Source organism: Ipomoea triloba, chromosome 7 (assembly GCF_003576645.1).
Source record: "Ipomoea triloba cultivar NCNSP0323 chromosome 7, ASM357664v1".
NCBI classification, from domain to species: domain Eukaryota; kingdom Viridiplantae; phylum Streptophyta; class Magnoliopsida; order Solanales; family Convolvulaceae; genus Ipomoea; species Ipomoea triloba.
The window spans coordinates 11,123,695-11,195,783 of record NC_044922.1 but is presented as its reverse complement, the minus strand read 5'-3'; the positions used below and the strand labels follow the sequence as shown (position 1 = coordinate 11,195,783).

The 72,089-nt window shown below is 37.4% G+C and overlaps 7 protein-coding genes and 1 long non-coding RNA gene across 8 annotated transcripts; 6 read left to right on the top strand and 2 right to left on the bottom strand.

The window, feature by feature from the left end:
- The first annotated feature begins 2,614 nt into the window (after positions 1–2,614).
- On the top strand, positions 2,615–3,217 carry LOC116024116. Its single transcript, XM_031265019.1, has one exon. It carries the CDS (start codon positions 2,615–2,617, stop codon positions 3,215–3,217), a length of 603 nt encoding a protein of 200 aa, XP_031120879.1.
- Positions 3,218–18,676: 15,459 nt separating this feature from the next.
- Positions 18,677–21,578, bottom strand: LOC116024115. The gene is made up of 5 exons (XM_031265018.1): positions 21,455–21,578; positions 21,014–21,368; positions 20,472–20,656; positions 20,206–20,265; positions 18,677–20,103 (listed from the first exon to the last, which is right to left on the bottom strand). Exons 1-5 carry the CDS (start codon positions 21,576–21,578, stop codon positions 18,677–18,679), a joined length of 2,151 nt encoding a protein of 716 aa, XP_031120878.1.
- A 5,171-nt stretch (positions 21,579–26,749) lies between these two features.
- On the top strand, positions 26,750–28,650 carry LOC116024779. The gene is made up of 3 exons (XR_004099526.1): positions 26,750–26,852; positions 26,959–27,025; positions 28,603–28,650. It is a non-coding gene; the product is annotated as an uncharacterized LOC116024779 (long non-coding RNA).
- A 1,546-nt stretch (positions 28,651–30,196) lies between these two features.
- Positions 30,197–32,482, bottom strand: LOC116024114 (replication protein A 70 kDa DNA-binding subunit-like). The gene is made up of 9 exons (XM_031265017.1): positions 32,336–32,482; positions 31,970–32,240; positions 31,750–31,846; positions 31,532–31,659; positions 31,362–31,449; positions 31,130–31,268; positions 30,763–31,047; positions 30,448–30,672; positions 30,197–30,361 (listed from the first exon to the last, which is right to left on the bottom strand). Exons 1-9 carry the CDS (start codon positions 32,480–32,482, stop codon positions 30,197–30,199), a joined length of 1,545 nt encoding a protein of 514 aa, XP_031120877.1.
- Positions 32,483–33,612: 1,130 nt separating this feature from the next.
- Positions 33,613–39,490, top strand: LOC116024854 (abscisic acid 8'-hydroxylase 2-like). Its single transcript, XM_031265865.1, has 8 exons — positions 33,613–33,979; positions 34,643–34,964; positions 35,061–35,210; positions 36,183–36,452; positions 36,532–36,621; positions 38,155–38,340; positions 38,687–38,805; positions 39,299–39,490. Exons 1-8 carry the CDS (start codon positions 33,726–33,728, stop codon positions 39,387–39,389), a joined length of 1,482 nt encoding a protein of 493 aa, XP_031121725.1. The 5' UTR covers positions 33,613–33,725; the 3' UTR covers positions 39,390–39,490.
- Positions 39,491–40,837: 1,347 nt separating this feature from the next.
- Positions 40,838–43,870, top strand: LOC116024113. Its single transcript, XM_031265016.1, has one exon. It carries the CDS (start codon positions 40,838–40,840, stop codon positions 43,868–43,870), a length of 3,033 nt encoding a protein of 1,010 aa, XP_031120876.1.
- Positions 43,871–43,954: 84 nt separating this feature from the next.
- Positions 43,955–44,296, top strand: LOC116024112. The gene has a single exon (XM_031265015.1). The coding sequence runs from the start codon at positions 43,955–43,957 to the stop codon at positions 44,294–44,296; it is 342 nt and encodes a 113-aa protein (XP_031120875.1).
- Positions 44,297–48,728: 4,432 nt separating this feature from the next.
- Positions 48,729–51,489, top strand: LOC116024111. The gene is made up of 4 exons (XM_031265014.1): positions 48,729–49,219; positions 49,505–49,825; positions 50,382–50,879; positions 51,165–51,489. Exons 1-4 carry the CDS (start codon positions 48,729–48,731, stop codon positions 51,487–51,489), a joined length of 1,635 nt encoding a protein of 544 aa, XP_031120874.1.
- The last annotated feature ends 20,600 nt before the right edge of the window (positions 51,490–72,089 follow it).

Genomic DNA, 72,089 nt, shown 5'->3' with positions numbered 1-72,089 from the left:
CGACTCTCCGTGTCGATTCCATTTCTAAATTATTTAATTAAGTGTTGATTCTCAGCTTTCTGCAGTCCCATCTATTCTGAATTTTTAGTTTTTTTCTAATATAATTTAACACTAATTTTTTTATTTTCTAATATAATTATAACACTAATTATAACACTATAATAGATATATGTATACATATACATATATATGGATGGGCCCCTTCTATCATGGGCCCTGGGCGGTCGTCCATCCCGCCTGTGCTCAGGACCGGCCCTGTTGGTGGGTGTACTTTATATTGGATGTACTCTGTATTATTGCTACTTGCACTTAACATGCATTTGAGTTATTAACGAAAAATTTACCGTGCTTTTTTTTTTTCATTCTCTCATTGCTTTAAAGCTGTTAGACCTTTCCAGATTGACTGCTCTATTTGGTTTGTAGTTCTCTTATGCGGTCAAGTTCTTATCCATCATAGTTTAGGAGAAAGATATTTCTATCCTCGTCATTATTTTGAAACACTTCTCTCAAAAACTTTATTACATGTTTGGTTGAAAGATAGAAATAAGTTGGGCCAATGTAGCCCAATCCAAGGTTAAGGGAGAAGGAAGACCCAAAAGAAAACCCAGCTAGATCTAGGCCCCCAAGTCCCGTCAATGGCAAATTATGCTATGGACTCGGGTCCATTTTGTAAGGTGGACCCAGATCTATATTCACAAATTTAGAACTATATATTCACAAACTTAGAATTCTATGTTCATAATTTTATATCTCAATATACAAAATTACATTACTCAATATTCACAACTTTTGAACTCTATATTCACAATTTGTTGAACTCTATATTCAATTCCCAATTTTGTTATATAGATTCAAAAATTGTGTTATAAGGAAGCCACGAAACCAGATTAATCATTTCAAATTATATCTTAGTTGACAGCATCAGTCCTCCTCTTTAAAGCAGCGGATTTTGTATTCTTACTTCGCGTCGCTACTAATCAAACTGATTGAGCGCTAGCTGTATTAGCGTTAGCGGCTTCCAAAGTAAGACCTTCCACACCTGCTGCTCCTGCTATAGGCTGCTAATGCGGAACGGAAAACTCACAAATAGTGAAGACATTGCTTCTTTGTTGAAGTGGACGAAATGTTTATACTATTGAACATAGAGTTTTGGTATTGTGAACATAGAGTTATGAAAATGTGAACACAGAGTTATGAAATTGTGAACGTGAAATTATGAAATTGTGAATATGAAGCTATAAAACTGTGAACATGGAGTCTTATATGAAATTGTGAACATGGAGTTATAAAATTATGAACATAGACTTGGGAAGGTGGACCCGAGTCCATGACATAACAACTGAGTTGGTCACAATTTAAAGTATAATTACACATAAACAATGATAATGTACCAAGGTAATGATTAATTTCTAAATTAGCGTGCAGTGTCTAAATTTGTATTAATACTCCCTTCATTTAATGTTGAAGGGAGGGGGAGGAAAAGAGGATGGGAAACATGCACCAACTCTCAATGTAGATTAGTATGTAGTGACCGAATAATTTGTACATTTCTCTTCGAAAAGAAAATAATAATTGATGGATATATTAGAAACGGCCCAATATAATAGAGACCCGGGGTTCGGAAGTGCATAACTCGAGGCCCATAATGATGGGCCTTGACTTAGTCTCGTGGGCCCACTATATGGGCCTCGACTTAGTCTTGTGGCTTACCATGATTTTAGGGTTGTTTGTTAGCCCATGTCTGGTATAAATACCGTATTGTATTGCCATTACAAATCATGTTCAATTCCCGGACAAGACACCTCTTTTATGTTCAGTTACATCCCCTTGTAATCTTCTTGTAGCGCTATACTATATTAATACAAAATTGTCCCCGCGACATTTGTTAATTGTCTTTTCTGTCGAATCATCATTCGGTAGCCTTCTTTATTCATTGGATTTAATGATTCGGGATACCCCGGTTAATTAAATCCACCGTTGGTGCTTTCATTGAGAGCTCGACATACAAGCTCGAGCGTGCTCCTTATTCCACATTTTCTGTGAAACCAACACTTCAACGATGGCGAGATCCCTCTCCACCGATCATTTTCCAGTTACATTGCACAGTCGCATTAATCTAGCCTTGCAATGATTGGAGGCATTGGTGGTCTTACATTTGCATGTGGCTCACCAGAATTGTATGCAACACATCTTTCTCCGGCAACCCATTTTCTAGCAATTTGAGATCTACTAGCTTCATTAAATTCAACCTTTCATACCGCCTCCACGCCTGCAATTTGCATCCCCATCCAAGGACGCAGCACCATACTGGCCCAAACCCGGCGTCTCCAAAAGACAGCATGTCCTTGTAAAAGTACCAGAACCTATAACTCGCTTCCACGACGATCCCATCTCCCGTGATGGCTTTACGCAAGATCGGAGCTCTCCGGAACCTCTGCACCCTCCGATCGATAGTCCCAGGAAAACCCAACGGCCCCATGATCTCCCGTGCCAGGGGACGCACACGCAAATGAAAAATATCAAGAAGATTGCTATTTCTTAAAGAAGATTGGAGATAGGGGAAGGAGCGCCGGTGCCGCAGGAGGCGCTAACCTCACCCTTCACGGAGGACATCATGGCCCAGCCCCTGCCACGGGATTTGCGCTGGCCAACCATAAAACTTTATTCGGGGTCGTCCGACTCTCAGGCTCATATCAACAGGTACCGGGCGGCCATCATGATGACGGACTCCAGCGACGCCGTTATGTGCCGAGGCTTCTTCGCGACCCTGGACGGCCAGGCTCAGGATTGGTTCACGACCCTACCCGAGGGGTCCATTTCATCCTTTGCCGACCTTTCGGGGCAATTTCTGTCGCATTTTGCAAGCAGCATCCCAAAGAAGAAACAATTCGCAACCATGTGCAAGTTAGAACAAGGGAGCACAGAGAGCCTGACCGACTACCTAGCTAAGTTGAAGAAGGAGGCGAGGTTAGTTGACAACTTCGACGAGAAGGCGGCCGTGCCGATCTTCACCAGCAACGTCAGGTCAGGACCCTTTCATCGCGACCTCGTCCAGAATCCGCCGAAGACTTATGCGGCATTGTTGGACCGAGCAACGAGGTTCGCAGAGGCGGAGGAGGCTGAGCGGAAGAAGAAGGAAGAGGAGAGGGGGCGTCGAGACAAGGCACCTCAGGAGGACCGTCGTGCCCAGAGGACCAGCGCCAAGGCCCACGGTTAGCCCCATTGCGTTGTCTCACGCCCTTGACGCACCCGCCGGCATCCTCCAGGTGATAACTTTGTGGATTTGGTCGAAGAAGCCGTCGAATAAATTCCTTAAAGCTCCAACCATCGACCTCAACACCTGCCAGAAGAGTCTCGCCACACCAAGCAGCAACTCGACGGAACCAGCGGAAAGCCGTCGAAAGCTGACGAGCATCCTTTTTAAACCACCGCGATGTTCTTGCGTCGTCCGTCGTCATAACTCAAAGGCTCAAAGCATTTTTGAATTGGCTGGTATGGCGCTGTCGCTACCTCGCTGCAGCCTGCAGGCCCACCCACTTATCTTCATTTGTTTTAAGTTCGCTAAAAACCTTTAGTTGCTGTGAGTTAGTGCTATTTACGTTGGGATCTGATCTACTGATCTACGGCCCAACTTTGGGGAGACCCAAATTAAAAGTTTCCAGATTAATATAATACTGCTGCATTATTTATCAAACTCAAAAAGGGCTGGCATGCATTCAAGTTTGCTGTGAGATCCGCGCTGGGCCATATCCAAATTAAAGCTAGGATCAATAGTCGATCAAGACAAGCTAAGGACATATTATAAGATGATTTAATTTGTGGTGATGAACTTGTCTGCTCTCGCTCACTTGGAGAATATCATAAGAAGATATTGTTTTGTACCAAGAGGAGGATGAGGGGCTTCGATCTGCATGACATACTACTTCATTGACAATCCTAATGAAGAGCTTTCTCAAAGCAACAGAGAACAGGAGGAGGATGCACGCAAGTGCGGTGCTGGTCATGATAACATGGAAATCTGACAGTACGTTTAATTTATCTGATCTTTAATTTGTTCCTGGAGTCCACCCATAGAGGAGGATGCAAGAATTATTATACTTACACTGCATCAAAACTCTCAAGCCCTAAGCTATTTAAGGCACTGGATAGCAGAATGCATGGTATATCCATCTAATCTCGTCCGGCCATCCATGCCTTTGATACCAGCTAGTTGTTGCCCCTTCCAGTGGTGAATATAAAAAATGACTTGTGACTAAGGTGGCAGCATCGTATCCCAGAGGATGGTCTCGGTCTAGGTTTACATATGAGGGAAATAGAGTGCTCACAATTCCTCAGGTCACCCGGCTATGACAGATTGACAGTGCAATAGCCTGCAAGGCCATAGCAGAAAATCGCAATGCCACAGAAAATTGTTGTTGGTAATCCTCTTCTCTGCACATTCATTTACTCGTGCGAATAATGTGTGTCACATTCATAATGGTTGGTGTTAGTTACTTCTCTTTTGGGATATGAATTATGATCGAAAATTGCAAAGGCACATGAGATAATATTGCTAGAAGCATAGTCTCTGTTTGATACATTTTTCAAGTGGCGGTCAACCCTGAGAGAAGAAGAAAATTTTCTGGAAATAGAGAACATGATGACAGGCCATGATTGGGAAAATCCAGGCATGCATGCACTTCCACCAATACGTGCGTATATGGCATTATCTATATTTCTTAGATAATAAAGTTATGTTGATTAGAAGATGGATATGTGATGTGGATCAACAGAGATTATGGCCTTTCGTGCAATACTATGTGTTGTTTACACATCTCATTCATAGCAGGCAACTTTCTATATAATAATAATTATAATAATAATAATTATTATTATTATTATATCATAATAATAATAATAATAATAATTATTATTATTATTATTCTTGGCTCTCCCTAGTGGCGTTGTGAGGTCCGACCTAACCTAACTCTAGGCAGAGTAATCAATTCATGGTCACGGTCGTCCGCGCCGGCCCTGATCTTGGCATTCTCTAGTAATGGTATAGCGTCTGCCCCCACTCACTACCTGATATAAGAGCCAATTATTGGCTTATTGCATATAAGGTGGTCTGACCCCTTGAGTTTCACTTCATAATAAAGTAGCAAATTGGAAGGCCGATCTCTCGGTCAAAATTTTTTAGCCCATCTCATTTAAGTGGCTAGTACCCTAGGGGCGATACGAGGTCTGACCTCGCCTATCGCCGAACGGGCGAGTCTTTACGTCTTTTAAAAAAAAACCAAAGGATTTTCGATTTAAAACGACTAAACTCCCTAGGGGCGATACGGGGTCCGACCTCGACTATTGCCGAACGGAAGAGTCCCTAGACGCAAGGTCAAATGGCCTCGACTTAGGACGACTAAGAGCCCTAGGGGCGGTACGAGGTCCGACCTCGCCTATCGCCGAACGGAAGAGTCTCTAGGTGTAAGACCAAATGGTCTCGACTTAGAACGACTGACACCCTAAGGAGGGTACAAGGTTGGACCTTGCCTACCATCGAACGGGTGCGCTAAGGGCTGAGGGTTGAGGTACCTTGGTCTAACGCCAATGCGAAAAAGCAAACAATAAGAAAAAAGCAAAAGAAAGAAAATACAAACACAAAACAAAAAACAAAAATATATATACAACATTATGCGAGCAAAAATCTAAGCAACCCCGCGTTGCTCGGACGGAGAGGACTTAGATCGCAAGGCTGGTGGTGCAGGCTTAAAAGGTCTCTAAGCAAACAAAGTACTTTCGTTCAAGTTGACCGGAAGCATTTATCCAAGCATAGCGCCCCGAGTGGCTTCGATTGGGCCGGACGTTTACTCTCTTTCACTGACGACTTCTCGCAGCTCAGAGAGTGGGGGACTGATGATGGATATATTAGAAACGGCCCAATATAATAGAGACCCGGGGTTCGGAAGTGCATAACTCGAGGCCCATAATGATGGGCCTTGACTTAGTCTCGTGGGCCCACTATATGGGCCTCGACTTAGTCTTGTGGCTTACCATGATTTTAGGGTTGTTTGTTAGCCCATGTCTGGTATAAATACCGTATTGTATTGCCATTACAAATCATGTTCAATTCGCTGACAAGACACCTCTTTTATGTTTAGTTACATCCCCTTGTAATCTTCTTGTAGCGCTATACTATATTAATACAAAATTGTCCCCGCGACATTTGTTAATTGTCTTTTCTGTCGAATCATCATTCTGTAGCCTTCTTTATTCATTGGATTTAATGATTCGGGATACCCCGGTTAATTAAATCCATCAATAATAATTTGTACATTTCTCTTCGAAAAGAAAATAATAATAATTTGTACATTTCTGGCAACTTTCCAACTAGAACTCACACCAAGCCTCTAGTACGTACTCCAGTTTGAGCAATCAACACATTTTCCTTCGCCTCTCTTGGCTCTCTATCTACGTTGCATATATATGTTCATCACCCTGGTTCAAACACATTTATGGCAATTTATTTGAGTGTTGCGCTGATGATTAACTTACTATCTAAGTTTTAATAATTCATAAATTCAAATTATTTATCTTATATGACGAAAGTAAATATTGATAATTTACGAGCTACCTTTATGAATGATTATTTCTTTATTTAAAAAATCGTCTTGGGATAATCACAACGACATTTGTCAACTTTACATCTGTCAAATTAGATATTTTTACGTTCCAAAGATCAAAGGAGTCGATCTATTTTGGTGTCGGTTTAATGTAGTGAATGATTGAAGAATGAAATGATGGTGGATGTTGGGTCATGCGAGAATGGCGGTGGTGTCGAGTGACGCATGCCATGGGCCAATCAGGAGGGGACGCGTAAGTGTTAGGTAGGATCGAGATTGACTTACAGCGCATGCATGCAGCTAGCTGGCTATTACTGCCATCATATTGGGAGTTGGGTACAACTTTAATTTAATTTTGAAACGTGTGGGAATGGAACTCTCGGCCGTACGACGACGTCGTCGTCGTCGATAATCGCCGTCACCACGTGGTGGTTGGGTTGGGCGGTGGATGGAGTGGGGGGAACTTGGTGGTGTGGCTGCTGCTTGTGATCTGAGGCGGAGGTATGCTAGGCGGTTAAGTGGATCTACTAATGTCAACACCAATTTGCATGAATGTGCCAACTTACATGTGTCTAGAATCAAAATTTTCAATTAGGAGTCATCATATTTCTTATGCTCGGAAAAAATGTTTTATTTAGAGCATTAAAGTAGAAAGTGACTTCGTGTTAACTGTTCAAAAGGTTGCACTATATGTTGACAATATTAGGAATCTTTGTTTTTATTTACTTGAACGTACTAAGGTGTAGTTTTGGACATGGTGTATATACAACATGGAGCATACACGGTACGAGTAGACTAATCTGACTTACCTCTCAAATTGGAAAGTCATTCTCACAAGTCATATTTTGATCACAACAACCATCGTTATCTCGAAGGCTGGTCACATTACTGTTTGACACGTGTCCCGGCCAATTTGTTCCGCCTATAAATGTTTGCTATGTCAGCCTTGATAATGAATTTCTGACATGTGCTCCGTACCTAACTTTATAAACACGACAATTCACTAGCTTGAAAGGGATTTGCTTTAGATTTAAGTACACTTCATGACGATCTAAACAAAGCTTTACGAACTTACTTGTTACAATTGTACTGGAATTCATTATATAATCAATAGTACCAACTCTTTAAGTCTTTATTTCACTATCTCTCTACTACATGCATACTATTAATGGCTTATAGTAGGTATAGAGTAAATTATCAAAATGGTCCCTCGACTATATTGATTTCACCAATTTGGTCCTACTCATATTGATTTGGCTAATTTCCTCCTTCGACTATATTTTTTTTAACCATTTTGGTCCTCCTGCGACTTAGACGGTATACGTCCGGGTATGAGTAGGACCAAATTGGTGAAATCAATATAGTCAAGAGACTAAGTAAATTACCAAATGGTCTCTTGACTATATTGATTTCACCAATTTAGTCCCTCTCATACCCGGACGTATATCGTCTAAGTCGTCGGAGGACCAAAGTGGTTAAAAAAAAAGATAGTTGAAGGAGGAAATTAGCCAAATGAATATGAGTATGACCAAACTGGTGAAATCAACATAGTCGAGGAAACATTTTAGTAATTTACTCGTAGGTATATAAACTCTAGATTGACTATTTATACTATAAAGAAAAATTCACAAGGAATTTTATGTATACACAAAATTAAATAATGACTCATAACAACCACACACCTATAGATTCTTTGAGAGGGTTAGAATCTCTTATACAATTTAGGGAAAATTTGCACTTTTGGTCCTTCAATTATTGTCCGATCTGCAATGTGGTCTCTCACTGTCAATTTTATGTAATTGGGTCCCTAATAACCTTAAACCTTAGCCAATGTTACCCTCTAGTCAGATTTGGCTCTAACTAGTGTTACGACTATGGACAATTTGATAATTTCACAAACTAAATTTTACCCTCAATTTCCTCTTTCCTCCTGCATTGGCTTTTCAGCTACACTGTCTCCCTCATCTTCTCCTCCGGCTTCCACCAAAGCTTCGTGTTATTCTTCCGCTTGTCCCATAGCTTCACCGACGCCGCAATGCCAAACACTATATGATCCAACCCTGTTTTCTCACTTCTCTAGATCCTCGTTTCTCCGTCCGTTCCTAACGCTGCATACGGTTTCTCAGGAGTTGCACGGCAGCATTAATGTTGGGATGGTGAGCTGCAGAAACAGGATCAATTAAGATCAAGGAAGTAGGGAGTAGTTATTTTCCAGTGTGAATATGTATTTTCATGCTTGTATGTATTCTGAATTCATTCAACATGCCTCTACAATCAGGGAAATCAACAACGTTGTGAGTTTCCTCCTAATATAGCGCAATTAGAGGTTTTGTTGTTGAGTCGCGAACTGCAAGCTTTGTGCGGCACCTCCATCCCCACTGCAAGTGCAATGCAATTCAAATTTTCAGCCCAAATGCCATTTATAATGCACTAAAGAATGACAAATGAAACGAAACGAGTTTAGTACCAATCTACAACTATCAAAGGTTAAATCAGTGACGGCAAGCTTATTGATGAAGTTCATCGCTTCATCAAGCATTACTAGATGGTGGAGATTGTACTCATGAGAACAATTCGAGCACCTGCAAAATAATACATTCGTTTCCCAAATATTACGGAGTATTTCTAAAGTAATAAGGAATGGAGAAAGTGAGAAATGAAACTCGAAAGGCGCACATCTGTAAGTGAGCATAGTGGAGAACACATGATACGGATGGTAGAGGGGTAGGATTAGGGTTTTGGACATGAGACAGTTCTAGAATAAGCGACGTCGGTGGTGGTTGTGGAGCGATGTGCACAGTGGAGGGAGAGGCAACGGCGGTGGTAGCCTGGCAATTTAGTGGGTTGTGAAATTACCAAATTGTCCATGGTCTTAACACTAGTTAGAGCTAAATATGATCGGAGGGCAACGTTGACTAAGGTTTAAGGTTATTAGAGACCCAATTACAAAAAATTGACAGTGAGAGACCACATTGCAGATTGGCAACAATTGAGGGACCAAAAGTGTAATTTTTCCCATTTAAAAATGTTACTTTTTGTTTAGATGACAGGGCGAGTAGTAGTGCTACACTTAATCACATTTATATAACTTCACTCTTCTTGATCACATTTATATAACTTCTTTCTTTGATATATGTTTTTTGTTTTATTCTTCCGTAGTTTAATTATGAAAAAGAAAATTAAAAAAAAAAAAAAAAAGAATTGGACAATCTTGAAAGTTACAAAGTGATGATAGAAGAGCAGTCGAGTAGGGCTGATTTTTGGCTTGTGCATAATGCCCAAAAGCATAGAGCCTCAATTTTAGAAGACTTAATATCTATTTTTGACATAGCTATTTAAGAAATAAAATTAAACAAAAAATTGCAATTAAGCCAACATTCCTTAAGAGCAATTATTATTGGTCCACACAGTTGTGTGGACCATACTATTAAATAATGTTGTACATTCAGTATAAAAATAATGTACATTGTATTCCGGGGATATACATTATTTGTATACTAAATGTACATTCTATACACAAATAATGTACATTTAGTATATTAAAAATGTACTTTTTGTTATGGTCCACATAGTGTTGTGTGGACGATGGTCCACACAATAATTTGCCCCTTAAGAGGGCAAGATTCTTCCTTCCTCTAATAATTTTACAACTTTCTCCTAAATTTCTTTGATTACCAAAGTTGTAATTCAATTTTCATTTCTCTCTCCTAATTAATTGAGCATGATTATGAAAAAATTGTTCAAAATATTTGACATAATCTTTATATTGAAAAATAATATATAAATAAAATCATATTTTATGGTATTGATTTTAAAGGTTGTGCTTATACTTTTGGTAGTATCTCATTTATTTATAAAAGCGGAGCCACAAAAATTCAAAAGAAGTAGAAGAGGATTGAGGTGGCACTATAAATAGGCATTGATGATCGAAGTATCTGCATATCGCCATATTGGAGCTCAGTATTTGCATTATATATATTGTGGTTACGTAGGTAGGTTGGGGAAGGAACTAGGAACGGCAGGAAGCATGTTGCATATGTGATAAGGAATAGGGATACGTACACATGCTGTCGGGCTCTACGTATAATAGAACCTTGTTTTGACGTCACTGTTTTATTTTATTTTTAAAAAGTACATATAACTAAATAATTACGGGCCCAGCCTCAACCGCCATGGAATATCGGCCCAAGTAATGTTTGACTCGAGCCTAGAATCCCAATCGCCGGACGCGTGTACGGCTAATGATGAGGAAACTAAAAATAAAGTGGAATTATCCTTGCCAATTTTGCTTCCAACTTGTTTGGTATAATGGAATTGTAATTTTATTCCTATTAAACTCTATAGAATTTATATTTCATGAATTGGTTGATAAAAATTGCAACAATTACAATTCACTCCAAGTATGAAATTGCAATTTCTAGAGTCTCCTCTAGGAATTGCAATTCGACAGTTTGTGAAATTGTAATTCAACAATGAATTACGGAGTACTATTTTATCTTTTTTATTTTTGTTTTTAATAAAGTAAGATCGAATTAAATCATCAAATTTAAATAACAACTAATAATCAAATGTTTCTATTTTTAATCAAAATCATTAGAGGTGTTCAATAAGCGAGCTAACGCGAAGCTTGATCATGTCAATGACAGAGAAGAACCAAAATCTGCTCATTAGGCCCGTCGATCTTGTTCAACCGTAGATAATGATGGATAATACACTATGACTAGGCTACATGGTCCGGCCTAAGAGAGCAATTGGATCAAGAAAGCCTATAAAAGACCCTCAACACAAAGCTACAGAAGAGTTCAATAAGGATTGGACTTAGCACTTGTAATATTAGCAAGATTAGGGCTTATTAGTTATAATGTAACAGGGACTCCCAATATGAGGCGGTCAAGGATTCTTATTCCTTGTAGGGCTCTAGGCTCAAAATATGTATAAATAGACCCTCCACACACGGAGAAAGGGACAACCAATTCTGAGCAATACAATACATATATTCTCTCGCTATATTTTCCTACATATTTCTTATATTTTCGCTATTCCAACAGATAGTGTTGGCCTGCCTTTGACTACCCAGAAGTCATAAAACCAACATTGGCGTCGTCCGTGGGGATCGATACGGAAAAGCTTCGTACTTTCCTCTGAACTTAAAATACACACTGAAAACCTATCATGGTGATCACAATTCGGACCTCCATTGAGTCTCCATTCAGACCTGCACTGATCCCTGATTCGGAACTGCATTGAGTCTCCATTCAGACCTGCAGTGGTCCCTGATTCGGACCTACATTGAGTCCACAATTTTGACTTGCATTGAGTACCTTAAGATTGATCAACGGAGCAAAAGCCACACACTGCCGCAAATCAAAGATTAAACTACAAAGGCAGAAATATTCGGCGATGATCCAAATTGTGAATACCGACCGCCGGTGGATAGTAAGAGGAGAAAATGCACTTTTCAAGAGCCATGCCACCTACTGCGGGTGGAAGGCTATTTCAAATTAATACGCGGATGCAATTTGTATTTGCAAATCACAATTTTAATGGTTGGGAAGGTTGGACATTTTGAGGAATACGGGATGGTGAACTACAGAAATCCTTCGGCTATGCTAGATGTACGCATCAATGTCCTTGCAATTATTGGAGAAAGTGATTAGTGTTGTAGAATTCAAAGGGAAAGAAAGAAAAGAAGATCTGTGTGTGAGAAATAAAACAAAGAAGAAGACGGAAAAAAAAAAAGAGGAAAAATTATTATTATCACTCAAATACCCATTAGCCAGTGGCATACCCATATACCCACCACCGTATGGAAGAAACGCATACTCACTAGGCAATGGAAGAAACATCTCCACCACCGTGTGAAAAACCTATATCCATTAGCCAGTGGCAGACTCGTATTCCCACCATCGTGTGGAAGAAACGCATACTCACTAGGCAATGGAAGACTTATACCTACCACCGAGGGGAAGACATACACCCATTAGCCAGTGGCAGACTCGTATTCCCACCACCGTGTGGAAGAAACGCATACTCACTAGGCAATGGAAGACTTATACCTACCACCGTGTGGAAGACATATACCAATTAGCCAGTGGCAGACTCGTATTCCCACCCCCGTGTGGAAGAAACGCATACTCACTAGGCAATGGAAGACTTATCCCCTCCACAGTGTAGAAGACACATACCCATTAGCCAGTGGCAGACTCGTATTCCCACCCCCGTGTGGAAGAAACGCATACTCACTAGGCAATGGAAGACTTATCCCCTCCACAGTGTAGAAGACACATACCCATTAGCCAGTGGCAGACTCGTATTCCCACCCCCGTGTGGAAGAAACGCATACTCACTAGGCAATGGAAGACTTATCCCCTCCACAGTGTAGAAGACACATACCCATTAGCCAGTGGCAGACTCGTATTCCCACCCCCGTGTGGAAGAAACGCATACTCACTAGGCAATGGAAGACTTATCCCCTCCACAGTGTAGAAGACACATACCCATTAGCCAGTGGCAGACTCGTATTCCCACCCCCGTGTGGAAGAAACGCATACTCACTAGGCAATGGAAGACTTATCCCCTCCACAGTGTAGAAGACACATACCCATTAGCCAGTGGCAGACTCGTATTCCCACCCCCGTGTGGAAGAAACGCATACTCACTAGGCAATGGAAGACTTATCCCCTCCACAGTGTAGAAGACACATACCCATTAGCCAGTGGCAGACTCGTATTCCCACCCCCGTGTGGAAGAAACGCATACTCACTAGGCAATGGAAGACTTATCCCCTCCACAGTGTAGAAGACACATACCCATTAGCCAGTGGCAGACTCGTATTCCCACCCCCGTGTGGAAGAAACGCATACTCACTAGGCAATGGAAGACTTATCCCCTCCACAGTGTAGAAGACACATACCCATTAGCCAGTGGCAGACTCGTATTCCCACCCCCGTGTGGAAGAAACGCATACTCACTAGGCAATGGAAGACTTATCCCCTCCACAGTGTAGAAGACACATACCCATTAGCCAGTGGCAGACTCGTATTCCCACCCCCGTGTGGAAGAAACGCATACTCACTAGGCAATGGAAGACTTATCCCCTCCACAGTGTAGAAGACACATACCCATTAGCCAGTGGCAGACTCGTATTCCCACCACCGTGTGGAAGAAACGCATACTCACTAGGCAATGGAAGACTTATACCTACCACCGAGTGGAAGACATACACCCATTAGCCAGTGGCAGACTCGTATTCCCACCACCGTGTGGAAGAAACGCATACTCACTAGGCAATGGAAGACTTATACCTACCACCGAGTGGAAGACATATACCCATTAGGCAGTGGCAGACTCGTATTCTCACCACCGTGTGGAAAAAACGCATACTCACTAGGCAGTGGAAGACTTATACCTACCACTGAGTGGATGACATATACCCATTAGGCAGTGGCAGACTCGTATTCTCACCACCGTGTGGAAGAAACACATACTCACTAGGCAATGGAAGACTTATACCCACCACCGAGTGGAGGACATATACCCATTAGCCAGTGATAGACTCGTATTCCACCACCGTGTGGAAGAAACGCATACTCACTAGGCAATGGAAGACTTATACCCACCACTGTGTAGAAGACACATACCCATGAGCCAGTGGCAGACTCGTATACCCACCACCCTGTGGAAGAAACGCATACTCCCCAGGCAATGGAAGACATATATTCGCTACCGCGTGAAAAACTAGGCAGGGGAAGACTCATACACTCAGCGCCATAGGAGACAGCTACGGGAGACAATTAGGGGAGACAGCCAGGGGGGCCTAGCTAGTGAGTATATTTAAAAAAGAAGAAGAAGAAGAAGAGTAAGATGAAGAAATGAGAAAGGAAAAAGAGAAGCACATGAAGACTCACCCGCAGCAGCAAAAAGTCGGCAAGGGGCAAAGGAAGAGGGAAAGAGAGAGGTTAGAGAGAGAGGAAAGGTGGGAAATGAAAGTTTGAAGAGGTATTTATAAGTTAAAAAAAAATTATTTGCAGATTAACCGAAGCAGAAAAATACAATTATACTTTCCCGAGACTTTGTATTCACAAAATCCCAAGAAAGTGGAGGACTGGATGATGGATAATACACTAGGCTTGGGCTACATAGACCGACCCAAGAGAGCAATTGGATCAAGAAAGCCCAAAAAGACCCTCAACACAAAGCTACAAAAGAGATCGATAAGGATTGGACTTAAGCACTTGTAATATTAGCAAGATTAGGGCTTATTAGTTATAATGTAACATGGACTCTAATATGAGGCGGTCCAGGATTCCTATTCCTTGTAGGGCTCTAGGCCCAAAATATGTATAAATAGACCATTCACACACGTAGAAAGGGACAAGCAATTCTGAGCAATCACTTATATTCTCTCGCTATATTTTCCTACATATTTCCTATATTTTCGTTATTCCAGTGTTGGCCTGTCTTTGACTACCCAAAAGTCATAAAACATAATTAGATCAAATGGGTTTGAGATATTTATTTGGAGTTGGTATTGAGTATAACTGATAAACAGATATTATGCTAGCTTGTTGCGACTCAAAAATTAAGTTATATTAAACAAGAAATCATTGGAGACGACTCAAATTTGTCGTTTTAAGGTTAGGCCACGCTGTTTGCCATCATAAGCCATTAGCTATAATAGGATATGGAGAAGTACGTAACAATAATAATAATAATAATATATATAAAAGTAGAAGCTAGCCAGATTTTTGGGAAGCGGCGGCCGGCATACACGTAAGGAGATGGAGCAGCGGTCTGCACCGTACATACCGGCGACTGCTCCGACATGCGACATCTGCAGCATATATATATATATATATATATATATATATGCATGTTACATAGATCAGATCAGATCAGACATACATTATTTGTGCAGATTAATCATAAAGCTAATAAGGCCATCCAGCATTGTCGTATATATACACCACGTACTACCTACGGTCACGAGGTAATGATGGATGCAAACTCATTGGTGGCGCAGGTGGCCTTGTTCCCCGCCCCTCTCCTCACTTAACAACCAACATATATATATATATATATATATATATATATATATATATATATATATATATATATATATATATATATATAAAGATTAAGATCAAATGAGGATTTATAGTTAGGTGAGGACCTTGTGGACTTATTTGATCGATTTAAATAATTTAATGGTTGTGATTAATTATATATAATATATTTAACTTTTTGCGCTCATTTTGTTGTGCATTTCTACTCATTTTGTTTTACATTCTTCTTAGTTTGTTGTGTATTCTTTCTCAGTTTGTTGTGCACCCCTTTATTGTGCAGCTAGAGTCAGATTTTGGTGCCAACAGTGCTTCTTGTGTGGTCACTTACTATTAAATATGCATAAAATATATCAAGTGTTCAAAAATGTACCACTAGGCATAGTGTAGTGTGGTGTATCTTGTGTTGCATTAATACATTTCATTGTGATGCATTTTTACATACCTAATGATGAATTCGTATTTATCACGCAATCTACACTTTCGTATTGACCGGACCAAAAACACTATCCTCATTTGAATCTATATATATATATATATATATATATATATATATATATATATATATATATATATATATATATATATATATATATATCTCTTCAGCTCTCAACTCATAGCTCCTATATTCAGCATTTCAAACTTTGAAACTTCCAGTTCAACTTTTCCATACTATCTCATCATGTTGAGATTCGCGATCAATTGTCAACCGGCCACGTACATACATAATGATATATATAGGGGAAAAAATTAAAAATCCATGATATCCGTTGATCTAAAAGAACAACTGCAAAATCATAAAAAATTAGTGCTGTTTTAATAATTATCTCAAATTTTGAATACATTCTCTAACAATATCAAGAGCATTATTTGATATCCACAAGTGTAATATTTTATATATAATATATATTTTATGCATCATCGAATTTTTTTGTAGATTTATGACTCAAAAGTGCATTTGTACAACTCAACTGGTTAATCAATCTAAAATAAATTTATAAACATTATTTTGCTAACCGTCACAATGTGCATGAGTGGGTGTGTTGGACAATTATCAAATTATTGGCAACAGGTAGTACAATATTCGTGATTTGTAAAAAGAGTGTTCATTAAAGTAAGTTTTAATGATTAGCGGATAACATGTAAAATAATTTATTACACAAATATATGTTGTTTTATTTATTGAAATATATATCTTGAAATTATTTTGAGTTTTAGATATAAATTTTAAAATATGTTTATACTCATTTTTAAATAAAATGCAGCCCACTAAAAAAAAAAAACTTGGCAAACACTCATTTTAACCATTTAACTTAGTCAAATAGTTAGAGTTAGTCAAATCAATCAAAAAAAAAAAAGATTGACTAATACACTATTTACCAAAAACCTTCATAGTCATAGCCTATTTCGTTTGCTTATAACTCTTTGAATCGGGAGTTGAGTACTTGTTCAAGTGACCTACTCTTGATTCATTATTCTCTACTAGTAGGTTGTAATCTTGGATTGCTGTTGGACTAGTATGTTTTTATTATTATAAAATGTATCTAATAAATCAAAGTTGACGGATACATAAAATTATACCATGGATTAGGCTCTACCTCACATTATAGACCTTGATTCAAAATAACCTTGAGATTATGTGTCTGCAGTTGAAATATTTTGTACCTATAATTAACCGTTTATGTGTCTATAAATAAATTATTGAAAACATATAAAATGTTAACTACATACACATAATATGATAACTACAACACATAATATTTTAACAACATATTATTTGTCTGCAGTTAACATACTATGTGTCTGTAGTTAATAGGTTATGTGCCTTTAATTTTTTTTTACAGATACATAAACAGTTAACGGCAGATACAGAATATGTCAATTGTAGATATCTAATTTTTGGACAAAGGCCCACAATGTAAAATATAATGGACTTTAGTCTATGATATAACAATTTGCCAGATACAATAAATTTTAAGGTTAAGTCACGAAGGCATGAAGCTAAGCTAGTTATATTGGTGAGTATGAGATATGCTGCAACTACTATACAATGTCAAATTGTCAATGCAGTGTTTCTCTTGAATACACATTTTTATATTTATCATTACCTATAAGAAAACTAATATTAATACAATTAACGTATGGGCATGTACAATGTCAAATTGTCAATGCAGTGATTCTGCAACTAATTTATATTAATTGTATATTTGTATTCACACACTTTCTTTATAGAATATATACATTATTGATCAATAGAGAAGTGAAATATGTTAATCGCACACTCGATCTATATATACTTTATCCTATTTATACTTCATGAAATTAATTAAAGGTCTTAGTCTACGAGATTTAGTCCAAGCGGTGACATTAATCCTACTCACAGAAAACAACCCAGGAAAAGGAGTTGTTTGGTTGGATGGAAAATATTTTCTAAGGAAAATGTTTTTCTTGAATTTGAGGAAAACTAGATTTTTTTTTTGTTTGGTTGGATGGAAAACATTTTTTATTGGAAAACATTTTCCTTAAGAATGAGAAAGATATTTTTCTTGTGCGGCACCTTTGGAATTTTGTTTTCCATGGAAACAGGGAGGACATTTATGCTCTAACCAACTTTTTAAATTACTATTATTATTGTTGTTGTTATTACTAGTATTGTACCCGTGCGATGCACGGATGATATTAATACAACTATTTAATAAAAGGTTGATTAGATTAATATAATTTGAGGATGCATCAAAGTTGATAGAATAATAATTCACCAGCATCTTGATTAACAGAAAAAATATGTTACAAATTATTGAATACTTCATGATACACCACATTGGTAGTGTAATTACAATTCTCTCCGTCTTCGTTGCCTATCAAAATTTTTAAACCTTTTGGGTTACTAACTCTTGACGCAGCAACATAAAGCTGGCTGTGGACGAACACTGGCTTCTTTAAAAGCAACCCCACATGTGACAATGTTTGACCCTGACTTTTGTTTATAGTCATTGCATATGACAACATCAAAGGGAATTATCTTCTTTGAAATTTAAACGGCAATCGTATATCAGTAGGTGTCATGGACATTCTTGGAATGAGTACTATTTCACCAGCATTGTTCCCAGAAACGATCTTTGCTTCAACTACATGATCTGATAACCTTGTAATGACCAGCCTTGTTCCATTACATAGTCCAAGTGAATGATCTATGTTCCTCAAAAGCATTACAAGAGATCCCACCTTTAAAGTCAACGTATGGTTAGATATTCCTGAAGCTTTAAGACCATTGAGAAATTCCGGAGTGTGCATGTCAGCTAACATCCCATTACTTGAATCAGAGCTACAGACTGTGTCGCAACTTAGGTAAGTCTTGCTCTCAGCAATATGCATGTCACTCATATATTCATTAATTGAATGGACTACATCAAGCGTGGGCGCCAGAATTGCTCGACTTTTCATGTATTCATTGTGACACGATAATTCCTTAAACATGGGAAAGATACTGTCAACAATTGTTGCTATATTGTCACCACGGGATGACAATAACATCTCCAAAGGGATTTCGACGTCTGAATATCCATCATTGGGTCCTCCCAATTGACCATCACCAATTTCCGCTAACCAAGTTGCGAACTCTTGAACTTGTTGCATATTCACTCCAGGTTCCCGTGTATTAAGACGGAGATTCTTTGTTAACCTCAATACTTTGCATGATTCCCACAAGTAAGAAGAGTTTATTGTTGCTTGAACAATATCTTGCCTTGACCCTTTTGGGATCACTGGAAGAATCTGTCTGAAATCACCCCCAAATACAACTGTCTTACCTCCAAATGTTTTACTCTGACTGAGCGCATCTTTAAACCTCATGATATCGCGCATTGTTCTATCAAGAGCTTCGAAGCAGTGTTTGTGCATCATGGGTGCTTCATCCCATATAATTAGCTTTGCCATGGTAATAAGTTCAGCAAGATGGCTTCCTTGAGTAATGTTGCACGTAGAATCTTCATTCAAAACAATGGGAATTGCAAACCGCGAGTGGGCTGTTCTTCCACCTGGTAATAGCAATGAGGCGATACCACTTGATGCAACATTTAATACAATGTCTCCCTTTGATCTGATCTTTGCCGAAATTGCCTTCCACACAAATGTTTTCCCTGTACCACCATATCCATACACAAAATACATACCACCATGTTGTTGCAAGACATCGTTTATGATTGTATCATAAACAACTTTTTGTTCATCAATTAATTGCCTTTCCATTTGTTGGCTTTCATGGTGTACATTGCAATCATACGACAGTTCATCGAATAGCAGGCGATTGTCAACCAGAAATGCGTCTTGAAAGTTTGGAAGTGGCATATGAGGAAAGTCTTTTAAAGACTTATTGTAGGTTTGTAACAATCGCTCTATTTCAATCAATGCGAAATTCTTCTTTTCTTCATCAGATAAGCACAAACCTGTGTGTGAACATTTTTAAAATCAGAGGTTAGTTGCAAATGTTGTCATACATAGGAAGAAATTGTAAGTTCCAAATCAGAAGAAAGTATTTTTATCCATACCTTCATCCTGCATTGTTAACCGCCTGTTATATTGTGCATCCTCAGCTAAGTAGTGCCATACTTCATTCCACACATTTTCCGGGTTATTGACCATTTTGGATGTAAGTAAAATGACAAATAGTTTACGCATTGATTTGGCAGTGGACCCCTTGCATAACATGCATCTCGAAAACTTGTGTATGTGACACCCTGAAAGGACTTGATGTCTTCAAAATTGGTTGGACCTCGAACAACATTGAGCAGACATCTCAAGTAATATATCTCACCGCTTCCTGGAGGCACGTAAAATATCCGACCAATTGAGAATCCCCTTTTCCTTGGATGCCACTGTCTGAGGTCTTTCTTCCACACAAACTTCGTTGGCATGTCAATGTAAGCTAACTGTTTAGCAGCCTCATATGTCTTGTTAGCGTCAAACCAAGCAGTGAACATGCTATGACTTATTGTTGGCCTATTAAGCACGTTTTGTATCTTGTCATCATCCTCGAATATAACAGACTAGCATTCCGGCAGGTGAAAGCTTAGTCTTTCAACAGAAGGGTGTCTGAAATGCACATCAAAGCTAAGTAGTCGCCATGCAGCTTCGCATGCTGATATGTAGTGACAATCATAATACATACTGATCTCGTCCACAGCATCGGTTGACCCATTAACAGTTGTACTACTATAAAACTCTGCTGTTACCCTGTCATTCCCTTTGTTGACATATTTGAAGAGGTATTTGATCGACCGTGATTAGTTACACCATTCAACATTAATGTGCGCCTTGTACTTGAGAAGTAGGTGTCTATTGTGTGGTACGACATACCTACTATCTAATTGGACACCATTCTTCAGGACAGTCCTACCATTGTCACGACGACGGTAGATTGGGTAGCCATCATCGTCCCAAGAAGATACACCCACAAATCTCTTCGGGAAGTGTTTTGAACATTTCTTGTTCACCATACATGGCGAGTTAGGTTTGTAAAGTCCACATGGTCCATGAATCATAAACTCTTCCATAGCATTGTAATACTCTTTGTCAACTTCTTTGTCTGGAATTTCAGTAGAAATGAAACTGTCCATGCATGATGCTGTAGACAATGTAGTGGTTCTTTCTAGGAAGATAAGAATGTGTGCATGTGGTAAACCACGCTTCTGGAATTCAATAGTATAAACAACTGCAAAGAAAGAAATTAAAGTACAAAATGTTTTAAGGAACTGAATATACCATAATGAACAATGGTTACTAAGTAATATGGCATACCTGCAATTACGACACCAAAGAGATTTCCCGTGCGTATCTCCTTAACCAATGAATCCAACTTCATTTGAAAGACCCGACAAACAATGTCAGGCCTATCCTCTGCATTTAAGTTGCACTTCTTCATGTATCTCTGTATTTTAGGTCACTTCGGGTTACATGTGAATGTGATGAAAAGATTTGGATAACCCTTGTGTCTACAAATGGCCATGGCATCTTGGTAATTTTGGATCATGTATCTAGCTCCGCAAGTGAAACTTGAAGGTAGTATGATTCGCTTCCCTTGATTGGATGTATCAACTTTTCCTCTAGTCAATGCATCAGACAGGCCTTTGTAAGCTTCTCATCTTAAAGCCTTCTGATTGTTACGAATGTATAATAGTCTGCTCGATTCCACCATGGTGTAAGCATCAACCAAGAATTGTTGAAAAAGCCTCTTGGCATATAGCATTGTTGATACTTCGTTAAACCTATCATGTATCTTGTATGCGAAGAACTCACGTTGTGATACACGAACTCTGCCACCACTGCCTTCATTCTTCGTTAGACTAAATTGAATATCCTCCCTATAGCCATCTTCTCCGTAGGGGAACAAAATAGGATATTGCAGTGGCAAATATGCTGGGTTAAGCTCGTTTATTCTCTTAAGAGCACCTGCTTTAGTTTCGACCAAAATATCCCGGTGTCCTAAACTGGGATCTAGATCACCTACGACTAAAGCTGCAACCTATGATGCTGTGGGCAGGTTGTATGTTCGTGCATCCCCGTCCCTCTTACCAATCAATCTCATCTTATACTCAGTGTTAGGATTGGTTTGCATTTGTGCTTTGGCCAAACGAAAAGACTTAACCAAGACATTGTGATCATCTAGGTCTTGCTTAATAGCTTCAACTATGTCGACATGTAATTTTGCATTAAATTTGTTGCTCCTGTTATACAAAAGATGTTAACTTATATATAAACTGTGGTATACATTAAACAAATAGGCACGAATAAATAGAGTAGTACGAAATAACAAATAGTAGTAATAGTATTACCCGAATGAGTTAATGCGATTCTCCACCTCATTTTCAGTGTCATGTATGTATAGTTGGGCAAATTTAGGTGGATTACCCTCCTCCGGGATTAGGCCTCCCATTAAATGAAAATTCTGGCCATTTATCCTAAACATTGGCGGGCAAGTACCGTTGTTTATGGATTTGTCGACCTTTGTTCCTAATGAGGTGAAGGAAAAGATGTTATTGTACTTCCGAATGTTCTTCAAGAATTCAGTCCTTTTATCCCCACCAAAAAAGAATAAATCCAATATTCTTTTTGGAGGAAGAAGAGCTTTTGGTAGCTTAATCTTCCCGTGGCCACAGCAAGTTGAATATTTGATTTTTCCGTTTCGAAGCTTCTTGTTGATTCGTTCTTTGTACCAAAACATTGCATTGCAATGTTCACAAATGTTCACAGGGTCACCAATATCATTGTATTTGACTGTAGAACAAATAACATTCAGGTGTAATATGACTTTGAACAATACTCTACATTTCAATTTAGTACACACAATGTGGCAAATCAAAACATGATATTAAAATGAATTATCTTACCTTGTAATTGTTGTGGAACTTGATCATGTTGTTGAAAAACATCTACGAACTCATGTAATAGATTACGATTGATTTGGTTGTTATGACCTTGCGTGTTTTCCATACTATGAAGTGGACTCGCTCTTACAAAACTACAATTACTCAATATTTGACCTGTACCACGATTCCACATATTTTTGCAAGTTGTCATGTTCAATACTTGTCTATAGTCTCTTTTAGCTTTTTGAACTGCCATAATAAAGGAAAAATGTTTATAAAATTTATTGATATCAAGGAATCTAACATATAAGATTCATTCCGAATATATTACTAACCGTTAGTAACATCACTCAAAGGTAAACTCACAAATTCCCTGTCTTGTGTATCTATATCTGCAATCAAAATTATATTCAATGTGGGTCTAACAACACAACAAATCATTAAAACCACGTGAGATTGAGGAGTCAAACTTCAAATGGGTTTAGAAAAAAATAATAATAAAGAATGGTATATCAAATGTCATACTTAATTTAAATATTGAAGCGTAGATGCACCTAGTATACATGTGAGTTACTGTATTTCTATACATGTGATACATAAAGCATTTTTAATTAGTCACAATTGTCACCCTCTAAAATTGAATCACACGGGTATAAAAATAAGTTCACTAACCTTTAGTGAAAGCACTGCTCCTTTTTGCAGTTGGTGTTATAAATGTCTGTCCCTGAAATGTTGAGGTGACTCCAGAAAAGGATGAATCATACAATCTTTGACTATAGTTCCCTTTGGATTGTTGAACTGCCATAAGTTGCAAATAATTTATGCAAAATTAGTTGGTAGCAGTAAGTCGAGCCCGCCAAATTAATTTGGAATATATTACTAACCGTTAGTAACATCACTCAACGGGAAAGTATCAAATTCCACTGGTTGTGAACATTTATCTGCAATCACAATTATATTCCATGTGGGTTATAATAAATTACAAAATCATTATGACCACTTAGAGATTGATGTGAATCAAATATTCAAGTGTCTTAAAAAAAATCTCAATGCCATACTTAATTTAAATATTTGAAGCCTACTTGCACCTAGAAGACCAGGCCATGAACTAATTATTAAAAGTACATAAAATTATTTAAAACATCTGCAAGACTAAATCCGTACCTTTGTTGACACTTAAAATGTGCTTTGAGCTGTTGGCATCCCTGATACTCGATTTGATTAGGTTGCCACCTATAAAAACAAACAGTCTTGAGAACATTAAGTATACACCATTTATTAAACTTATTGAGTAGACTATACGTTCATTAGTAAAAATATGACACGAATATGAAGCAACTTAAATAGTAGTGGTCATACTTACTTTTAGATATAATTGTTAATGGTGAATTCAAAGAATTCCCAAAAACACCAAACACCAAAGGATTTGAAGTTTGTGAACCCTTTGTATTTTGAGGAGTATTGACATTACTTGTATTGATAGCTGGTTGGACTGCGTTTTCTAATAAGATACATAACAATTTTGACATAAAACGCAAATTAAATCTTGAACTCAATTTATAACATGTAATTGACCTAATGTTAATAATATGAAAACTGTACCTGATTAGTTCTACAAAAAAGAGACCATGAAATTATTATTATTATAGTATAATAATTTACAAAAACAATAAGCACATCTACAAAATAAATCCAAAATATACTAAACCTAACTGTGGTTGCTATATTTATATATGTTCATATACATACATACATACATACATACATACATACATATATATATATATATATATGTATATATATATATTGTAGTTAACGTATGGTTAGGATAGATTGTCAGGTGTCTTCCTCCTTAGCTCATTCTAGATGTCTCTGTTACTCTCTTACCGTCTAATATTTCACCTTATGCTGCTGGTTCTGAGACTCCATCTCCACCATCTTAGATATGGAGTGTGGGATATTACTCCTGATTTCACCTTACTTCCAGTCTAACATTTACACTATCTTTCTTCCTATTTTTCATTTTCATTTCAGCTCTCCGTCAATCCACCATGGAATTTTTAGGGTGGATTGACGACTGTCCTCGTCGATCCACCGGCCAATTTTCTACACTACGGCGTCCTGACCGTCGAAGGCTCTCGACCGCAAAAGCAGGACATATAGATGGCTACCGATGTTAGACACAAATTGATAGTTAGGTTTGCGGCGTTGTGATTTCGCGGTGCCGAGCGACAGTGATTCCGACGAAAAACAGCCAGTCTGGATATCATTCAGACCCGGATTCTATGTTCTAAGAAGAGATACACTACTGTATTTGACAGATCTGGACGGTATAACATCAATTCATGGTAAATCACTATAATCTTTCTAACCCTAGATACGTTTTTGTTTTGATTGCTCGCAGAATTGCTAAGATCTGTAGATTCGTCGACTAAACATGCTTGAGCTCATGGATCTTAACTGCTATTCTCAATTAGGTACAAATTGTAACTATATATGTACTTGCATGTATAATTACTCCAAAGCATTAATACATTCTTTCTGAACTTGTAAAGTAATTGTACAGCTCATAGATTGATGGTTGACAAATTTAAAATACATACCTTTATTATGAGAAGGGTGCTTCCTTTTGCGACCTATAAGAGTAGACCCTGTAAGCTGCTTCATTGTTTATCCTACTGTGCTTTGATATCAGAATTGGGGGTCAATGTTGCACTCATCTAAAAAAGAATATTAGTAGAAATACTCTTGGTGTGTCTAAAACATAAGACCAACACTGTCCTAAAGCTTTAGTAGAAATAAAGAGCACACTACACCTTGGAATCCCAACAGTTGGATTGCAATTAATGCTCCCAAAAAAGTTGGGATTAAGAGGAGAGTACATGCTGCATTGAAATTGTTGTTTACACCTTTAAAATTTTGTTATTTAATCTAAATATAAGTGGACTAACTTTTGTTTTCCAGTTAGTTGCAAATGATGATAATTCCATCTGATGCTACATAGTATTTTGCAGAATATATGTGATGTAATGTGAATTCATTTAGCACGATTATCAGCTTTTTTGGGAGCATTATAATATAAGTGGACTAACTTTTTTTTCCCAGTTAGTTGCAAATGATGATAATTCCATATGATGCTACAGAGTATTTGTAATACCCCGTATTTTATTAACATTATCCTAAGGCGTTGACATTCCTAAGTTATGATCTTTAGATATTTCAAAAGAATTTTTATAAGTGAGACTAGTTATTAATAAAGCTGCGAGCTACGTACCGGTCACGAACCGTAAAATTTTTAAGGACGTATATACAGTTCGAATTTTCCTAGAAAATGGATTATTAAGCATGATACGATTACACGTGAGCTTCCGACTCAGTTCAGTGGAAAAATTAGACGAACTGTAAGAGTGAAATTTGCTACGGACTTCGTGACTATATTTCGCGAGATACCGAAAAATTCCCAAGTTTAGTGATTAATGACGGGATTATTTTTAGAATAATTTTGGTATCGAAATTTTCCCGAATTGAGTCATATTCTTCCGAACTTTTATCTGATTTAACCCCAAACTGGCAAATAGATATTTTTCTTCAAGAGCCACCATAGGATTGTGACAAGTGGCATCCCTTTTCACCACATGGTAATAATTAATTAATTAAAGGGGAGGAGTGTAGGATAAGCTAGCCATGAGGATTGAGCTCCAAGTCTTGCATTCACCCCCTTTGGCCGAAAATATTAAGGGAAAGGAGAGAGAAAATAGATCTCATCTTCATCTTCATTCTTTGTTCAAGAACTCCATAGCCAAGTTCTTCACCAAGTTCTTCCATCCTAGGTAAGACTTTGGATTTTATTCGGTTTAAAGGATTAGAATTCTTTCCAGAACTTATTGTAAGCTAAGAATTCTTGGAAATATTGTTGTTATGGTGAGAATTATTTAGGATCTTTGGTGGAAATTTGGAGGGGAGGATCACAACACTTTCTACGGTTTTAAAAGCTACTTGGGAGGTAAGGAATTCCCTTAAGTTGGAATTAGTCACTTGAATTTGGATAATTGATTATTTGGTTGAAACATGGTGTTTTGGAGCTTTGGGAATATTTTTGTATACATGTTCATAGCTTGGATATGCTTGTATATGTTGTATTTATGTCCATATAGGCTTATACTTGTGAATATAGTGAAAAGAAATCAGGATAGATTCTGGCAGTAACTTCCGAGATTTATTGGGAAAAATTGGTAAGGTATTTTGATCCTATTTTTTTTAGACATGTAGTTCTATAAGTGTAGAACCCGCATATAAAATTTCATAATGATCGGAGTAGTATAAGTATGATTTTCGGAATTTTTCCCAAAACTGGTCCAGAGAGAGAAAAATTCCGGACAGCACACTGCCAAGGGCAAAGATGGAATTTTCTGTGTTTATTCGCGGACCAAAATGACCAAAACTTTTTATGGACATCAAGTACTATAAGTTGGGATTCTACCATAAAAATTTCAAGTGAAAAAGAGTTCGGGAACTATTTTTACCGGCTCAATCTTTCGGACTGCGCCAAGCTGAATTTTCTGAATTATGCTTAGTATGATTATGGATGTGTTAATGATAATTGTGAGGTAGTTAGTGAGTTAATGGTGATAAAGTTAGGTAAAGATATTATTATGATGTGTATTGAGGAAATTGTCATATGGAAATGTTGAGATAAAGGTTGTATATGGTGAATCTTGAGAAAGTAGTTGTTGGATGTTTTTGGGTTATGGTTAGGCAATGACCTTACCTATTAGAATTTATATATATTTGGATGTACGATATCCTCAAGTTATGATCTAATGGTGTTGATCATAGTGGAAGTTGTTGAGGACGATAGTTAAGGATGTTGGTTGATTTTAAGTGTGAGATGAACATATGAAGTGTATCCAAAAATGTTTATGAAAACTTACGTTGAAAAACGTATGCTATTTTGATATAAAGGTTGTCAAAACCTTATTGTTTGAGAAAATGATGTTTGAAAATCCTTCAGGGGCTAAAGAGGTAGCCGATTTCAAATATTGGACTCATTGGTGAAATATGTCCAAAAGAAATGATTTGAGTAAGAAAAATTGAAGGAAGAATCATGTTTTCAAAACCGTAGTTTCTAAAGTAAGTGAGGAGGACCTTGATTGACCCACGGGTGGCTTTAAGTGCCCTTGCCCAGTGGTCGTTATATTATATTGTTAGAGCGAAGTCTATTCGCCGTTATGTCGTCATGTTGGGATAAGGAGAGGTGCCCACGGGAAGGCTTGAGTGCCACAGCCCGGGGTTGGGATAAGGGAGGAACCTACGGGAGGGATGGAGTGCCATGGCCCGAGGTTGTAGGCCTCACTCTTACTATATGAAACTAAGGAAGTTTTAAAAATGAGTAAAGAGTTACTCTGTAACGTCTTTGAGAAAGAAATGATTTTGTCTTACGAGACGAGTGGATTTTGATTCACTGAACGATATACTATTTTCCAAATGATTATGTTTTCAAACCTTTGTCTACTTTTGAGTGACATCGGATTTCCTTACTTAGCCGTCGCGCTAACTACACTTCAATGTGTTTCTTATCAGTTGCAGATTAGTGTGGGCCCCTGTAGCCGCTGAGCTCGGAATAGAAGGGAAGTACAGGTTGAGGTCTACTCTTTGATGTAGACAAGGATTGTTGTTAATGTTGTAAGTTTAGCCTGTGCACTTAGAGTGGAGTTTGTCAAAGAGGTGACAGAATTCACTCTAGGTGTGGCGGTAGCACCCAGTTTTCTGCTGGTTAGACGCTTCCGCAATGTATTGTATTATTAGGATTTTGTAATAAATCCAAGATGTGAAAACTGGGGTGTTACAGTATTTTGCAGAATATATGTGATGTAATGTGAATTCATTTAAGTAAGACTGGGTTCTTGATTTTTACATGAATGACATGTGAATTCATTTAAGTAATTTCCTATCTTTTTTTCTTATTATTTGAGAGTAACTCCTATCTTTTTAAGTAATATGCTATCTTTAAGTAATATCCTATCTTTTTTTTTCTTATTATTAGAAAGTAACTCCTATCTTTTTAAGTAATATGCTATCTTTATGTAATACCTTATCTTAATATTCCTATTATTTGATAGTAAATTACGTGTTCTGGGTACTAACTCCAAGCATTTACATTCTGATTATTTTAGGTCACATGAGAAATATAATATATTTATTAAGAAATATATGTCATGTGAATTCTTTTAAGAAATATAATATATTTTTTTTTATTACTTTGAGAGTAGTCTGGTATACATTCAGTTTTGAATGTTTCATTCTCATCTGAATTGACAATTCTGAGAACTTATATGCCAAGCCAAAGTTTATGTTTATATGTTTTTACCTCAGTGAATGCAGTATGTTCACTGTATTTGAGAGGATGAAAATATTTATAAAGAGATTTGACAGTTAGTCATTTCCAGTGGCTTTTTAAAACAGTAAGAGTGTATTTGAATCATGTCCAGATATAAGTTATCAAGGATATACTTTATAATTCCTAAACTAAGTAGTCATAATGGGGCTGTGATGTATTTATTGGGACTGTGATGTATTTAAATAATCATTTATACACTTAAACAACTTTGGAAATACATGAAAGAAAATAACAAATTTGTAGACCTTTCTTTAAGTTAGTTAAAGCACTAATAGGTAATAGGTTTTGTTACAGTAGTGTAAGAACTAAGAATTAACACTTTATATAAGTTATAGTACTAAAGTAATGCAACATTCATTTCATCAATTACATTTCCTGAGCCTGCAAAGCTAAAGTATTTACATGTAATCCTTTTGTGCTTCATTACTGGCTGTGATTCCTTGTGTGCCCTGTTATAGTAGGCCTTCTCCTTTTGTGCTCCGCTATTGAAAGTGCTGCCGGTCATTGGACCATCCTTAGCTTCTAATATAACGAAACCTGAAAGAAAGGAACAAAACAAAAGGCCTACATTGCACAGATTTAAAATTTTTTGCACATATGACAATTTGAAACAATCCGAAAACAGTAGCACAGTGCAAACTGCACTGTGTACTGTAAAATGACCATATCATCCATCATTCAAAAGTCCATCAAAAAAACCAAGAGTCCAAAACAAAACAGTCTACCATCCATAGGCAGTACATTTTTTGTTTCATAATGATTAAGTCAAACAACAAATCAGTCTATCTTCTCTACTTTGACCCTATGCTGCTTAACCTTCTTGCACCCTTGAGTTGAGGAGAACTCATCGATCAAAGACCTCTTCACAGACCCATCAGCTGCTTCACCACTGAAAGGTGGAAGAGTTGCAATGGGGCTATCTGCCTCATCACTCAGAAATCCCTATGATGCATGGTGTTATAAATATTAGCTAGCTATTTTAGAGGCAAACTTTAGTTTAGAATTTATATAGAGTAATGTAACTTTACCTCACGGATTTCATCATCTTCTAGACTTAGCATTTTTGTGTTCACCTCTTCTTCTGGAATGCCAAGAATTTCAGGACAGTGTTGTTTTAGCAGTTGTTGGTCAGTGTTAATTTTGAAAACAGGAAATGCACTATCAAGTTTTGAAATATGCTCCGTCTTTGCTGAAATTCTGAAAAGCATACACCTATTCACTAAGTCTTGTATCTGCTTCGGAGGCTTAGTTGTCTGCAAAGGAAGAGTATACTAAGAGGTAAGTATATTACTTTTTTTTCAAGATATAAGAAGGAAAATGTGTACATCGATAATAATACTTACATCCTTATGCAACTCATGTAGGTCACTTGCTGCAATACCTATAAGCTCAAAGCATTCCCGATCCCAAAGCATGAAAGAAGCATTACCCTTCATGTCAACAACTCTTAACTTAACTTTAAACCTTAGAACCCCATCCTCCCATGTAGTATTACATTTGAAACATTTTAACACACCTTCAGACACCTTTAATTTTTTATTACAACCCTTACGCGGACATGAGAGATAGAACCAATCATTGGGAGTCTCGATCCCATTAATCTTAGCAGCCACCCAAAATTCACCAATCTGCATTTACAAAATATATTATTTCACAATCAGTATATATAGAAAGGAAAACATACAGTTGTACTTATTGTTATTTACTTACCTTATCCATGCCATATAGTTCAGTTATTGTGACCAGATCCATGCCATGACTTGTGGACTCATCAAAAGTGTTGTTGTAACTGAGACTTGACAATGAAGCTATGCTTCGCATGGGTGTTTGATACTCAGGGTCTCTAAGACTGCATCTCAAGTTGGTAGCAGTGTCATATTACATATTCAAACTGTATTGTAATATTAGTAATAGTAACTGTAATTTATAAAATAAGATATACCTTTCTCTAAATGTTTTAAATTCCTGACTATCCAGGTCAAACAGAGCTTGTGTAACATCATATGCGGAGCAAATTTTGACATCACCGTCTGCAGACCAAAACACAGTCATTATAGTATGCATTTCTTTTGCTGTTTGTAATATACTTTCTAAGTTTAAAATGCAACTAACCTCTAACACCATACTTTATCCTACAGAACTGGATCAGCACTACAACAGGATCAGTCAATTCAGATTGATAGTATGCCTCAATTTTAGGCACATAATCATCCCAAAAGGTACAACTTATCCTATTTCCCCTACAACAGATTTAAATATGCAATATAAAAATGGATATAAAATTGTGAGTGCATAATTACAGTCTAGGCTTAGGATAGTTTTATACTTACAGTGAATCCTCCAAAACAAAGTCAATCAGTTTGGCATTATGACCACCAAAGGTCTTTTGTTGCGGTGCATGAATTTCAACCACTCGACCAATAATGTCTATTTTAGATTATAGTTAAATCACAAAAAAATTGTTAATACAGTTCAAATGCGTACAGTAGTTGACCTATTTTTAAATACTAATAGAATAACCAAGTAATTTAAACAGTTTAAAAAGCTTACCAATAAGCTCCTTCTCATTTAAAGATGGGTTACCTCTCAGAGAAGGAGAGGACTTCAGTCTGTACATGTGCCAAGGGATATTGTCTGACCTGATTTCTTTCCAAATTGTGTCATGGTTGAACTGCATCATATATTCATGCAAACTGGTCTTGTAGAACAAATAATTAGAGACCACAAAGAAATTTTTCACAGCATACACTTTGCATTCCTCAAAACTGTTAATGAATTTGTCTAAAAGAGATTTTGGTATAGTAGCATGTATGACAGTGCCCTGTTGATATAAAAACAAAATTAGATTGTAGTGCACTGTGTACCCTAAACTTCAAATATTATAGTACTGAAAGGTTAGGAATTAAACAAACTTACCTCTGAGTCATGAAATACGATCTCCTTGCTTTTTATTTCACTGGATCCTTTCCGTAATGGAACCAAATACGTACGTATCACCCTTGCCTTGATTGCACTTGTCTTTTTGAAGGTAGACAACTCGGTGGCCACAGAGTACATACCCATAGTAGAATGCAAGCTTTGAGACTGTTTCAATCTCAATGCGTTCAATATGTCAAATGTAATCCAGATCAAAAAGCTTGTGTTGTATATATACCTGTAATTTTTTTTCATTCCCGGAAGTTGTGTATCGATTCACGAATCGTTTGAGCCGATTCGATTCCCTAAACATATTTCGGTTGTTTAATTCACGCATGACTCCTCTTAACAATAAATATTTATAGTAATTATTGTGCGCCGTTTTCTATTTAACCTACATAAGAAGCGGACTGAGGCGCCTAAAATACTAATCCTAACATAACCCTAAACGGCGACGTTCTGCACTGAGCGGGAAATCAGCCTTACTACATTTACTGCATTTGCTACGGCTTTTTTATATTAGAAGATTGTGTAGGGGTATAATTGTCTTTATACTTATTATTCTTTACAATTCTAAATCCAACCAAACAATGGAATCTATATTCCAGTTATTTCTGTTTCACCAACCAAACATAGAATCCATTTTCCTGAAATTTATTTTCTATCGAATTTCAATCTCATTTCTCTTTAAATATTTTTCAGCGAACCAAATGGAATCTATTGAAGAACATTATCAAAATCTCAATATCATCCTACTAACATCTCTAGCAATCACATGGAGGTAGTGAAAGACATATTCCAATTTCCAACCACTTGGTAAACTCTTTACCAAGGATCATGCAAAGACCAATAACCCATGTTATAAATAGAAGAGAAACGTATAAAACCACACACATTCATTATTCTAGGGTAGTAAAATGCATGCATATTTCAACCACTTGCTAAACATCTTTGCCAAGAATCATATATACAATGATTAATAATACATACTATAAATAGAAGAATGACGTATAAAACTATGTACACATATTCAACATTCTATTATAGTATGCAAAAATCTTTCCAAAAAAAGGAAAAACAAATCTCTTATTATTCATAATCTCTTTAGGTGAATTTGATATCATCATCAACACTTAAAGGCGGGTCAAGTTTTACCAGCTACCACAGCAAGCAAAAGTTGGGTGGAGGTGGAGCAATATGGTTGGGACATGTGTCCCTGGTGGGCCCACCCCACCGTGTATAAATAATGTACCACACGACATTAACGTTGTATTCCATATATTGTCATCCATCGTCAAGCACGCACCATCTGGCATCATATTTATGATCTTTTAATTTCTTTCTTCTCTACACCTTTCTTTTTTCTTCGCCGCTACTTCCACAACGAACCATGCAGAACCTCCTCCTCTCGCAGCCGACATACGCCCTTCTTCCGCCGCCGCTCTCCGCCGTGCTGCTTCTGCTCGCCGGCCTTCTCTTCGGCCTCTCCTTGCAATGGAGCGGCCGCCGTGCTCCATTATCCGGTAAACGCGAACAAGGACGGCGGCGTTTGCCACCCGGCTCCATGGGTTGGCCTTACCTCGGAGAAACACTCAAGTTCTACACTGAAAATCCCAATTCCTTCTTCTCCAATAGACTCAAACGGTACACATATGTATATGTTTTCTGTTTCGATCACTATATACGTTCATGTATGCATTATATTATATAATTATACTTTTTCAAGGGTTCAGGAATAGAGACTCAGCTAAATTAGTCATTTTGAGTGTAAATGTCGATGTGCTAGACACAAAAAAAAAAAAAAAAGATTGATTATTTAATGTTTTTAATAATTTTTTGGTTTATTAAGAATTTATGATTGTTTTGTTAATTTATAGTGTTATATATTTTGTAATTCTGCACGTTGTGTTAAAAGAAAAGTATAACTTTTTAAGTATAAGGTACAACTTTTCAAAATATACAACATTAGAGTATTTATAATTGTGGATTTTAAGATGATTTTTTCAAAAGAAAAAAAACATAAATAAAGGTGAATTTCTCGACAAATGGGATGGAGTTTTGTATCAATTTTTTTCACGTAAATATAATTATTGACCTATTTAAGATTCCAAGAGAGTCTGGGTCTGGTTTTTTGACCCGATCCATCTTGTAAGTGCCCATTATGATTTTTTTTTCCTCTCTCTATCTGATCCTACATAGTATGCTAAAAAACATTAAAAAAAATTTAATTGGTGAGGATGCTCTTGCATCCTAAAATTGTTGTTATTATTGTGGTTGCTGTTGTGACTTGTTGAATTGGTTGCCTAGGTATGGGAACATTTTCAAGACTCACATACTAGGTTGTCCATGCGTGATGATCTCGAGTCCTAAAGCAGCAAAGACAATATTGGTGAGCCAGGCTGAGCTTTTCAAGCCAACATATCCACCAAGCAAAGAGAAGATGATTGGACCACAGGCTCTCTTCTTCCACCAGGGCTCTTACCATTCCAACCTCAAGAAATTGATTCTCACATCTTTCTCGCCCGCGGCCATCCGCCCATTGGTCCCCCAAATCGAGCAAATTCTTCTCAATTTCCTGCCCTCTTGGTGCAATAATAACTCCATCAACACTTTGCAACAAATGAAAATGGTATTATGCGGACTCTATATTTAATAATCACATTTACTTTAGACTAGGATTAAAATTACTGTTAATCGTTGTGTTAATTTTTTTTGAATGATTTAGTATGCTTTTGAGGTGGCGATGATTTCTGTATTTGGAAGTGAAAAGGAGTTGGAGGTGGAAAGTATCAAACAATTGTACCAAACGTTGGACAAAGGTTACAACTCAATGCCTTTGAACATCATAGGAACACCCTTTTACAAAGCAATGAAGGTATCAACTCAATCCCTAACACATCATTTCTTTTTCTTTTGAGTTTTACTATGCCAACTCTCAAGTTCTATTCCCTGATGTGGGTATGTGGCAAGTATGGAGTAGTGTTACAAAAGTCCTGCCTAGGCGCTGGCCGGCCGACTAGCTTATCACCATAATCAGTGGTCTAGTTAGGCTGCTGAATAGGCTGCCTAAGCGCTGCTTAGGCGCTGTTTAGGTCTCTTAGGCACTAACTAGACCTCCTAAGCACCGACTAGGCTAACTGGTTGGTCGATTCGCTATTATGTTTTTTAAAGAGTTATTTCGCTCGAAATGACATCGTTTTGAGCGAAACAAGACTAAATTGTTCAAGCTTTTTATATATTTTTATGTTAATATTTAATATTGTAGTATTAACTATTAAATTATTAAATAATTTATAATTATTAGTCTTAACTTTTTTTAAATAAATTCAAAAAATAAAAAAATACACGTGCCCCGATTAATCGCCGCCTAGGCACTCATCGGGCTCCTAGCGATATTTTCAATCATGGATGGAAATGACATTTCCATAGTGTTTGTCTAAGAAAAGTTGTCTATATTAAAAACTTGAGAGTAGGAAATAAAAGTTGAGAGGAAATTTTGGAGAATATATATGTAGTATTTTTCTTCTCTTCTTGATTTCAGTCATTAATAGCAGGACTTGGAAAATGAACATCCTAGTTTCCTTTTGTAATGTTTGTGCCATCAAAAGATGACACCTTTGCAATTTGCATGCATCGGTTGTTACTATTTTGTCTTTAGTAGTCGCAAAATCAAACTCTATATATAACTACTTTACAAGTCATTACAATTTGTTCTTTTATCTACATACTTAATTATAATAATAAGATCGAATTATATTAACTACTAATCAGTTAACAAAATTGTCTTTGTACGTATGTATACTCTTTTTTAACAAAGTTTGTTAATTTAAATGAATTAAATCTGAAGGCGAGGAAACAGTTAACCGAAACAATAAAGAGGCTAATAGAAAAAAGAAGAGAGAAGGAGGACAATGGTGGAGGCTTATTGGGGGCTCTGTTGAGAGCCAACAACGATGAGAGTGGTAATATCAACAGCAAAAACCAAAGACTCAGCGATTCACAAATAGCAGATAACATTATAGGAGTAATATTCGCAGCTCACGACACGACAGCCAGTGTTCTTACGTGGCTCCTCAAGTACTTGCATGACAACCTTAATGTCTTAGAAGATGTCACGGTAATTAATGTATAAATTCACTACTAAATTACCTTTTAATAATTTAGATTTAATAAATAATTAATTACTAATAATTCAGAGGGAACAAGAAGGAATTCGTAGCAAAATCGTCGAAGGAACTGAGGGGCTCACGTGGGATGATACTCGACGCATGCCGTTGACCATGAGGGTAAATTTATATTTATTATTATTATTATTATTATTATTATTAATTAATTAATTAGTCATTTCTGGCATAAACCCTCTGAACAAGCTATTTAATTCCATACATGGTTTTATGAAATGTCAGTAGGATTATCTCAAAAAAAATGAAATGTCAGTAGGATAATTATACTTGTTTAATAATATTTAAGAGAAAAGTGTCAAATTGGCCCCCTAACTCCCTAAGTCGGATGGATAGTGCAATTAGGTCCCCTAACTGAAAAAGGCTCCATTCAAGCCCCCTAAACCGGCAAAAAAGTGCAATTGAGTCCTAAATGACTTGTTTATCATGTCAAATTCAGTTAGGGGGCCAAATTGCACTATCCACCTAGTTTAGGGGGCTAATTTGACACTTTTCATTTTTTATTTTATTTTTCAAAACAAATATTTTTATTTATTTCAAACCCTAAACCCTAAACCCTAAATAAAAAATTAAAAAACAGTCACCGGCCGTTTAATAATTTGGTCCTACTGTCAAATTAATTTGTAGAATTCGTTCCCAAGTGTTGGCAATACGCATTTTTTGTTCCTAAGTTATAATTGATGTTGCACTTTTTGTGCCTTTATTAATAAAACATTAGGGACGAAATTTACAATTTTAGTATAACTCACGGACGAATATGTTGGCATTGCATTTTTCGTTCTTTTGTGTTCATTTTTCTAAGACGAAAAATGTAATTTTCTATTTTTTGTTTTTTTTTTAAAAAAAAATTATTTAAAATAATTATTTTTAAATTATTTAAAATAATTTTACAAAACTTTTTTAATAATATAAAAAAAAATTATTTAAATAATGTTTTTGAAAAAGAAAAAAAAAGAAAAAAAAAAGTCAGGCAGTCCCCAGCTAGGATTGCCGACATTTGTTTTTTGTTTTTTTTTTTTGGGTTTTTTTTGTTTAAAAAAATTAAAAATTATTAAAATTATTTATAGAATACAAATTAATTTCACATTATGACCAAATGTGATACAAATTACAAAGTTTTGCACTTAATTTCAGTCCAAGGAGTAGTAACCTGATAAACAAGTCATTTAGGACTCAATTGCACTTTTTTGCCGGTTTAGGGGGTTTGAATGGAGCTTTGTTCAGTAGGGGGCCTAATTGCACTATCCACCCTACTTAGGGGGCCAATTTGACACTTTTCCCAATATTTAATTAACTCTTAATGGAATACTTAATATTATTCTTGATTTCTCAATTATTATTGATTTCAATTTTAATTATCTAGTTTGAAATTAATCATATTGAATCTTTGGCATATGACAAATACATTTATTTTAATTTTTCAATTTTCCTTTCTCCAATTTTTAATTTTTCAAAAAGTGAATATTTCTTCTATTTGTGAACACATTCACTTGTTATAAGGAAAAATATCATGTTTTGGCGAAAATAACATTTTTATTAGTAATTATGGTGAAATATTAATTTTTCTTTTGAAGGATGGTGAAATATTAATTAGTTATTAGTGAATGAAATAAAAATGTAGTGAAAATGCATATTCAGGTGATTCAAGAAACGCTAAGAAGGGCAAGTATTCTGTCATTCACATTCAGAGAAGCAGTGGAAGATGTGGAATTCGATGGCTACTTCATACCCAAAGGTTGGAAAGTCCTTCCACTCTTCAGAACCATTCATCACTCACCGGATTTCTTCCCTAACCCCGAAATCTTCGACCCATCACGATTCGAGGTTTGTCATGCATCCTTACAATTTTTTAATTAGATGGATTATAAGGTGTATGAGACTCTTTAAAACTCCTATCATACTAGCAGGTGGATCTAGTTAAAGAAAAAAGTGTTGGTCATATTAATTTTTTCATATTATAGGAGTTTTTGAATTCTCGATCTTTCAAAGGGATAATAGTGCACGATCACTCATATCCACTACATCAAGGAATAAAATGATGATGAAGTAGAATTTGGCACTATACATGCATTAAATTAGTAGTCCACATTTTTCTCCAATTTTTCATGTGAATATTAGTGATATTCATTCTAAGCATGTATCAATCACATCATGTATGTATGTGTTGCAGACGTCACCTAGTCCCAATACATTCATGCCATTTGGGAATGGAATGCACTCTTGTCCAGGAAATGAGCTTGCCAAGCTTGAGATGCTGCTTCTCCTTCACCACCTCACCACTAGTTACAGGTAAAAATTATATTTGTATTTGTATGAAAATTATACAAAATGTATATATATACACATACTGGACCACATATTAGTTGGGTGTTTGAGTGGTCCTTTGAGAATCCATAAGCAACGAACACTCCTACAAATATGATTGTCGATTATATATGATGTTAGATATATAGTTGATCTCCCCAGAAGAATTTCTGATGAAGTATCTGGAAAGGGTATCTAAGGAATAAAAATTTCTTTTTTAGAGTAGCAAAGAAAAAAGCCCAAATAAGAAAGTTTTCTTGAAAGCTAGACATCACATGTGAACGTTTCACTGTCATTATATATATTGTTGCATCTCCTTTGTTGGTATGCTCCAAGTCTTGAAATAGATGTGCAATATAAGACTGGGCTCTCTTCATTATCATCTTCAATTCAGCTGCAAATATTCACCAAATATTATATATATTTATCCAAATTTTATTTACAAAACTCACAACGAATGAAACGTTTCTTGGTGCAGATGGAGAGTAATTGGAGACAACGATAGCATACAGTACGGACCGTTTCCTGTACCACAAGGAGGCTTACCAATCAAAGTTTGTCGAAGATAGAAACATAAATATATAATGAGTTAATTCCATTTTTGGTTATAAATTTATGGGTGACAGTGATTTTTATTTATTTTTTATCAAAACATTCACATTTGGTCCTAGTATTATTGTGACATGACTATTTTTGGTCCTCCTACAATAAAATTGTTAAAATTGTTTTTCTAATAGAGGACCAAAAATGTCATGCCACAATAATATTATGATTAAATGTGAATGTTATAATAAAAAAGATTAAAAGTGAACTGCCAATTATATATCTAGAACCAAAAATGAAATTAACTCATAATTTTAACATCAAAAATCTCCTCCAACTGTATATCAAAACATGATGAGGCAATGAGAAAATTAGATCAGGGCAAAGATGCTCTTGCATCTGATCTGTTAGTTTTCTATGTGACTCAGGTTTTCTCAACTTTTTTTAGGTGGGGAAGGAGACAAATATATGGCTTCTTTCCCCCCCTTCTTGTAGATTGATTGTATGGTATAACTGAGGTGTATATTCCCTCTCTCTCATCTGTGCATCGCACCAATAAACAACAAATTCTCAAAGCAAAAGAACAAAACTTCAAAACCCATCACATCGACACCTCATGCATGCTACAAGGTCTTAGGATCAAGCGTGCGCTTTCTTAAGAAATATTACTACTAAAATAATATTTTTGGGATAATAACAATGATAAGAACGAAAGGATAAATTGGAAAGAGTTAACACGAGGTGCTAGGAGCATAAAACGTGTTACGATTCACAGTTTAGAACTAGAGCACTCATTTTGGGATTTGATTTGCACCCTCTGCGCGCGAGAGATAGCCTCTATGCTATACAATTCACTAAGCGATAGAAAGGCTCTTGTATAAATAGTGGTGCAAACCCACCTCCCAAACCAATGTGGGACAAAATCTTACTACAAAGCTTTTCCACCATTTTTCCAACTCAAATGGGTCAACTTTGAGAACCAATTTCTCATTCACCCATTATCCGTTTTGTGTGTACTATATATCAATCTCTTCGTCTAACTACGAAGAACCCGAATCCACTTTGACCCGACCCAAATCGGAAGTTGATGGAGAACATGGATAAGGAATTCAAATATTGTAAGCATGCATGCATGAAAGCTCAATGGTTGGCGGCTAGAAGCAGACTTGGGAACTTGGGATATCTTTAATTACTCTTGGTTCATGTATTTTGCATTAATTTTCTGTCTATTCATTTTCAAGCTTTTAATTCCAGTTGCTTTTCATATTTCCCTTTGTATCCTATTTAAGCATGTTTTATCTGATGTGATGGGGATTGAATATCATTTGAAACTTATGAGTTTGAGTTACAGAGTGTTCTATTTCCTTTCCAACTATCTTTTGTTTGTTGTTCTGTATCAGTTGGTATTCAGAGCCTTAAGTTCCTAGGCAACAACGAGGTAGCGACTTGATCCCCTCTATTGTTACGACCCAAGATGGCACAAGGCAATAATAACAACGCAGGAAACAACTCACCCACTGGCGGTGACCGTGGTGTTGACGCCCTTTGGGCAGCTTTGCAAACACAAGGCAACCGTATCCAAGAAATCCATAATATCCTTGCTAATATTAGCTTGAGACTTGATGGACAGAGAGTTCCTCCAGCAGTAAACCATGCTAGGAATCAACCAGTTGGTGAACATGTGCAAGGTTACCAACCGCAAGTTAACCCTCGTGCTTACAGAAGCAGTAGCGACTCTGATGAAGATGACCAAGTACCAGCCCGCAGGCAAAACTATCATCGACCAAAAATTGATCTACCCACCTTCGATGGAAATCTTAACATTGAAGCTTTTTTAGATTGGTGTTATGAAGTTGAACAATGCTTTGACATGTTAGATATACCAGAAGAACGACAAGCAAAGTACGTGGCCCATAAGTTAAGAGGAGGAGCTGCAGCATGGTGGGAAGTCACCCAAAATAATAGGAGGAGACAAGAAAAACAAGTAATTACCACTTGGAGGAAGATGAAGAAATTAATGACAACAAGGTTCTTACCTCCAGACTATCAACAACAACTATTTCAGAGGTACCAAAATTATTCTCAAGGATCTCGGAATGTCAATGAATATACTGAAGAATTCTACCGATTAGGAGCACGTTGTAATCTCTCCGAGACCCCGGAGCAACAGACAGCTCGTTACATCAACGGGCTGAGATTTAACATCCGAGAGAGAATGACGTTAGCACCTATCTGGTCTGTGGATGAAGCTTACAACATGGCTATAAAAGCAGAAAACATCTTGACTCAATCCAGCCAAAGGAAATCGTATGCTACAGCAACATCACGCCCTATAAGTAACTCTCCTGCTCAAAACTTCACTACCAGGCAGTCTGGTACCCATTCTACTCAACCTGTAGCACCTTCCGAGTCGGGATTCCCAAAGGCCCAGCGACAAAGACAGAATAATGAGGTACTTACTCGAAATACTAATCCTTATGCAAAGCCTATGACCGGAAAATGCTTTAAGTGTGGAGAACCAGGTCACCGTTCAAATGAGTGCCGATCCCGTCGTTCTGTTAATTTAATAGAGGAAAACGAAGAAGATGAGGATGGAGAAGAAGAGAGTTACATTGAAGAGATTGTTGAGGAAGATGGGGAACATGTGAGTTGTGTTGTGCAACACCTCTTGTACACTACAGAAGATAAAAGTCCTAATCAACGCAACAATATCTTTAGAGCATATTGCAGTGTCCTGGGAAAAGTGTGCAAACTTATTATTGATAATGGTAGTTGCGACAATATTGTTTCAAAAACTCTGGTGCAGCATCTTAGTCTACAAACACTGCCTCACCCTCGGCCATACAAAATGGGGTGGATAAAGGAGGGACCGTCTGTCTCTGTTACAGAAATATGCCATGTCCCTATTTCAATCGGCAAGAGTTATGAAGATACGGTAAGATGTGAGGTCATTGACATGGATGCATGCCATGTTTTACTAGGCAGACCCTGGCAGTTTGATGTTGACGCTACTCACCATGGAAGGCAGAACAACTATTCCTTTGTTTGGGGTAAAAAGAAAATTTTCATCCCACCAGCCTCATGGGAAACTTCAACGAGAAAGAAAACTTGTGCTGTCACAATCTCACATAATTGGAAAGAATTTATTGTAGAAGCCAATGAACTCCAAACCATAGTTATGGTGGTAATGAAAGAGAGTAAACATGGAACTTACCAACTACCAACAGAGTTATTTGGCTTATTGTCTGAATTTTCTGATGTAGCCCTTGATGATCTACCGGGAGGACTACCACCATTACGCGATGTACAACATCAAATAGATTTGCAACCAGGGGCTAGTTTACCCAACCTTCCACACTACCGGATGAGTCCAGAGGAGCATGATATGCTGACTGAACAAGTGAAAGACCTCCTTCAAAAGGGACTCATCAGAGAGAGTAAGAGTCCTTGTGCAGTTCCTGCCTTGTTAGTTCCGAAAAAAGATGGGAGTATGCGAATGTGCATTGATAGTCGAGCTATCAATAAAATAATAGTGCGTTATCGGTTTCCCATCCCTCGTCTTGATGACATGCTCGACCAACTTCATGGGGCGTTTGTTTTCTCTAAAATAGACCTTCGAAGTGGATATCATCAAGTTCGAGTTAGGCTTGGAGATGAGTGGAAAACCGCGTTTAAAACAAGAGATGGGCTCTATGAATGGCTTGTGATGCCTTTTGGATTGTCAAATGCGCCAAGCACGTTCATGCGACTAATGAATCAAGTCCTTCAGCCTTTTATCGGCAAATTTGTTGTCGTATATTTCGACGACATCTTAATTTACAGCAGAAACCATGAAGAGCATTTGGACCACCTACACCAAGTATTCATGGCCTTACGAGAAAATAAGTTATTTATCAACTTGAAGAAATGTTCTTTTCTAACCAATGAGCTGGTGTTCTTAGGTTATGTGGTGGGCAGCGATGGAATACAAGTTGACAAGGCCAAGATAAATGCCATCCAAGAATGGCCAATCCCTAAAACAATTGGAGAAGTCCGGAGCTTCCATGGTTTGGCGTCATTCTACAGAAGGTTTATTCGAGACTTTAGTACGGTTGCAGCGCCACTCACTAATTGCATGAAGCAGGGGAGGTTCAAATGGGATAAAGATGTAGAATTCAGCTTCAATTCACTCAAGGAAAAACTCATCAATGCCCCTGTCTTGGCGTTACTAGATTTTTCAAAGCCATTTGAATTACAATGTGATGCAAGTGGCGTGGGCATAGGGGCAGTACTCTCACAAGGTGGAAGGCCAATAGCTTTTTATAGCGAGAAATTAAGCTCAGCACGTGAAAAGTGGTCCACTTATGAGCAAGAATTGTATGCTGTTGTTCGGGCTCTTCACACTTGGAGACACTACTTACTCTCTCAAGATTTTGTCATATATACAGACCATGAAGCACTTAAATATTTTCGGAATCAAAAGCACATCAACCGTATGCATGCCAGGTGGTCTTCATTCCTAGAATAATTTTCTTTTGTTATCAAACATAAGTCTGGCGCCTTGAATCGGGCAGCAGATGCTCTTAGTCGCAGGAGAAATTTGTTGGTAATCATGCAAGGGGAGGTTATTGGGTTTGACCAGCTCAAGGATTTATATGTTGAGGATCAGGATTTCAAGCGAATTTGGGAGCAAGTTCAACTTCATGCTCTATTACTGGACTTTCATGTGTCTGAAGGATATCTTTTCAAAGGAACAAAGTTGTGTATTCCTAGAACCTCTCTAAGAGAAAAATTTATCAGGGATTTGCATGCAGGTGGTTTAGCAGGTCATTTTGGTCGAGATAATACAATTGCCAGTCTTGAAGAGAGATTTTACTGGCCTCAACTAAAGAGAGACGTAGGACTGTTTGTGAAACGTTGCATTGTTTGTCAAAGAGCAAAAGGACATTCCTAGAATACGGGGTTGTACATGCCTCTACCAGTTCCAGAAGATATATGGGAAGATTTATCTATGGACTTTGTTCTTGGACTTCCAAGAACACAACGTGGTGTAGATTCTGTCTTTGTGGTTGTGGATCGATTCTCAAAAATGGCACACTTCATCCCCTACAAAAAGACATCTGATGCCGTTCACATTGCTCGATTATTCTTTCAGGAGATTGTTCGCCTCCATGGAGTTCCAAAATCCATTACTTCTGATCGGGATTCAAAGTTTCTATCACATTTTTGGACAACCTTGTGGAAAAGATTTGATGCTAGTCTTAAATTCAGCAGCTCGGCACACCCACAGACAGACGGTCAAACTGAGGTAACAAATCGCTCCCTGGGAAATCTCATACGTTGTATTTGTGGTGAACATATTAAACAATGGGATTTTGCTTTGGCTCAAGCGGAGTTTGCCTATAATAGCAGTGTACATTATGCCATTGGACATTCACCGTTCTCTGTTGTCTACCGAAAGCAACCCATGCATGCAGTTGATTTACTTCGACTTCCACAAAATGAGAATGAGAGTTTAAAGTTAGACTATGGGAGTTCAAAGGCTAAAAATTTTGTAAAGTAGGTTACTGAGATTCAAGAAGAAGTAAAAGCCAGACTGAATTCCACCAATGCCAAAAATAAAGCTCAAGCTGACAAACGTCGCCGCCGCCAAGTATTTGCAGTAGGAGATGAGGTTATGGTCTTCATCCGAAAGGAAAGAGTACCTGCAGGAACATTCCACAAGTTAAGTCCCAAGAAATATGGCCCTTTTAAGATTATTAAGAAAATCAATGATAATGCTTACATTATTGATTTACCAGATGAGTGGAAAATTTCCAAAACATTCAATGTTGCTGACATTTTCAAGTACCACTCAGTAGATGTTCCGTTATATCCCGATGACTCGAGGGCGAGTCTTTCACAACCTGGGGAGAATGATGGAGAACATGGATAAGGAATTCAAATATTGTAAGCATGCATGCATGAAAGCTCAATGGTTGGCGGCTAGAAGCAGACTTGGGAACTTGGGATATCTTTAATTACTCTTGGTTCATGTATTTTGCATTAATTTTCTGTCTCTTCATTTTCAAGCTTTTAATTCCAGTTGCTTTTCATATTTCCCTTTGTATCCTATTTAAGCATGTTTTATCTGATGTGATGGGGATTGAATATCATTTGAAACTTATGAGTTTGAGTTACAGAGTGTTCTATTTCCTTTCCAACTATCTTTTGTTTGTTGTTCTGTATCAGAAGTGGACCCCACATATATTTGTACCACAAAATAGCCACTAAAAATGTCATTTTATGCTATTTTTCCAACAATCCCCACATGAATGAAAATTGATTTTCGGGGCTGTTTTTGAAATCGGAAACAACTGTGTTCAACGGTCGATCCCTGCATAGGATAGGTAGGTGTTACCCTTTCAACCTTCCCTCGTGAAGATACATTTACTCTACTAGCTGTACGGTAGAACGCGATGTCTCTGAACCGACTGCCGTTTGTGTAGACGATGGTATATCTCACGCAGGAACCTCCCAACCGTGCTCTGTTCTTATGACTGTGCCCATTTTTGTCGTGGGTCACCATTCCTGGTTCTGCAAGAGTTTCTAAAGAATTGAGCCCTGTTCAATTCTCCTTTGAAGCGACCCTCACTTCTCTCTCACATAGGTGATTCTTTCTCGAGTTTCTCGCAACTCAATATATGTCCATCGACATTGCATCCACAGCATATGTCAGATGACAATCGAATCATTAAAGCATCAACATGCTAACCTCGTGCAGGAGCCGCTGTTCTTAACGAGGAATAGTAGGAAGTCCGAGAGCCCAGTGACACGCTCCGTTTTATAATTTAGTTATCCCATTGAACCTAGGTGCCAGCTAGGTCAAGTATCCACTATAGGACTTTTTATACCAAGGGCTTTATACCCATTCCTCGTGTAAGCTTCTCCACAACTTCTTTGCTCAACCCTTTGGTTAGCGGATCCGCTATATTGTCTTTTGACTTCACGTAGTCAACCGAGACAACACCTGTTGTGAGAAGTTGTCTAATGGTATTATGTCTACGACGTATATGTCTAAACTTACCATTATACATATGACTCCGTACTCGTCCAAGTGTGGCCTGACTATCACAGTGCACACAAATTAGAGGTACAGGTCTTTCCCAATTAAGGATATCTTCTAGAAAATGGCATAGCCATTCAGCCTCTTCACAACATTTGTCCAAGGCTATCAGCTCAGATTCCATCGTGGATCTAACTATCACGGTCTGTTTAGAAGATTTCCATGCAACGATTGCACCGGCTAGTGTAAACACATAGCCACTTGTGTAGAGTCCTTAATATCCGATATCCAGTTAGCGTCGCTATACCCTTCGGGGGCGTTTGGTTCAGGTAATCTCACATTACCTAGGTAATGTGAGTCTGGTAATGTTATATTACCTTGTTTGGTTCAAGCTATGAGATTACTTGGTAATGTTATATTACCTCAAAGCTGATATGGCGGTAATATTTCAAGGTAATGTGATTACCTCCATTTTCTTAGGCAATCTAAGATTATCTTGAAATATTTCAACTTTACCCTTGTTAAGTAACCATTATCTACTATACTAATAAGAGCCAAAGAGAGTTAAGCCTAAAATGGGTAGAAAAAATGGCAGTCAAATTATTTAATCAAATGGATGGTTCAGATGAATTATTTAATCAAATAGATGGTTAAGATAATTCAGATTAATATTATTAATAGAGATTACCTAATTTAACCTTACTTTTATGATTATCCGTTAAGTTTTCCGTTAAATATTATCTTCTCCGTTAATATTCCGTTAACTTTTAACTTACCATTAATTTCTATAAGAAAGGTCTTAGGTTCGAACCTAATCTCAATCAAATTTGACATAATTAAGTTTCTTACTCTATTTTACTCTTATTAAATTAAATAAATTAGTATCTACAACAAAAAATGATACATATGTATTTCTTTAATTTAGAATTATGTGTGTTTTCAAAAAAAAATTAGAATTATATGTCTACAATACCTTTATTTGAAAAAATTATTCATTATCAAAAAATTAAATTAAATAAGAGAAATAATTTCATTAGTTATACTGTCTTTATTTGCTCACATGCAAAAGATTCTTTACATTCAAATTTATCAATTGATATTCATTACATTGTCCATTATCTTATTTTTACAATATCTTGTAATTAAATATCAAAGTTAGAGTACAAAATAATGTTATATATTTATTTACCAAGTATTTTATTAATACTATGAAAAAAATTTAAAATAATTTGAAGCTAATTATATTAACTACTTGGGGATTGGTTGACAAAGAGAGTACTCAAATAATAACCCAACAAATTGAAGCGGAATCACTCTATTTTACTCTTATTGAATTAAATAAATTAGTAGTTACACCAAAAAATGATACATATGTATTTCTTTAATACCATGAAAAAATAAAAAAGAATAGTTGGAAACCAATCATATTAACTACATGGGGGATTTGTTGACAATGAAAGTACTCAAATAACCCATTACCCAGCAAATTGAAGCGAGAAAATACCTTTTAATATCTTTGGAATACATAATATTTTAAAATTTCAAATTTTTATTAATTTATTTAATCTTTTTTCTTAAACTAGAGATTTCTTTATCCACAATAACTCATTCAAAAATAATGGTTGAACCAAATGAACCCCAAGCAGAACACCTAAAGGAAAATTCATAGCTCCTATATCATAATCTTATTGCATGACGTTGTCATCTATGCTACCAACAATTACCGAATTGCAAATAACACACTACCAACAAAAATGAAGATAACAAATAGTAAAGATGAAGACAATGACAATGTTACTCAAAAGAGAATTAAGAACACTTAGAAAAATTCAAATTAAAAGTAGTATTTGTTGAATCAAAAGGTTGATCACAATTGTTTGGCAAAAAGAAATTCAATTCAAGTCAGAAAAAGGAGTACACCAAGATTAGAAATCAAATCCCAAACAAACTAGGAATAACACCAATACTGTTTTGGTTCTGATTAGTTGGCTATTTAAAGAAGCTCTCACCATTACACCATTCACGAATTCCCTAGCTAATATTGTGAGGCATAAGAGAGTTTGAGAGGATTCTAAATTCCCCTAGAAAGTAGTACATGTGTTTAGGTTACAATAGATTAGATAGGAGAAGATCAATCTATTGTGTAATTTCTGGTCCCAAAACTATGTACTTTGAATATTAAGCTTTCAGTGGATTTAGGCAAATTCTCAAGACTGAGAAGTGCCTCGCAGAATAGGGTTTTTCCTAAACTGCATTATCAAGTCTCTTGTGTTACAACTATTGTTTTAACATCTCTGTGTGCTGCGCATTACATTGTTCAATTGGCATTAGCAGGATCCTAATGGAGTTTCCCAGAGAAGGACTATCAAATAACAGGCCACCAGCCCTAAGTGGTACAAACTATTCTTATTGGAAAGCTAGAATGAAAATCTACATATTAGCACAAGGAGAAAGAGTATGGAGGGTTGTTGAAAACGAATTGAAACATCCCCTTGATGACAATAACAAAGCAAAAGGTCGTGCTGATTGGAGCGAAGAAGAACTCAAAGAGTTCGACTATAACTCAAAAGCTATGAATGCCATCTACGGAGCCGTGAGTGAAGAAACATTCAAACTAATCGCTGCCACAAATGTAGCAAAAACAACATGGGATATATTGTGTGATCATCATGAAGGAAATTCAACAGTCAAACAATCAAAACTACAAATGGTCCAAACTCAGTTTGAAAATCTGAAGATGGAGAAAGAAGAAGATATCACACAATTTAATGGAAGAATACTAGAAATTGCTGGGGAAGCCTATAACTTAGGGGAACCCATTCCTGAAAACAGGTTAGTAAAAAAGGTATTGCGATCATTACCAGAAAGATTTATGATGAAAGTAACAGCTATTCAAGAAAGCAAAGATCTCAATACCTGCAAGTTAAGTGATCTAATGGGAAACCTTAAAACATATGAGCTTGAGATGCTGCAAAACAAAAAGCCTAATGGCAAAGGAATAGCCCTTCAATCAAAACAAGACACCAACTCAGATGAAGATATTGAAAAAATGGAAGAATCCATTGCTTTGTTGACAAAAAACTTCAACAGAGTTCTCAAGAAATTTAACAAATTCAGAAATAAGAACAAGAGTTTCTCAAATAATCAAGGGAGTCCATCATTTGCACAAAACCAATCCGTCAATTCCAAGAAGAAAGGGAATCCAAACCTTGATGGAATACAGTGCTATGAGTGCAAGGGATATGGACATATTCAGTTAGAATGTCCAAATTACCTAAGGAGGAAGAACAAAACATATGTAACAACCTTGAGTGATGACTCAGATAGTGAAGAAGAAAACAACACAAATTTTGTGGCCTTTTTCACAAATCATGAAGGCGATGATGAATCAAAGGAGGACATGCAAGATCTATTAAACTCCTATAAGAAATCATCAAAGTAAACTTAAATCTCATGCAAGAAAATCACTTCCTTAAAAGTGAAAAGGAAAATGAAATACTTCTTCACAAAGAAACCCAAGAAAAGTTAATGAAATCACTAAAAGAGGAAGACAAGTNTCAAGTCAGAAAAAGGAGTACACCAAGATTAGAAATCAAATCCCAAACAAACTAGGAATAACACCAATACTGTTTTGGTTCTGATTAGTTGGCTATTTAAAGAAGCTCTCACCATTACACCATTCACGAATTCCCTAGCTAATATTGTGAGGCATAAGAGAGTTTGAGAGGATTCTAAATTCCCCTAGAAAGTAGTACATGTGTTTAGGTTACAATAGATTAGATAGGAGAAGATCAATCTATTGTGTAATTTCTGGTCCCAAAACTATGTACTTTGAATATTAAGCTTTCAGTGGATTTAGGCAAATTCTCAAGACTGAGAAGTGCCTCGCAGAATAGGGTTTTTCCTAAACTGCATTATCAAGTCTCTTGTGTTACAACTATTGTTTTAACATCTCTGTGTGCTGCGCATTACATTGTTCAATTGGCATTAGCAGGATCCTAATGGAGTTTCCCAGAGAAGGACTATCAAATAACAGGCCACCAGCCCTAAGTGGTACAAACTATTCTTATTGGAAAGCTAGAATGAAAATCTACATATTAGCACAAGGAGAAAGAGTATGGAGGGTTGTTGAAAACGAATTGAAACATCCCCTTGATGACAATAACAAAGCAAAAGGTCGTGCTGATTGGAGCGAAGAAGAACTCAAAGAGTTCGACTATAACTCAAAAGCTATGAATGCCATCTACGGAGCCGTGAGTGAAGAAACATTCAAACTAATCGCTGCCACAAATGTAGCAAAAACAACATGGGATATATTGTGTGATCATCATGAAGGAAATTCAACAGTCAAACAATCAAAACTACAAATGGTCCAAACTCAGTTTGAAAATCTGAAGATGGAGAAAGAAGAAGATATCACACAATTTAATGGAAGAATACTAGAAATTGCTGGGGAAGCCTATAACTTAGGGGAACCCATTCCTGAAAACAGGTTAGTAAAAAAGGTATTGCGATCATTACCAGAAAGATTTATGATGAAAGTAACAGCTATTCAAGAAAGCAAAGATCTCAATACCTGCAAGTTAAGTGATCTAATGGGAAACCTTAAAACATATGAGCTTGAGATGCTGCAAAACAAAAAGCCTAATGGCAAAGGAATAGCCCTTCAATCAAAACAAGACACCAACTCAGATGAAGATATTGAAAAAATGGAAGAATCCATTGCTTTGTTGACAAAAAACTTCAACAGAGTTCTCAAGAAATTTAACAAATTCAGAAATAAGAACAAGAGTTTCTCAAATAATCAAGGGAGTCCATCATTTGCACAAAACCAATCCGTCAATTCCAAGAAGAAAGGGAATCCAAACCTTGATGGAATACAGTGCTATGAGTGCAAGGGATATGGACATATTCAGTTAGAATGTCCAAATTACCTAAGGAGGAAGAACAAAACATATGTAACAACCTTGAGTGATGACTCAGATAGTGAAGAAGAAAACAACACAAATTTTGTGGCCTTTTTCACAAATCATGAAGGCGATGATGAATCAAAGGAGGACATGCAAGATCTATTAAACTCCTATAAGAAATCATCAAAGTAAACTTAAATCTCATGCAAGAAAATCACTTCCTTAAAAGTGAAAAGGAAAATGAAATACTTCTTCACAAAGAAACCCAAGAAAAGTTAATGAAATCACTAAAAGAGGAAGACAAGTNAAAGTTAATGAAATCACTAAAAGAGGAAGACAAGTTGCTATAGGAAATAAGAAGACTAACTGAAAATGCAGAACAATCAAACTTAGCAACAAGGAAAGATTCTGCAGTCGAAAACAGAGAAGTGTTACAACATCACTTTCAACACCGTAGAAGAATCAGATGTTACTACTGTCACAGATTGGGACACATCAAGGCACACTGCTACAAAAGACAAAATGATCTCCATAACAGAATCTGGGCAAAACAAGAACAAAAACCAGCCCAAAGAGTCTAGGTCAGAAAAAATCAAACACCAGTCACAGCCTATACTTCAAAAATCAGCAAAGAAACAAGTGTTTGGTACTTCGACAGTGGATGTTCAAGACACATGACCGGAAACCCAAACAATCTAGAGGACATCCATTACAAAAGTGAAGGACATGTAACCTTTGGAGATGGAGAAAGGGGGCAAATCATTGCTAGCGGAACACTAAATGTCCATGGTCTCCCCAGATTATCAAGAGTCTTCCTGGTACAAGGCTTAAAAGCAAACCTTATCAGTATAAGTCAGTTGTGTGAAGATGAACTAAGGGTAGAATTCTCAAAAGAAAATTGCAAAGTGTACAACCAAGGACATGAATGCGTCATGATAGGAAAAAGGTCCTCGAATAAATGCTACACATGGGATAGCCATTTAACCTGCAACCAAGTCACTATCAATCAAACACTTCTGTGGCATCAACGTATGGGGCATATAAATTTTCATGATATGAAAAAGGGACTAAAAAGGGGAGCATACCGAGGTGTTCCAAAACTGGACATTGATGAAAATAGAAAATGTGATACATGTCTTGAAAACAAAATGACAAGAAGTAGCCACAAAAGAACACCAGGAATTCACACTTCAAGAATTATGGAACTTCTCCATATGGACCTCTTTGGACCCACTCAAACAGAAAGCATAGGAGGAAAACGGTATGTTCATGTAACCGTTGATGATTTCTCACGATATACATGGGTAAACTTCCTCAGAGACAAATCAGAAACATTCAACGCCTTCAAAATCCTCATCAACAAAATACAAAATGAAAAGGATCAAAAGGTGGGAAAAATCATCCGGTTAAAAAGTGATCATGGAAGAGAATTTGAAAACTCACAATTCAAAACATATTGTGACGAGAATGGAATCCATCACGAATTCTCAGCTCCCAAAACACCGCAACAAAATGGGGTAGTTGAGCGGAAAAATCGGACCATACAAGAAATGGCAATGGTCCTACTAAATCACAAAAGAATATCACCAAAGTTTTGGGCAGAGGCTGTAAACACCGCATGTTACTTGATAAATCGAGTATACATACGGAAAGAAACAAACATGACACCCTACCAAATTTGGAAAGGTAGGACACCAAATCTAAAACACACACATGTATTTGGTAGCAACTGCTACATACTAAGAGACAGAGAATCCTTAGGAAAATTCGACATCAAAGGTGACCAAGGAATCTTCCTAGGATACTCATCAAAAACAGTCGGGCCTTTCGTGTGTTTAATCTCAGGACAAACAGTGTGATGGAATCCATAAATGTAACCATCAGCGATGAATATTCAGAAGAAAACACTGATAATGATGATTACTCAGAAATTGTTGAAACAACAGTTCCACCATCAATGAATACCCCTACAGAAAAAACAGAAACAGAGACCAAATCAGAAGATGAGGATGAAGAAACTAAAAAACAGCCTCTCATACCAAAATCAAAAACTCAGAAAAATCACCCCCTCGAAAATATCATTAGAGATCTAGAAGATGGAATAAGGACTAGAGGGAAAAAGAGAGACTACCTCAAGATGTCTGAAGGAGATCTTTGCTATACATCAAAAATCGAACCAAAGTCTGAAGGAGATCTTTGCTATACATCAAAAATCGAACCAAAGAATGAAGGAGATCTTTGCTATACATCAAAAATCGAACCAAAGAACACCAATGAAGCATTGTTAGATGAATTTTGGATAGAAAAGAACACCAATGAAGCATTGTTAGATGAATTTTGGATAGAAGCCAACACCAATGAAGCATTGTTAGATGAATTTTGGATAGAAGCCATGACCAATGAAGCATTGTTAGATGAATTTTGGATAGAAGCCATGTAGGAGGAATTACAACAGTTTGAAAGAAATGGGGTATGGGAATTAGTCACCAAACCACAAGATGTCAACATCATCGGAACAAAATGGGTCTATAAAAACAAAACAGATGAACAAGGAAACATAGTAAGGAACAAAGCCAGACTAGTAGCCCAAGGCTACACACAAGTCGAAGGAACAGACTTTGAAGAAACTTTTGCACCAGTAGCTAGAATTGAGTCCATACGGCTTCTAATAGCCGTAGCATGCATCCTAAAAATAAAACTGTATCAAATGGATGTAAAAACCGCATTTCTGAATGGGTACCTAAAAGAAGAAGTCTATGTAGCCCAACCAAAAGGTTTTGAAGATCCATATCATCCTGAACATGTCTACAAGCTCAAAAAGGCACTATATGGTTTAAAACAAGCTCCACGAGCTTGGTATGAGCGATTAACTCAATTCTTGCTGAATAAAGGTTACCAAAGAGGGAGTGTAGACAAGACACTATTTGTAAAAACTCATAAGAAAGATATCATGATTGCACAAATCTACGTTGACGATATAGTTTTTGGATCAACACAAAGCTGCTACAAGAACCAATTCATTACAGATATGGAAGGAGAATTTGAGATGAGTATGGTTGGTGAACTAAGCTACTTTCTGGGGTTACAGGTTAAGCAATTAGAAAATGGAATCTTTGTCTCACAAAGCAAATATGCAAGAAATCTTGTCAAAAGATTCGGATTGAATAAAAGCAAAGTTGTTAAAACACCTGTTCCAACAACAGAGAGGATCTCTAAAGATCCAGAAGGGAAGAAGGTGGAATAGACTTTGTATCGAAGCATGATAGGGGGCCTACTCTATTTAACAGCGAGCAGACAAGATTTAAGTTTTGGGGTAGGGATATGTGCCAGATATCAAGCCAATCCCATGGAAACACATCTAAAAGCTGTAAAAAGAGTCATCAAATATGTAAAAGGGACCATTGATCTAGGTATATGGTATTCTTTTGACACAAACCAACACCTATCTGCATACTGCGATGCAGACTGGGCGGGAAATATGGATGATAGAAAAAGCACATCAGGAGGATGCTTCCTACTTGGAACAAATTTGGTGTCTTGGTTAAGCAAAAAACAGAGCTCAATATCCCTATCAACAGCAGAGGCTGAATATATCGCTGCCGGAAGTTGCTGTACACAACTATTGTGGATGAAACAAATGTTAGAAGATTATGGGATCACCAATCAACAATGACCATATACTGTGATAACAAAAGTGCAATAGACATCTCCAAAAATCCTGTTCAGCATTCACGAACCAAACACATTGACATCAAACACCACTTCATAAGGGAACTAGTTGAAGATGAAATCGTATCTCTCACACATATCAGTACTGACAAACAATTGGCAGATATCTTTACGAAAGCACTAGATGGAAACAGATTCTCAAAGTTGAGATCCGAAATTGGCTTATGCCAAATATAGTTCAAAAAAAAGAGAGAAAAGAAAAGAAAAGAAAAGAGCTGGAATAGTGAGGAAAAAGAAGGAGAAACTGAAGAAATATCTGACTATGTGGGTCAAAGATCACGTGAAAAAAACAGTCAAGAAGAAAATCAAGGAGAAGAAAGGCAAGAAGAAGAAAAGACTCCAGAAGGAAATTTTTGAGCAAAAAAGGGGGAGAAACAAATTCAATTCTGACTCTTTTGTTGATCTACTGAAGATCTGTTGATGATGAAATCTTTTGCTGAATATTATGCTAATGATGAAGACAAGTCTTTTGCTAATATGCTGATGATGAAGTTTTTTTTCTAATATGCTGGAATGATAAGAACATATGTTTGTACCATTAATGCTACTATGAAGTTCAGAATACTATGAACTATCATGTATACTACTAATGATGAAACTTCTCTAAGCAGCTAAATGATTCAAATCATTAACAAATGATGAAATCTGATGCTGATGAATCTACTCACTAATTGGTACTACTATAATCATTTCCTCTGTCTCTCAAAAAATACCATACTGACATGAAGTCAGAAAGACTCAAACAGAAGATTCAGGACCAAAAGAGGAAATACAGGAGAATCAACTAAGGGGGAGAAATCAAGGTTTTTGCCAAAAATTTGACAAAGGGGGAGAGTATTGAATCAAAAGGTTGNGTTTTTGCCAAAAATTTGACAAAGGGGGAGAGTATTGAATCAAAAGGTTGATCACAATTGTTTGGCAAAAAGAAATCCAATTCAAGTCAGAAAAAGGAGTACACCAAGATTAGAAATCAAATCCCAAACAAACTAGGAATAACACCAATAATGTTTTGGTTCTGATTAGTTGGCTATTTAAAGAAGCTCTCACCATTACACCATTCACGAATTCCCTAGCTAATATTGTGAGGCATAAGAGAGTTTGAGAGGATTCTAAATTCCCCTAGAAAGTAGTACATGTGTTTAGGTTACAATAGATTAGATAGGAGAAGATCAATCTATTGTGTAATTTCTGGTCCCAAAACTATGTACTTTGAATATTAAGCTTTTAGTAGATTTAGGCAAATTCTCAAGACTGAGAAGTGCCTCGCAGAATAGGGTTTTTCCCAAACTGCGTTATCAAGTCTCTTGTGTTACAACTATTGTTTTAACATCTCTGTGTGCTGCGCATTACATTTTTCAGTATTTATTTAGACTATCATTTTTAGACCAAATATTTAGACTATCGATTTTACAAGGTTGCAAACATTTATTTTAATAATAATTATAATGAATTTTCTATATTATCTTGGATTCATATACTTTGAGTTAGATATTTAAAAAAAAAATTCGACATTCAATTACCCATGTATAAACTTCTCCTATATAATCTTGCATTGATATACTTTCAAATATTTATTTAAATATAAACATTGGCATTAACTCATTCGCGCAATGCGCGTATAAAACTAGTATAATAATAATAATAATAATAATAATAATAATAATAATAATAATATTATTATTATTATTATTATTATTATTATTATTATTATTATTATAATTAACAACAAAAACAATCCACCGAAAAGTGGAATTGAACAAGTAGCAGTAGTAGTAGTAATAATAATAGTAATAATAATAATAATAATAATAATAATAATAATTATTATTATTATTATTATTATTATTATTTTTTAAATTATGAGCCATTGAAAAAAAAAGAGGCTTACAAATTAACCAAAACATTTTTAAAAGTAAAATATTTTTGCACCTTTCATTTTCTATAGGGCATTTATGTAATTGATATAGTATAACTTAAAATATAACCTCCAACCAAACAAGTTAATATTACATTCTTACCACTTTAACCAAACCCATGAGGTAATCTTACATTCCCTTAATCTCACATTACCTCCCTAGAGGTAATCCTATTACCTAAGGTAATCTAAGATTCCGTGAACCAAACCCCTTCAAGTACAGCAGGATATCTGGTATAGTGCAGTCCAAAGTCACGAGTATACTGTATACTTGAGGTATCTCATAACCTTTACCATTGCCTCCCAGTGCATATCACTGGGGTTACTCGTATATCTACTGAGTTTACTAACCGCAAAGGCAATATCCGGTCTAGTACAACTCATAAGATACATCAAACTACCAATAATCCGAGCATATTTTACTTGAGAAATACCCTCTCCATGGTTCTTGGTTAGATGGACGTTTGTATCAAACGGTGTTCTAGCCAATTGATCATCATCCTTGTTGAATTTTTCAAGGATTTTGTCAATATAATGAGATTGGCTCAACACAAGACCGTCAGGTCTTCTAATGATTTTAATCCTGTGGATTAAATCAGCCAAACCCATATCTTTCATGTCAAATCTTGCATTTAACATGTTTTTGGTATATTTGATCATCCGATCATTACTACCGACGATGAGTATATCATCTACGTATAAACAAAGAATGACATACCCGTCTACCGTTTTCTTAACGTAGACACACTTGTCACTTTCGTTTATTTTAAAACCATTGGTTAACATCGCATGGTCAAACTTCTCGTGCCATTGCTTAGGCGCTTGTTTTAACCCATATAACGATTTAACCAACTTACAGACTTTCCTTTCCTGTCCCGGAACAACGAACCCTTCGGGTTGTTCCATATAGATTTCTTCATCTAACTCGCCATTTAAGAAAGCTGTTTTCACGTCCATTTGATGAACTTCCAAATTTCGCAACGCGGCTATGGCAAGTATCAACCGAATGGAGTTTATTCTCGTTACGGGTGAGTACGTGTCGAAGTAATCAAAGCCCTCGCGTTGCTTGTAACCCTTGATTACAAGCCTAGCCTTATACTTCTCTATGGAACCGTCCGGTTTCATCTTCCTTTTAAAGACCCACTTAGATCCTAAGGGTTTACTACCCGGAGGAAGATCAACAAGTTCCCAAGTGTGATTCTGTAGAATAGAGTCTACTTCACTTTTAATAGCCTCTTTCCACATTGGTCCTTCTGTAGAAGTCACAGCTTCCACGTACGTTCGAAGCTCATTTTCTATCAAACAAGATAGAAAATCCGGTTCATTTTCTAATAAACAAGTTAGAGTACTCGAATCATACTCTAACAAGTAAGTTAGAAAATCTGGACCAAATGAATTTTCAACTCTTGCCCGCTTACTGCGTCTAGGCTTGAGCTCGAGTTCTTTCTCAGATTCCCCACAATCATTATCCATAGCTTCGTCAAACGTTCGTTTTGACATACTCGGTCCCATACACGACCTACAAGGAAATACATTCTCAAAGAAGGATGCATTCCTTGATTTTATTATCGTGTTCGTATGTACGTCCGGATTATGAGACTCGTGTACTAAGAACCGATAAGCACTACTGCTATGTGCATAGCCGATAAAGATACAATCCACGGTCTTTGGACCTATCTTTATTTTCTTAGGTGTTGGCACCAAAACCTTGGCAAGACACCCCCACAGTTTGAGGTATTGGTAAGAAGGTTTCCTACCTTTCCACAGCTCATAAGGAGTCTTATCGAGCTTCTTGCAGGGTACCTTAGTTAAAAGGTAATTACTTGTCAAAATCGCCTCACCCCACATATTTTGAGGTAGGGCTGAACATATAAGCATCCCATTCATCATGTTTTTCAATGTACGATTCATTCGTTCGGCAACACCATTCGATTGAGGTGAGTAAGGTGTCGTACGCTCGTGTATAATACCTACATTTGCGCAGAAGTCACCAATAGGTGCTTCATACTCACCACCTCGATCGCTTCTAACCTTCTTAATTTTTCGATTAAGTTGGTTTTCAACTTCATTCTTATAAAGAATGAATTTTTCCAAGGCTTCGTCTTTGCTCTTTAGCCAATACACATAGCAATAACGTGTGCTATCATCGATAAATGTGATAAAATATTTATTACCACCTCTCGTTTGAATCGATTTGAAATTGCACAAATCACTATGGATTAATTCAAGTGGTTCAGTTTCCCTTTCTACCGATTTGAAAGGTGCTTTAGTTAGTTTTGCTTCAACACAAATTTCACACTTATTATTTGTGTTTATTTGAAACGTAGGAATATGGTTCATGCTAATTAATCTATGCATAGAATTAAAATTAACATGACCTAGTCTACCATGCCACAAATTGGAAAACTCAAGCAAATAAACAGAATTAATTTTGCTTTTATTGATGATAACATGCATTATACTGAGCTTGAACAACCCATCAGTTACATAACCTTTATCAACAAACATTCCTAGTTTAGACAAAACTACTTTATCTGACTCGAACACCATCTTAAAGCCATGCTTATTCAGCAACGAGCCAGATACCAGATTCTTCCTCAGCTCTGGAACATACAACACGTTCTTCAACGTCAGTTCCTTCTCGGAAGTCATCTTCAGAACCACCTTGCCCACGCCTTCCACAGCAGATTGAGCAGAGTTACTCATCCAGACCTTCTCGCCCTCAATGGTACTGAACATCTCTCGGTTGCAACACAAATGTCTTGTTGCACCAGTGTCGATGAACCACTCGCGTTGGTTTGAACCCACGATGTTCACCTTGGTCACCATGGCCGAAAGGCTGATCTCGGCTTCCTCTTTCTGACTGCTTTCTCCAACAACGTTGGCTTCAGAACTCTTGTTCTTCTTCCTTGGAGCCTTGCACTCAAAAGACTTGTGGCCAGACTTGCCACAATTGTAGCACTTACCATGGAACTTGGCCTTGGTAACGCCACCTTTTGGACCCAGCTTCTGCTTGTCCTTCTTAGCCTTCTTGGAATTTTTAGCGTGTTCCACCACGTTGGCCTTTGTGCCACCAATGACAGGATTCTTCCCATCACTTCTCCTGTTCCCCTCCTCAATTCTGAGTCGCTGGATTAGGTCCTCCAGGTTCATTTCCTTTCGCTTATGCTTAAGGTAGTTCTTGAAGTCCTTCCGTCCTAAAGGCAGCAAGTGGATTATGGATGCCACTCGGAAGGCTTCACTCAATACCATGCCCTCGTCACCGATTTCGTTAAAGATTAACTGCAAATCTTCAACCTGACTTAGCAAGGTCTTGGAATCAACCATTTTAAAATCGAGGAATCGGCCAACCACAAATTTCTTTGCGCCGACATCCTCGCGTTTATACTTATGATCCAAGGCTTCCCACAACGCTTTCGCTATGCCAATTTTACGATATACATCGTAAAGAGCATCACACAGTCCGTTCAGGATATAGTTGCGGCAAAGGAAGTTCGAATCCTTCCAAAACCCAACTGCCATTACAGACTGTTGATCATGTTCCTTCAACTCTGGAACCCTCTCGGTCACGAACCGTAACAAGCTGAGAGTTGCCAGGTAAAACAACATCTTTTGCTGCCAGCTTTTGAAATTCGAACCAATTCCGGTGAATTTCTCTAGCCTTTCAGCCGAACCACTCAGTACCGTAGGTACCCGCATCGTGGGGATGTACCCCTTGGTGCTCCCACCGTCTTGTGAACCAAGATTCACTGGTGGAGTCTGGGATTGGGCAACATTATTGCTGTTCCCACCATTGTTGTTCTCAACAACGTTTTTGTTCTCATTGTGAACTGGCAAAAGCGGGGTTCTCCATTTCTTTGAGGAAATTAGAGACAAAACAGAAAGGATTAAGGTTTTAAGACTATTAGAAAATATTACTACGAAAATAATATTTCTGGGATAATAACAATGATAAAAACGAAAGGATAAATTGGAAAGGGTTAACACGAGTCGAGCGAAGCACTCTTTCCTTAAAACCTTATTTGCTACCTCCCAAAAGTGCTAGGAGCGTTGTAGCCTAGGTTTCCCAGGATAAAACGTGTTACGATTCACAGTTTGAGCACCCAAACTAATGAACCCAATGAACTAGAGCAACGGTATGAACACAGTTTAGAGAAAGGAGTAGAAGCAGAGTTTCGAGAGAGAAAACAATTCGTTGTTTTTGTTGTGTGTATAAATCTGCTGTTTCTACCAACGAAATATATAGGAGTTGAAGATTAAGTAGCAATTACTCATGACATTAATCTGATAAATGAACCATTACTTGAGATTTAATTCAGTCTCTAACGATCACAAACGAGAAAACGAGGAGTAAACCCGAGGTGTACCAGAGTGGCGAGGACTACGATACGGATCGTTACCACGAGTACTTAAGACCGAGTCCTCTTGGTCTCTAGTACTCTGGTTCACTCAAGTCCTCTACCCGAGTCCTCTTGTTACCAAGTCCCTCTACCCGAGTCCTCTTGTTACCAAGTCCGGACTTGGTACCAAGTCCTAAGCCCGCAGGTGCCGACGCACACGAGTCAAGCCTTTTCGGGCTCATTTTGGGATTTGATTTGCACCCCCCTGCGCACGAGAGAGAGCCTCTATGCTATACAATTCACTAAGTCATAGAAAGGCTCTTGTATAAATAGTGGTGCAAACCCACTTCCCAAACCAATGTGGGACAAAAGCTTACTACAAAGCTTTCCCACCATTTTTCCAACTCAAATGGGTCAACTTTGAGAACCAATTTCTCATTCACCCATTATCCGTTTTGTGCGTACCATATATCAATCTCTTCGTCTAACTACGAAGAACCCGAATCCACTTTGACCCGAACCAAATCGGAAGTGGACCCCACATATATTTGTACCACAAAATAGCCACTAAAAATGTGATTTTATGCTATTTTTCTAACACGCTTACCACCACGTCAAAATGTCAAAAATTATATCTAATAGCGAATACATAACTTTATTTTCTTGTAAACCGCCATTGCATTTTCGAGATGAAAGGTGTTTGACTCGACCCTTCATTGACTTCCGTCCAATAATCCCCTAGTCACCAATTGATGAATTTAGCTTTTTATAAACTTCACCTAACAATTTTCCCTCTCAACACCTACTGGTGGCTCTGATAGTCTGGTACACTTTATTAGATCAAACACTTACCATTACGCCAAAATGCTATAATTAGTAACTAAGAACATCAACATTTGTGGAATGTTTACGGTTTTTTATAGTAAGAGTGCCAACATGGAGGAGAGATAAGGAAGAGAGAAAGGGGAATAGTCTCATTGCAAGAGATGTGTTTTTTTTGCATAAAGTGAGACCCACAACAAACCAATTCCAGCCGCAAAGCCTCGCGTGGTAGGCACAAATGCGCCCAGTGGGCACGTCGCAGGAGCTGAGATATTGGTTTTTTTTTTTGGTTAAAATCAGCTTTAATGTTTTTTTTTTCTTTTTTTTTTTTCTTCCCACCCATATTCTCTTTCTTAAGTCACACTTACAAAAACTTCTCCAAAACCACAAAAAAAAAAAAACATAACTATTATGGATGCTTTAAGACCAACTTTATTTCTTCATAGATCAGACCACCATCACATTTTTAAGAGAGAATAATAGACTTAACCTTTCACTAGGCTCCACTCAACAATCCCCTGACCTAGCTAGCTACCAATTGATTGATTTGGTCGGCCTTCGCCCAACACAAGGAAATGTTACTACGTACCATGATTAGCTGTCTGTGGTTATGGAGATAGAGGAAGTATCTATCAGACCATCATATCACCTCATCAAATTCTTGTTATGTTAAATATAATCTTTGATACGATACGGAATATATTGCCTTCTGAGCTGTGTGTATGATCGAACAGAATCGACGTGGCTAGCAAGAAGGAGTTGTTCCTTGTGCCCAGTAGAAAGCCACGTTACGTTTTGTAACGCCATTTTCACAATTTTAAGTACAGTCTGCAGTGTCTGTCTGGTTATGGAGACAAAACAAGCTAAATATCAATATCAAATTGCTCACAAACAAACATGTACAAATCATTTAAAATGGGTCGGGATTACACTCTATAAACAGACTTGAATTATCAACATATATATATTTTTAACCAGTATATATATCCACTAGCAAAGTAAACCAAGTCCTCATTTTAGAAAGTTATTCCTAGCTATATAATCAAGAATGCAGTCATCCCCCAATCTATCGCCAGAGATCGAGTTAGTTATCTCCTATTATGAACTTTACAAATGCATAATGTAGAATATGAAACTGTTAGGATCAAACGCTTACCACTCACGCCAAAAGCTATAGTTAGTAGCGAAGGCGCAACTTAACTTATTTCCTTACTTATAATCGGTTAGCACATTGTTCGAGACAAGCTGGGTGCTGGACTTGACTCGTAAGGGTTTTTCCGGCCTTCGCCTAACAATATCCTAGTCATGGGGTACTTAGATATGTCCCCTTTACCGGTCCTGCCCAACACAAACATTTATGTCAAGAATTTATGGAGTTGTTTCTTTGTGCATTGCTGCACTAAGTTAGAAAACCCAATCACAAATCAGAATGGACATATTAGCCATACAAAGACAATATATATATGAAGCTTAAAGTACCAGTGATTTCGTGAAAACTAAGTGACCAACATCGCAATAACAACCGACAGAGTCATAATAAAAATCTCACAGATATTATTGTATGGATTCAGATAGTAAAAAATGTGGGATGCGAGCATGTAAGGTTTTCTTTTCCTTTATGATTTCCCATGTTAATATCAATGACTGAAAATCTCCCTCTTGGGAAATATAATACATTTCATCTCCACATTAAGTCACCTAAAGCCATTTTGAGAAACAATACTGAAGCAGAAAACATGCAAAGCTCATGATGATAACAGAACAAATAACTATGAGCATCATATTTTATCCCAGATCGACAAGCTAAGAATTGAAATAATATAGTGCAGAAGATAAATTAAATGACAGGAAGAATAAAACTACGAAATTATTAAAACAACTACATTAAAAAAGATAAAGCCCTCTTTAAGAGTTTGTGTTTTTAATTCCATTTCTTTTTTATGGGATTTTGGGATCTGGGGCTCATTTTATTGGATAATGTAACACCCCGGCCCGACTATACCGTACATCCGGAGTAGTTACCGCCACACCTAGATTGAACCCTGTCAGATCAAGAAATTGTCCACTCTAGATGCATAGGCTAAAGAAGGAATCTGATTCACACATTTTCTACCTGACATAATTATATATATATATTGCAGCGGAAAGAAACAAAAGGTAGATAGGTTAGCTACGAATATATACAGAGATTGACCTCTGGGGTCCAAAACATAGAGGTTCATGTTGGTTACAACCTTATTAGCCAAACTATACTACTGTGGCTACAAAAGATATTCACACAAAAGGAGTTGTTCTAGTCTTTCCCCCAAAACGCGTCATCTACCCTAGAGGACGGTACACCGGTCCAGCGTACGTCCCCCATACTAAGTGCCACTCACCTGCGAACCAAGTGAGGTGATCTAGGAAATGGCACGGGACAACTACCATGGACCACTCGTCCCAAAACTCCGGAGGACTGGGGTCCCACGGGTAGGGATAAAAGACAACAAACTCCAGGGGATTACTCCCCTCTAACACTTCCATGGGGTAGAATCCATGCCTAGCTTGGGCTCTATCAAGAAAACTCGGCGGTCCACTGGGAACAGGAGTGTAAGCGGGTGCAGTAGGATAAGCTGGAGGAGGACTATACGTCGGAGAGGGAGGAGTAGGAGGAGCAGGAGCGTAACTGGGAGCGTAGGGGTCATCGCCTAACAGGAACTGTTCATAGTCATCGTAATCCATTATTGGGAACACAAACTCGGATGAGCTCTCAGAGCTCATCGGGCCACATGAGCCCACGCTAGACAACATCTGCTAAAAAAAACACATTGAAGTGTAGTTAGCACGATGGCTAAGTAAGAAAATCCATGGTCACTCAAAATTCAACAAAGGTTTTTCAAAATAAGTATGTAAGAGTTCTGTAACTTTACCCATCTGTTGAGATTTCACCTGTAAATAAGTTAACAACGAAGACTTGCACAAAAAGAGATTAGTGAACCAATATCAACCTTTCATTTTGGATACAATCATTTCTTCTTAGTGTCGTTACAGAATAACTCTTTCTTACTTTTAAATCTTCCTTAGTTTCATATTAGCAAGCGTGAGGCCTTTGGAGTATTCTCTTAACTCCTTCTTTGACCACTTGGATCATCGAACTCGGGTTCAGTGGTCGTCACCCGGTCTAACACTGATCCCCTGCACGTAAGGTTCGTTAAAATGATTCCTAGCTGGCCTAGCCAGGTTCGTTAAAACGACACCTACCCGGACTTTTGGAGTAACCATACCTTAAGTGTGCACACCCTCATAGGAATACCTCATCCTATGAGTTATACAGTACTCGGCGAATAGACTTCGCCCCTTTTAGTATGAACTGATCATATGATGTAAACAACCACTGGGAAATGGCATTTAAGCTCGCTTCATCCCGTAGGCTAATCAAGGTCCTCCTCAACTTACTTAGAAACTAAGGTTTGGAAAACATTTTCCTTTCTTTAGTTTTTCTTCCTTAAATCATTCCTTTTGGGCATATTTCATATTTGAGTCCAATACTTGAAATTGGCTACCTCATTAGCCCAAGATGGTGATTTTGTTTAAAATGGATTTTCAAAATACTTCCAGTGCCCGCAGGCTTTCCAATTACCATTTTCTCATCTTTCAAGTAAGGTACCCACTTATTAATAATGACATTTTCTTCAAAAAAAATAAGGTTTTTGACAACCTATTTACCAAAATAGCATACGTTCTTCGACGTAAATTTCATAAACATTTTTATTTGCCCAAAGGCTTTTCGAACATAGTTTCCAAACTCATTTGCACACTCTCACCACTTCATCATATACAATACTAGTAACACAAAACACACTTTATGCACATGTACGTATCGTCTATACATATTACTCATAGGTAGCAAGCATATACAACCTAACCTCTTCCTTGTACATACTTACACATATAGGTATATTCATATGCATATTCATCCTTTATGGTACTTATACATATATATATATCTCACGTGTGTATGTATATACAAAGATTTTCTTTTTATTTTGCTTACAATATTTTACACACATATGTGAATTACTTGAACCGAGAATATATATATACATCTATAACATATACTACCCACCTAGTTATATACTTATACTTTCTACTAACACTTACATATATCCATATATTTTAACACAAGCTCATAAATTCTTATTTCAACTATCAATCATCAAATCTTAAGTGACAAAACCAACTTAAGGGATTTCTTACCTCTTGGGTGAAGCACTTTTTGCAATAATAGCTTTGAACCTTTTCTCAATTCTTTCACCAAAAATTCCTAAGCAAAACATACCACCATAACAATAATTTTTAAGAGATTTTAACCTATAGTTAGGTTCTAGGGAAGAAAACAAAGCTTTTAACCGAACAAAAATAGAAATTTACCGAATATTTGTGGTCTTGATGAAGGATTCTAGCTATGGAGGTTGCTAATCTTGAAGATGAAGATGAAGAATTTTTCCCTCTTTTGCTCTCTCTATTTTTTCGGCCAAATGGGCAAAATGAAGAAGCTTGGAGATCAAGTCTCTATTTATAGCAACTCTAAATTAATTTAATACTAACATGTGGTGTAGGGAGTTGCCAAGTGTCAAATTCCTATGGTAACTCAAGGAAAATATCTTTGGCTAGACTGTTAAGGGTTAAAACAGATATAGTTACGGTAGGAAATAATTTAGGTAGGGGTAAATTCGAAACCAAAATTATCCCAAACTCAATTCTATCCTTAATTTCTAAAATCGGGCAATGTTCGGTACATCGCGAAATACAGCGATGCTACGGTCGAAATAAATTTTCACTATTACGGGCTAATTTAATTAAATAGTAAATTCAAGGTTAATGGTATGGTGCCTAATAACCCACTTCCTAGGACAATCGGGACAGAACACATATTCCTAAAAATTTTACGGTTCGTGACCGGTACGGACGATCGCAGCTTATTAACGACTATTCTAGCTAGTAAAGATTATTTTAAAATATCTATAAATCATAACTCGTGCATGCCAACGCCTTAGAATAAAATAAATTTAAACTCCCATTTTTTTTTTCGAACTCTAGACTTACTAGAATGGGTGAAGGGTTACAGATAAGCCTTAGCCCAAGTGGTGGTGGTGAAGGAAAGGGGTTGGGCCCAAATCTTGTTGGGTTGCGAAGGCATTTGACATGGGCGGCAAGCATAGAAGCAAGCAGGCAGGGGATATTGGATCGGGCCAGACTTTGATTTATAGGGTAGGCCTCAGGAGTGTGACGAAGCCGTATGGGGGGGGGGTCGGCCAGGGTGTATGGCGATTGCTAATACGTGGTGGAACGAGGTATGGTAGCCGGGCGTGCATGGCGTGCACGGGGTACCTGGCGAGGGTGTGTTCATGACGAGCGGGGGTTCAAGGATATGTGTGTGGTGCAGGTTGCTCTTGGAACAGTATAAAAGGGGGGATTATGGTGTGTTTAAGACTCTTGTTTGATCAGAGCCCTATTATGCAAGACATGTATGGAATTGGAGTTTCACCTATGAGAATAGGGATTCACCATAGCTAACCATTTCACATTTCTAACTTGCCATTGAGAAAGGGAAGTTAGAAGGGATTATGCACACAATGTGCTTGATTAAATGCCTCACTTGGTCTAATTGCTATGAGAATGAGATCAAAACTTTGGTGGTAACCATTGTCCACGAGAGTGGCATTGGCATTGACTCGGTTCCCTCACTTCATCGTTGAGCCTTGTTTAACCTAGAACCTTAGAACACTAGAGAAGCATTTGTGCATTGCAATTTGATTTAAATCCTCTTCTTTATCATTGTTTATTTCTCAAATCAATTGTTTGTTTTACAATTATATCATGCAAACAAACCTATCAACTCGGTTAGCTTTCAAACACTTGATGATATTGTGCTTAGCCCCTTGCTACTCAAGTCCAATCTAGCCATTCCTAGAGAACGACACTCACTAATCAAACCACTAAAAATACAACTTCCAAATGTTAAATCCTTTAGGAATTTAGACTGAATTGCTATGCATGATATATGAATTGAATTTTTAAATCTAGGATTTACATAGCTTTTGGTATGAATGTGATTGTGGGAATAGGGAATTACTTGACACTAGTTTGATTAGGGCACTATTATGCAAGAGATGTATGGAATTACCCAAATTCTCTGAGCACACTCGGATCAAAGTATTTCCCTCCAATTAAATTCTCTGACTTATACATATCCACAAGCGCCAATTGTTCATGAGTTAAGCCTCGGAGGACCCTTGTTCCTCTTGTATTAGGTTCAACTTGTGGTGGTGGAGGTGGTGGTTCTGCCCTTGCCATTGTTTGGCTTGTGCTTGCTTTCTCATAATTCCTTTTCAAGGCTTGTTCTTTTGTTCTTCCCATTTCCTATAAAAAGCGGTAAAGTGCATGAAAAATAAGGAAATGTAAGTCTGAAATCCACGCATAGGGAACCTAATGTTTTAGAGGGACACATCTCAAGCAAGAAACTCATAGGTAACCGGAGTATATGTCGGTCCTCTCCATTCGAATAGTTTGCTCCATTGCGGTTGTCTTAGCAACCGATTTACCATGTCTTCAAACCAAAATCCCCTTAGCACACTCGGATCAAAGTATTTCCCTCCAATTAAATTCTCTGACTTATACATATCCACAAGCGACAATTGTTCATGAGTTAAGCCTCGGAGGACCCTTGTTCCTCTTGCATTAGGTTCAACTTGTGGTCGTGGAGGTGGTGGTTCTGCTCTTGCCATTGTTCGGCTTGTGCTTACTTCCTCTAAATTCATTTTCAAGGCTTGTTCTTTGGTTCTTGCCATTTCATATAAAAAGCGGTAAAGTGCATGAAAAATAAGGAAATGTAAGTCTGAACTCCACGCATAGGGAATCTAATGTTTTAGAGGGACACATCTGAACCAGAAACTCATAGGTAACAATAGTATATGTCGGTCCTCTTCATTCGAATAGTTTGCTCCATTGCGGTTATCTTAGCAACCGATTTACCATGTTTTCAAACCCAAATCCCCTTAGCACACTCGGATCAACGTATTTCCCTCCAATTAAATTCTCTGACTTATACACATCCACAAGCGACAATTGTTCATGAGTTAAGCCTCGGAAAACCCTTGTTCCTCTTACATTAGGTTCAACTTGTGGTCGTGGAGGTGGTGGTTCTACTCTTGCCGTTGTTCGGCTTGTGCTTGCTTCTTCTAAATTCATTTTCAAGGCTTGTTCTTTGGTTCTTCTATTTCATGGAAAAAGCGGTAAAGTGCATGAAAAATAACGAAATGTAAGTCTGAACTCCACGCATAGGGAATCTAATGTTTTAGAGGGACACATCTCAAGCAAGAAACTCATAGGTAACCGGAGTATATGTCGGTCCTATCTATTCGAATAGTTTGCTCCATTGCGGTTGTCTTAGCAACCGATTTACAATGTCTTCAAACCCAAATCCCCTTAACACACTCGGATCAAAGTATTTGCCTCCAATTAAATTCTCTGACTTATAAACATCCACAAGCGACAATTGTTCATGAGTTAAGTCTCGGAGGACCCATGTTCCTCTTGCATTAGGTTCAACTTGTGGTCGTGGAGGTGGTGGTTCTGCTCTTGCCGTTGTTCGGCTTATGCTTGCTTCCTCATAATTCCTTTTCAAGGCTTGTTCTTTGGTTCTTCTCATTTCCCAAAAAGAGCGGTAAAGTGCATGAAAAACAAGGAAATTTAAGTCTGAACTCCACGCATAGGGAACCTAATGTTTTAGTGGAACACATCTCAAGCAAGAAACTCATAGGTAACCGGAGTATATGTCGATCATTTCCATTCGAATAGTTTGCTCCGTTACGGTTGTTTTAGCAACCAATTTACCATGTCTTCAAACCCAAATCCCCTTAGCACACTCGGATCAAAGTATTTTCCTCCAATTAAATTATCTGACTTATACATATCCACAAGCGACAATTGTTCATGAGTTAAGCCTCGGAGGACCCTTGTTCCTCTTGCATTAGGTTCAACTTGTGGTCGTGGAGGTGGTGGTTCTGCTCTTGCCGTTGTTCGGCTTGTGCTTGCTTCTTCTAAATTCATTTTCAAGGCTTGTTCTTTGGTTCTTCTCATTTCCTAAAAAAAGCGGTAAAGTGCATGAAAAATAACGAAATGTAAGTCTGAACTCCACGCATAGGGAATCTAATGTTTTAGAGGGACACATCTCAAGCTAGAAACTCATAGGTAACCGAGTATATGTCGGCCATCTCCATTCGAATAGTTTGCTCTGTTGCGGTTGTCTTAGCAATCGATTTACCATGTCTTCAAACCCAAATCCCCTTAGCACACACGGATCAAAGTATTTCCCTCCAATTAAATTCTCTGACTTATAAATATCCACAAGCGGCAATTGTTCATGAGTTAAGCCTCGGAGGACCCATTTTCCTCTTGCATTAGGTTCAACTTGTGGTCGTGGAGGTGGTGGTTCTGCTCTTGCCATTGTTCGGCTTATGCTTGCTTCCTCATAATTCCTTTTCAAGGCTTGTTCTTTGGTTCTTCTCATTTCCCAAAAAGAGTGGTAAAGTGCATGAAAAACAAGAAAATTTAAGTTTGAACTCCACGCATAGGGAACCTAATGTTTTAGTGGAACACATCTCAAGCAAGAAACTCATAGGTAACTGGAGTATATGTCGATCCTCTCCATTCAAATAGTTTGCTCCATTACGGTTGTCTTAGCAACCAATTTACCATGTCTTCAAACCCAAATACCCTTAGCACACTCGGATCAAAGTATTTTCCTCCAATTAAATTCTCTGACTTATACACATCCACAAGCGACAATTGTTCATGAGTTAAGTCTCGGAGGACCCTTGTTCCTCTTGCATTAGGATCAACTTGTGGTCGTGGAGGTGGTGGTTCTGCTCTTGCCGTTGTTCGGCTTGTGCTTGCTTCTTCTAAATTCATTTTCAAGGCTTGTTCTTTGGTTCTTCTCATTTCCGAAAAAGAGCGGTAAAGTGCATGAAAAACAAGGAGATTTAAGTCTGAACTCCACGCATAGGGAATCTAATGTTTTAGGGGGACACATCTCAAGCAAGAAACTCATAGGTAACCGGAGTATATGTGGGTTTTCTTCATTCGAATAGGTTGCTCCATTGCGGTTGTCTTAGCAACCGCTTTACCATGTCTTCCAACCCAAATCCCCTTAGCACACTCGGATCAAAGTATTTCCCTCCACTTAAATTCTCTGACTTATACATATTCACAAGCGACAATTGTTCATGAGTTAAGTCTCGGAGGACCCTTGTTCCTCTTGCATTAGGATCAACTTGTGGTCGTGGAGGTGGTGGTTCTGCTCTTGCCGTTGTTCGGCTTGTGCTTGCTTCTTCTAAATTCATTTTCAAGGCTTGTTCTTTGGTTCTTCTCATTTCCGAAAAAGAGCGGTAAAGTGCATGAAAAACAAGGAGATTTAAGTCTGAACTCCACGCATAGGGAATCTAATGTTTTAGGGGGACACATCTCAAGCAAGAAACTCATAGGTAACCGGAGTATATGTGGGTTTTCTTCATTCGAATAGGTTGCTCCATTGCGGTTGTCTTAGCAACCGCTTTACCATGTCTTCCAACCCAAATCCCCTTAGCACACTCGGATCAAAGTATTTCCCTCCACTTAAATTCTCTGACTTATACATATTCACAAGCGACAATTGTTCATGAGTTAAGTCTCGGAGGACCCTTGTTCCTCTTGCATTAGGATCAACTTGTGGTCGTGGAGGTGGTGGTTCTGCTCTTGCCGTTGTTCGGCTTGTGCTTGCTTCTTCTAAATTCATTTTCAAGGCTTGTTCTTTGGTTCTTCTCATTTCCGAAAAAGAGCGGTAAAGTGCATGAAAAACAAGGAGATTTAAGTCTGAACTCCACGCATAGGGAATCTAATGTTTTAGGGGGACACATCTCAAGCAAGAAACTCATAGGTAACCGGAGTATATGTGGGTTTTCTTCATT

What these genes read in the sequence shown, in the direction of transcription:
- LOC116024116 (XM_031265019.1), top strand. Translation starts at nt 2,615, where the DNA reads ATGGCCCAGCCCCTGCCACGGGATTTGCGCTGGCCAACCATAAAACTT.
- LOC116024115 (XM_031265018.1), bottom strand. Translation starts at nt 21,578, where the DNA reads ATGAAGAAGTGCAACTTAAATGCAGAGGATAGGCCTGACATTGTTTGT. An exon ending in TTACGTGCCTCCAGGAAGCG is followed by an intron (nt 20,266 to 20,471) that starts GTGAGATATATT and finishes TGTGGAATGAAG; the next exon opens with TATGGCACTACTTAGCTGAG. An exon ending in GTTAACAATGCAGGATGAAG is followed by an intron (nt 20,104 to 20,205) that starts GTATGGATAAAA and finishes GTTCACACACAG; the next exon opens with GTTTGTGCTTATCTGATGAA.
- LOC116024114 (XM_031265017.1), bottom strand. Translation starts at nt 32,482, where the DNA reads ATGGGTATGTACTCTGTGGCCACCGAGTTGTCTACCTTCAAAAAGACA. An exon ending in AAATGAGAAGGAGCTTATTG is followed by an intron (nt 31,847 to 31,969) that starts GTAAGCTTTTTA and finishes AATCTAAAATAG; the next exon opens with ACATTATTGGTCGAGTGGTT. An exon ending in TTTAAAACATTTAGAGAAAG is followed by an intron (nt 31,269 to 31,361) that starts GTATATCTTATT and finishes CTTGAGATGCAG; the next exon opens with TCTTAGAGACCCTGAGTATC.
- LOC116024854 (XM_031265865.1), top strand. Translation starts at nt 33,726, where the DNA reads ATGCAGAACCTCCTCCTCTCGCAGCCGACATACGCCCTTCTTCCGCCG. An exon ending in TTCTCCAATAGACTCAAACG is followed by an intron (nt 33,980 to 34,642) that starts GTACACATATGT and finishes TTGGTTGCCTAG; the next exon opens with GTATGGGAACATTTTCAAGA. An exon ending in CACCTCACCACTAGTTACAG is followed by an intron (nt 38,806 to 39,298) that starts GTAAAAATTATA and finishes TTCTTGGTGCAG; the next exon opens with ATGGAGAGTAATTGGAGACA.
- LOC116024113 (XM_031265016.1), top strand. Translation starts at nt 40,838, where the DNA reads ATGGCACAAGGCAATAATAACAACGCAGGAAACAACTCACCCACTGGC.
- LOC116024112 (XM_031265015.1), top strand. Translation starts at nt 43,955, where the DNA reads ATGCAAGGGGAGGTTATTGGGTTTGACCAGCTCAAGGATTTATATGTT.
- LOC116024111 (XM_031265014.1), top strand. Translation starts at nt 48,729, where the DNA reads ATGGAGTTTCCCAGAGAAGGACTATCAAATAACAGGCCACCAGCCCTA. An exon ending in GAACCCATTCCTGAAAACAG is followed by an intron (nt 49,220 to 49,504) that starts GTTAGTAAAAAA and finishes TAACAAATTCAG; the next exon opens with AAATAAGAACAAGAGTTTCT. An exon ending in GAACCCATTCCTGAAAACAG is followed by an intron (nt 50,880 to 51,164) that starts GTTAGTAAAAAA and finishes TAACAAATTCAG; the next exon opens with AAATAAGAACAAGAGTTTCT.